The sequence below is a fragment of the Triticum urartu genome, chromosome 1A (assembly GCF_056163025.1).
Source record: "Triticum urartu cultivar PI428250 chromosome 1A, HENAU_Tu73, whole genome shotgun sequence".
Taxonomy (NCBI): domain Eukaryota; kingdom Viridiplantae; phylum Streptophyta; class Magnoliopsida; order Poales; family Poaceae; genus Triticum; species Triticum urartu.
Genome location: NC_141873.1, coordinates 555119917 through 555192005, shown reverse-complemented (window position 1 = coordinate 555192005; position 72089 = coordinate 555119917). Strand labels below are relative to the sequence as shown.

General features: G+C 43.2%; 6 protein-coding genes and 1 non-coding gene across 7 annotated transcripts in view; 3 read left to right on the top strand and 4 right to left on the bottom strand.

The window, feature by feature from the left end:
- Positions 1–917, bottom strand: part of LOC125538841 (beta-fructofuranosidase, insoluble isoenzyme 1-like) — a 3108-nt gene extending 2191 nt beyond the window's left edge. Inside the window, exons 1-3 of the mRNA XM_048702148.2 lie at positions 696–917; positions 270–278; positions 1–65 (exon numbers count right to left, since the gene is read on the bottom strand). The exon at positions 1–65 is cut by the window's left edge and continues 789 nt beyond it. Of these exons, the coding sequence (XP_048558105.2) occupies positions 1–65; positions 270–278; positions 696–864 (243 nt within the window). The 5' untranslated portion in view covers positions 865–917. The remainder of the gene's footprint in view (positions 66–269; positions 279–695) is intronic.
- Positions 918–50462: 49545 nt separating this feature from the next.
- LOC147992627 (uncharacterized) lies at positions 50463–53369 on the bottom strand. The gene is made up of 4 exons (XM_087539089.1): positions 53357–53369; positions 51664–52916; positions 51447–51479; positions 50463–51254 (listed from the first exon to the last, which is right to left on the bottom strand). Exons 1-4 carry the CDS (start codon positions 53367–53369, stop codon positions 50463–50465), a joined length of 2091 nt encoding a protein of 696 aa, XP_087395215.1.
- Positions 53370–57413: 4044 nt separating this feature from the next.
- LOC147992626 (putative calcium-binding protein CML46) lies at positions 57414–58095 on the bottom strand. Its single transcript, XM_087540966.1, has one exon. The coding sequence runs from the start codon at positions 58087–58089 to the stop codon at positions 57481–57483; it is 609 nt and encodes a 202-aa protein (XP_087397092.1). The 5' UTR covers positions 58090–58095; the 3' UTR covers positions 57414–57480.
- A 3335-nt stretch (positions 58096–61430) lies between these two features.
- Positions 61431–62332, top strand: LOC147992625 (uncharacterized). Its single transcript, XM_087540961.1, has 3 exons — positions 61431–61740; positions 61836–61900; positions 61994–62332. Exons 1-3 carry the CDS (start codon positions 61626–61628, stop codon positions 62129–62131), a joined length of 318 nt encoding a protein of 105 aa, XP_087397087.1. The 5' UTR covers positions 61431–61625; the 3' UTR covers positions 62132–62332.
- Positions 62333–62482: 150 nt separating this feature from the next.
- Positions 62483–62555, bottom strand: TRNAR-ACG (transfer RNA arginine (anticodon ACG)). Its single transcript has one exon. It is a non-coding gene; the product is annotated as a tRNA-Arg (tRNA).
- Positions 62556–63954: 1399 nt separating this feature from the next.
- On the top strand, positions 63955–67327 carry LOC147992623 (uncharacterized). The gene is made up of 6 exons (XM_087540954.1): positions 63955–64011; positions 64104–64166; positions 64247–64339; positions 64423–64458; positions 67025–67190; positions 67281–67327. The coding sequence occupies exons 1-6, from the start codon at positions 63955–63957 to the stop codon at positions 67325–67327; spliced, it is 462 nt and encodes a 153-aa protein (XP_087397080.1).
- LOC147992624 (protein FAR1-RELATED SEQUENCE 5-like) lies at positions 64717–66333 on the top strand. The gene has a single exon (XM_087543092.1). It carries the CDS (start codon positions 64717–64719, stop codon positions 66331–66333), a length of 1617 nt encoding a protein of 538 aa, XP_087399218.1.
- Positions 67328–72089: the final 4762 nt, after the last annotated feature.

Sequence of the window (72089 nt, the reverse complement as noted above, 5' to 3'; positions counted from 1 at the left end):
CCAATCGGCACCTTTGGGGTTGTACTGGTAAAACAAGTGGTACCATCCCTTGTAGTATAGTGGCCCTGTTCCAAAATTATCAACATGTACGGATTAAAAAAAGTCTCAGCATGATGTTTCATGAGCATAGATCACTTGAATGTTAGCCCAACATCTTTCATTGCTATTTCTAAGAAAATCTTTAAAATCTACATATATTATATTTTCAGCATCATGGATCTAGGAATACAAGACATCTATACAATTAGAGTGAGTTCGAGAAGTCATACCATTCGGATCTCCATCGATGAGTTTCCCCGGGACAGCAATCATAACCACCCAAAATAATGAGATAATGAAATTGTTAGAACAGAGCATCATGGAAGAATAAAACAAGCAAGAACAATTACTTAGTATATCAAGTACCAAAATAGAGACGGGCTATATGATTATCACGAGTCATGACCAGCACATCAGCATCTAGATACATCCGAATCTAGACAAATCTAGGACAGGCTTGTTGGGCGGAGGTAATGTTTAGTTACAATGTATACCCATTTCTGTAGATATACCTGTAGGATGCACCTACGATATACTACATGTACTATAGCCATTCTCCAAAAAAAAAACCGTACATAACTATAGCTAGCTTGGAGACAGAGCCAAACTTAAACATGCCAGAGAGCAATCAGATAAGTTCCGCGGCAGGAGATTACCGTTAATCCAGTTTTTGGGCGGCTGGAAGTGATACCCTGTCCTGAGCAAGGGGTTGGTCACGAAGCTAGGCACTGACGGCGAGGGCACCACGGCCTCCATGCTGCCGTCGGCGAGCTGCAGAAGGAGCAGTAGCAACCATGGCCCGAGGACCCATAGCGGATTCCGCATTGAGTGGCTGAAGCGAAATTTAACAATGCTTAGCTAGCTTCTAGTTCCCACCACCCAATGGCTCGTATGAACGTTGCTCCTACCAAGATGTCAATTTATAATGATCATGGCAAGGCTAGTAAGGACATCCTACCACACACAAATAAGGAAGGAAATTATGACATTATTAGAATACCATGTATAGCTAGTTATTCGTATATATGAAAGTAAGAGAAGATATCCATGCTAATCAATGTGAGATTTATCCTCCAAAATAGATTTATGCAAAATATCACAGTGGCCCCCACAAATGCGCTGCCTAGTTTATCTTTTTCACAACAAGCATTGTGGCCCTCGCAAATGCAAGTGTATCTGTACTTCTAATGAAGGAGTTGGTAGCCTGGTACATTGGTTTATTTTTATTCGGTTTTTTCCGTCTCACCTCCCACCATCCTCTTTTATTGGATTTTTCTCTCTCGCATTAAAAACCAGACACAATCCTCTCTTTCCTAAAATCAGATTAATCTTATTAAATTGATCCGATCTTTATGAGTCTCTCGAGCGAGGAATCCGGATGCAATCCCCTCTTTCAAAAAATCTCTACTGGGAGTTGGTAGCCTGGTACACTGGTTTAGTTTCGTGCGGTTTTTTCGTCTCACCTCCCACCACCCTCTTCTATTGGATTTTTCCCTCTCCATTAAAAAACCAGATGCAATCCTTTCTTTCCTAAAATCAGATGTAATCTTATGAAATTGGTTCGCTCTTTATGAGTCTCTCGAGGGAAGGAATCCGAACGCAATCCCCTCTTTCCAAAAATTGGGATGCAATCCGATTAGATTGATTGACTCTCCCTCAATAACATGCATGGATATATATATTCTGAGTAATAAGATCCTGGTCAACCAGCCGTGAAATAATATCCCGAAATCATCTCCCTGCAGTGCAAGGACTTACCATCTCCCTCACGTTCACATCCTAATGGAGGAGTTGGTAGCCTGGAACACTGGTTTATTTTTGTTTGGTTTTTTTCGTCTCACCTCCCACCACCCTCTTCTATTGGATTTTTCTCTCTCCCATTCAAAAACCGAACGCAATCCTCTCTTTTCTTAAATCAGATGTAATCTTATTAAATTGATTCGTGCTTTATGAGTCTCTCAAGGGAAGGAATCCAGACGCAATCCCCTCTTTCCAAAAATTGGGATGCAATCCGATTAGATTGATTGACTCTCCCTCCGTGACATGCATGGATATATATTCTGAGGGGGTGTTTGTTTCCAGGGACTTTTTTGTGTAGGGACTAGAAAAAGTCCCTCTTAAAGACTTTTTTACCAAACGGGAGGGACTTTTTAGGGACTAAACTAGGCATTTGGGACTAAATGAAGAAGACTCTCAAGGAGAGTCTTTTTGGGACTTTTTGGGACTTTTCCAACAATGCCCCTCCATGCACCCATTGGCCCGCCACCCCATGGTGCTGTTTGATTGTTATTTTTCTATATACTAGGGGCAATATGGTCATTTAATAACCTCTAGGAAGGGACTAGGGAATTTTTAGTCTCTGGAAACAAACAGAGAGGGACTTTTTAGGGACTAGGGACTTTTTAGTTGGGACTAGAAAAAGTCCTAGGACTAGAGAAACAAACACCACCTGAGTCATAAGATCCTGGTCAACCAGCCGTGAAATAATATCCCATAATCATCTCCTTGCGGTGCAAGGACTTACCATCTCCCTCACGTTCACATCCTAATGGGGAGTTAGTAGCCTGGTACATTGTTTTTTTTCTGTCTCACCTCCCACCACCCTCTTCTATTGGATTTTTCTCTCTCCCATTAAAAAACCAGACGCAATCCTCTCTTTTTTTAATCAGATGTAATCTTATTGAATTGATTCGCTCTTTATGATTCTCTCGAGGAAGGAATCCGGACGCAATCCCCTCTTTCCTAAAATTGGGATTCAATCTGATTGGATTGATTGACTCTCCTTCGGTGGCATGCATGGATATGTATTCTGACTCATAAGATCCTGATCAACCATCCGTGAAATAATATCCCGAAATCATCTCCCCGCAGTGCAACAACTTACCATCTCCCTCACATTCACATCCTCTCTTTCCAATCGTTGGGGATTGTACCGATTACACGCTATTTTCATTTCTGATCCCCATGAGGGCACGAGCCCTCGCCTACTCCCCGGCGTTGTGCCTCCCCGGCCTACCCCGCTCCTAGGCGCTACCGTGCTCTACTCAGGATTGCACTGCTGTAGACTCCCTTGAAAGTCACCATCGCCCTTTAATCCTCTCCTCCACCACTCCCTTGTTCATCACGAGAGCCGCCACCACCGATCTTCTTGTTGGGGAACGTAGTAATTTCAAAAAATTTCCTACGCACACGCAAGATCATGTGATGCATAGCAACGAGGGGAGAGTGTGATCTACGTACCTTGTAGATCGACAACGGAAGCGTTTGGTTGATGTAGTCGTACGTCTCCACGGCCCGACCGATCAAGCACCGAAACTAAGGCACCTCCGAGTTCTAGCACACGTTCAGCTCGATGACGATCCCCGGACTCCGATCCAGCAAAGTGTCGGGGAAGAGTTCCGTCAGCACGACGGCGTGGTGACGATCTTGATGTACTACTGCAGCAGGGCTTCGCCTAAACTCCGCTACAATATTATCGAGGACTATGGTGGCTGGGGGCGCCGCACACGGCTAAGAATATGATCACGTGGATCAACTTGTGTCTCTCTGGGGTGCCCCTGCCTCTGTATATAAAGGACCAAGAGGGGGAGGCCAGCCGGCCACATATGGCGCGCCAGGAGGAGTCCTACTCCCTCCGGGAGTAGGACTTCTCCCCCAATCCTAGTTGGAATAGGATTCATGAGGTGGAAAAGAGAGAGAGAGAGAGAAGGAGGAGGGCGCCGGCCCCCTCTCTCCTTGTCCTATTCGGACTAGGGGGGAGGGGCGCACGGCCCAAGCCCTGGCTGCCTCTCCTCTTCTTCCACTATGGCCCATTAAGGCCCATATAGCCCCCGGGGGGTTCCGTAACCTCCCGGTACTCCGGTAAAATCCCGATTTCACCCGGAACACTTCCGATATCCAAACATAGGCTTCCAATATATCAATCTTTATGTCTCGACCATTTCGAGACTCCTCGTCATGTCCGTGATCACATCCGGGACTCCGAACAACCTTCGATACATCAAAATGCATAAACTCATAATATAACTGTCATCGTAACCTTAAGCGTGCGGACCCTACGGGTTCGAGAACAATTTAGACATGACCGAGACACGTCTCTGGTCAATAACCAATAGCGGAACCTGGATGCTCATATTGGCTCCTACATATTCTACGAAGATCTTTTATCGGTCAGACCGCATAACAACATACGTTGTTCCCTTTGTCATCGGTATGTTACTTGCCCGAGATTCGATCGTCGGTATTCTAATACCTAGTTCAATCTCGTTACCGGCAAGTCTCTTTACTCGTTTTGTAATACATCATCCCGCAACTAACTCATTAGTTGCAATGCTTGCAAGGCTTAAGTGATGTGCATTACCGAGAGGGCCCAGAGATACCTCTCCGACAATCGGAGTGACAAATCCTAATCTCGAAATACGCCAACCCAACATGTACCTTCGGAGACACCTGTAGAGCTCCTTTATAATCACCCAGTTACGTTGTGACGTTTGGTAGCACACAAAGTGTTCCTCCGGCAAACGGGAGTTGCATAATCTCATAGTCATAGGAACATGTATAAGTCATGAAGAAAGCAATAGCAACATACTAAACGATCGGGTGCTAAGCTAATGGAATGGGTCATGTCAATCAGATCATTCACTTAATGATGTGATCCCGTTAATCAAATAACAACTCCTTGTTCATGGTTAGGAAACATAACCATCTTTGATTAACGAGCTAGTCAAGTAGAGGCATACTAGTGACACTTTGTTTGTCTATGTATTCACACATGTATTATGTTTCCGGTTAATACAATTCTAGCATGAATAATAAACATTTATCATGATATAAGGAAATAAATAATAACTTTATTATTGCCTCTAGGGCATATTTCCTTCACTTCTCTATGGCTTCGTCTCCCTTGCAGGCCGCTGCCACCATACAAGACCGTCGTCCACCATCGAAGGTCTCCATACACGGTCCCCGTTACCTCCAGTAGGACCGCCCCTCAACCAATCCACGAAGGACACCAGTACAGCAGAAAGCAGGGACAACGTCCACCAACTCAACATGCTTGAATTCCTCTCTGATCTATTAGTGTTGTTCCCAGCAGCCTATACCTCACCATGGTAATATCTGTTATTAATATTCTTTGTAAGACGTCCCGGCCAATTTATCCATCATACATGGATGATCTTCCAGATAATTAGATTTTATTATACACATATGGATGAACTGGTCTAACGAATACGAAAGTTGAGGCCCATCGATTTCATTATACACAAGAAAAGAATGACACAATTTTTTGGTTTTTGCATGTCTATGAATGTGATGAATGGCGTTCAAGGTTATGGCCACTATTGTTATCATTATTAATTTAGTTTTATATGAGGCATTGTTCCTGAAACATTGCTGAAGGTTAAGAAAATATAAGAGCAGGATATATAGTAATACATATTGACCATTGGTATTTATATTTCTTAGATCATTTTTAAGCCTCTTTTATATTTGCAGCTGATCGACTTATATTTCTTAGACCGCCGTTTATGTTTACAAAATTTTCTGTTCCTATCACTGGTCGCTGAAGTTGAAGGCATGTTATCTTACTCCTCCACTATTTAAATTGTTTTTCTTACTGAACGAACCATGTTTGGGCGTGTGTTCATGAAAGTTCTACAATTTACCAGTGCAATATGGAAATAACAAATATTTACTCTTGCTCATTATCACAATATGTATTCAGACATCCGTAGGTGACCTCTGTCTTGAGTTTGTGTCAATGCTTAAGTGGAAATCCGTATTTTACTGTTTGGGGCACTATATGCTCTTACACACAGAGATTCTACTTCTAGCTTATATGTTGGCAGAATCCCTCTCATTTTCTCACTCTGTTTATCTTCTTTAAATCTGTGTAAACTAGCTAGACATGGACAAAATTGCTCACGTGTATTACCAAATTCTAGCGGGTTGCAGGTAATGAATAGTTTAGTAGAAATATTCACTAAAGTGTTTACTTTACTTGCTCAATTTTTTCCTCAATGCCCAAAAGTAACCCCGGTTTCTTGGGCCAAAGCAGAACAAACTATACTGATTGTATTCACTTAGGTGTTTGCTTTCCTTGCTCAACTTTGTTTCTAATATACAAAAAAATACCCCCATTTCTCGGGTCAAAGCAAAACAGATTGTACTAATATGATTATAACTAGCAAAAAGGCCCATGCGTTGCAACGGGAGAAAAAAACCACACGCTCTTAATTTATAAAAATGATCTATAATCTGAGAATTTATAGTTATTTCTTAAATACATGAAGAGTTGTTAAAAAGATTGTTAAAAAGATACATGATTTTTTAATCATAAAAAGAGATTTTTTTGTTTGGAAAATAACATTTTTGTATGGTCTCCTATGGACGCAGGTACTCGCGCCCCTATTTCATCACTATTTATTACCATACATGTCATAGGTATTTGTCCCTGTTTCATCACTATTTATATCTTATCAAACTTGTCTTTTATTTTATTTTTTGTCATGCATGCCTCGTTTTTACTTTTCTTCATGCATGTCCTCTCTTTTTCCTTCTTATATATAGAAGAATAGCGCAACATCTCATCTTTATCGAATCTTCTCTGTATTTTCTCTTTTATTTATTTTATAGTGGACATCCCATCTTTATTGGGTCCTTCTTTTATTTCTTGTCATGCATGTCCTTATTTATTGGGTGTCTCTAGCAAATTTATCTTCAATTTCATGTCCAATTCTGATCTTGCTGAGGTGTTCATCCCCAATCTAAATCAGTACCGGTATGAAAAAAAAGGCGAATAATGCATTATTGATTGACATTGCAGCCTAGATAGTATTTTTTAGTTGTTAACAGGTAAAATAACATCATATTCAGGTTTTACATATTTTTCTAATCAAATTTCATATACAACATGTTTAATTTGGAGTTACAGTTTAGAAGATATGAGTATTTTAAAAAAACATTTGACATGTACAGCGGGTTTAATGTTAGAAACATTAGGGGTTTTCTATAAAATAGCAAAACAGACTAAGAATACCTATTTTTTTATTAGTAAAAAAAGGTATAGATGAGGGCGTCCTTTGCATTTTTATTACTAGCACAAATGCCCGTGCGTTGCAACGGGAGAGAATACTGGTGTGTACTCAAATTCAGAAAGAAAATTGTTCGTGCGTTGCAACGGGAATACATTGTTAATTTTTTGTCACGGCAGCGAAATGAGCAAGGAAGAAAACATGGAAGATTATGTTTGTTTTGATCTCGCCGTGTCCTGGTTGGCACTCTTCTTGCTCTATATGATGTACAAAAACCTGACAACACCTGAGATCCTGATAATTTCAAATATCGATAATGACTTTTCAACCTCGATGAACATGTATATACCTAAGTTTAGGTGCAACAAAAATGTACCAAATTGAACCATGCAAGTCATACGTCATATATAACAATAATCAATTTAAGTGCACCAATGCAAATTCCTTTATCAACCAGAGCAACCAGATAACAAAACATATAAAAATAGGAAGATGCACGTTATTATGTAATTCATTGAGAGGAATTGTACAGCATGGGACTACAGTATAGACACAAAATCAGAAAAAGTAATAGAATACATTAGTGAACTGGTGTTTTGTGGTAGCGTAACTTCGGATAGCGGATCTTTGAAGCTCGGCAAGGATCAACGGCAACGGCGGGGGATCGATCACTGGTGACTTAGAAATAGCCCCTAGACCTTAAAAAATCATTTTGAGACCCATGAGAGATACTCCTGAACAAAAAAAAACACTCATGAACAAAAATAAAATAAAATTTCGAGATAATAACAAAAAAAAATTGTGAAACTACCAGATGACATCTTACCACTAGTAGAAAAAGGGTCAAATGTGAAGCACATTAGTGCCGGTTTGAATTTGAGCCGGCACTAATGTGACCATTAGTGTCGGTTGCAACGGCTAGGCGGGCGGGCATCATTAGTACCGGTTCGTGGGCAACCTTTAGTACCGGTTCATGCCACGAACCGGTGCTAATGAGGCTGTGTTAGGCTATGGTCAGGCTGAGGCCCCCACGAAGACCTTTAGTACCGGTTCATGCCATGAACCGGTACTAGAGTTTCTTTGTAAGCTGATTTTTAGTCTCACCTCGCCAAGAGAGAGGCAGTATGAGCGGTTTATAAGCCGTGAGTGCACAGACAATGACGAAGAGTTGCAATGCTCACCTGCATGTTGATTAGCTTCAAGCCTTGCGGAATAGCATAGATTGCACTGAGCTATGTGCAGTGCAGTCTACACTATTCCGAATGGCTTGAAGCAAATTAACCAACATTGCACCTCTTTTTTATTTTTAATAACTTATTTGAACTCCGGACTTCTTTTGTGTTGAAACTTGGCATGGTATCATCATATCGCCTACATAGCATGCGCGAAAGAGTAGAGAGGGTCACGGCAAAAACTGGACGCACTTCGTGTACAAACTGGACAAACTCTTTCGGAGTATCAGGGTTTCGGACGAGAACTCATCTGTTACACGGCCACTTCAATGTTTTTAATAACTTATTTGAACTCCGGACTTCTTTTGTGTTCAGTATGCAGCATTCAAAGCGACGTCATCAATTTCCAACATGTTCTGACATCATTTGTTGTTTTTCGGTCATTTACACTAGTAGAAAAAAGGCCAAATGTGAAGCACATTAGTGCCGGTTTGAATTTGAGACGGCACTAAGTGACCATTAGTGCCGGTTCCAACGGCTAGGTGGGCGGACATCATTAGTACCGGTTCGTGGGTAACCTTTAGTACCGGTTCATGCCACGAACCGGTACTAATGAGGCTGTGTCAGGCTATGGTCAGTCTGGGGCCCCCACGAAGACCTTTAGTACCGGTTCATGCCATGAACCAGTACTAGAGTTTCTTTGTAAGCTGATTTTAGTCCCACCTCGCCAAGAGAGAGGCAGTATGAGCGGTTTATAAGCCGTGAGTGCACAGACAATGACGAAGAGTTGCAATGCTCATCGACATGTTGATTAGCTTCAAGCCTTGCGGAATAGCATAGATTGCACTGAGCTATGTGCAGTGCAGTCTACACTATTCCGAATGGCTTGAAGCAAATTAACCAGCATTGCACCTCTTTTTTATTTTTAATAACTTATTTGAACTCCGGACTTCTTTTGTGTTCAGTATGCAGCATTCAAAGCGACGTCATCAATTTCCAACATGTTCTGACATCCTTTGTTGTTTTTCGGTCATTTACCTAATTGTTTAAAGAGCTAAATGACCGTGAAATTGAAAATTGAAGGAAATATGCCCTAGAGGCAATAATAAAGTTATTATTTATTTCCTTATATCATGATAAATGTTTATTATTCATGCTAGAATTGTATTAACCGGAAACATAATACATGTGTGAATACATAGACATACAGAGTGTCACTAGTATGCCTCTACTTGACTAGCTCGTTAATCAAAGATGGTTATGTTTCCTAACCATGAACAATGAGTTGTTATTTGATTAACGGGATCACATCATTAAGTGAATGATCTGATTGACATGACCCATTCCATTAGCTTAGCACCCGATCGTTTAGTATGTTGCTATTGCTTTCTTCATGACTTATACATGTTCCTATGACTATGAGATTATGCAACTCCCGTTTGCCGGAGGAACACTTTGTGTGCTACCAAACGTCACAACGTAACTGGGTGATTATAAAGGAGCTCTACAGGTGTCTCCAAAGGTAAAATGTTGGGTTGGCGTATTTCGAGATTAGGATTTGTCACTCCGATTGTCGGAGAGGTATCTCTGGTCCCTCTCGGTAATGCACATCAAATAAGCCTTGCAAGCATTGCAACTAATGAGTTAGTTGTGAGATGATGTATTACGGAATGAGTAAAGAGACTTGCCGGTAACGAGATTGAACTAGGTATTAAGATACCGACGATCGAATCTCGGGCAAGTAACATACCGATGACAAAGGGAACAACGTATGTTGTTATGCGGTCTGACCGATAAAGATCTTCGTAGAATATGTAGGAGCCAATATGGGCATCCAGGTCCCGCTATTGGTTATTGACCGGAGACGTGTCTCGGTCATGTCTACATTGTTCTCGAACCCGTAGGGTCCGCACGCTTAAGGTTTCGATGACAGTTATATTATGAGTTTATGAGTTTTGATGTACCGAAGGAGTTCGGAGTCCCGGATGAGATCGGGGACATGACGAGGAGTCTCGAAATGGTCGAGACGTAAAGATTGATATATTGGACGACTATATTCGGACATCGGAAAGGTTCCGAGTGATTCGGGTATTTTTCGGAGTACCGGGTAGTTACGGGAGAAGCAATGGGCCTTGATGGGCTTTAGTGGGAAGAGGAGAAAGGGCAAAGGGGCTGCTGCGCCCCCCTCCCCTCTAGTCCGAATTGGACTAGGGAAAAGGGGGCCGGCCACCTCTCCTTCTCCTCCACTTCCTTCTCCCTTCCTCCCCTCTTGGTGGACTCCTACTAGGACTTGGAGTCCTAGTAGGACTCCACATCCTGGCCGCACCTAGCCTTGGCCGGCCTCCTCCTCCTCCTCCATCCTTTATATACTGAGGCAAGGGGCACCCCATGAACACAATTTGATCCACGTGATCTTATTCTTAGCCGTGTGCGGCGCCCCCAGCCACCATAGTCCTCGATAATATTGTAGCGGTGCTTAGGCGAAGCCCTGTGACAGTAGTACATCAAGATCGTCACCACGCCGTCGTGCTGACGGAACTCTTCCCCGACACTTTGCTGGATCGGAGTCCGGGGATCGTCAGCGAGCTGAACGTGTGCTAAAACTTGGAGGTTCCGTAGTTTCGGTGCTTGATCGGTCGGGCTGTGAAGACGTACGACTACATCAACCAAACACTTCCGTTGTCGATCTACTAGGTATGTAGATCATACTCCCCCTCTCGTTGCTATGCATCACCATGATCTTGCGTGTGCGTAGGAATTTTTTTGAAATTACTACGAAACCCAACAGTGGCATCCGAGCCTAGGTTTTTATGGTTTGATGTTATATGCACGAGTAGAACACAAGTGAGTTGTGGGCGATATAAGTCATACTGCTTACCAGCATGTCATACTTTGGTTCGGCGGTATTGTTGGATGAAGCGGCCCGGACCGACATTACGCGTACGCTTACGCGAGACCGGTTCTCCCGACGTGCTTTGCACAAAGGTGGCTAGCGAGTGACAGTTTCTCCAACTTTAGTTGAACCGAGTGTGGCTACGCCCGGTCCTTGCGAAGGTTAAAACAGCACCAACTTGACAAACTATCGTTGTGGTTTTGATGCGTAGGTAAGATTGGTTCTTGCTTAAGCCCGTAGCAGCCACGTAAAACTTGCAACAACAAAGTAGAGGACGTCTAACTTGTTTTTGCAGGGCATGTTGTGATGTGATATGGTCAAAACGTGATGAGATATAAGTTGTTGTATGAGATGATCATGTTTTGTTAAAGTTATCGGCAACTGGCAAAAGCCTTATGGTTGTCTCTTTATTGCATAAGATGCAAGCGCCAAATAATTGCTTTACTTTATCGCTATGCGATAGCAATAGTTGCAAGAGCAATAGTTGGTGAGACGACCTTGTGACGACACATTGATATAGATCAAGATGATGGAGATCATGGTGTCATGCCGGTGACGATAGAGATCATGGCAGTACTTTGGAGATGGAGATCAAAGGCGCAAGATGATGATGGCCATATCATGTCACATATTTTGATTGCATATGATGTTTATCTTTTATACATCTTATTTTTGCTTAGTTTGACGGTAGCATTTTAAGATGATCTCTTACTAATTATCAAGAAGTGTTCTCCCTGAGTATGCACTGTTGCGAAAGTTCTTCATGCTGAGACACCACGTGATGATCGGGTGTGATAGGCTCTATGTTCAAATACAACGGGTGCAAAACATTTGCACACGCGGAATACTCAGGTTATACTTGACGAGCCAAGCATATACAGATATGGCCTCGGAACACGGAGACCGAAAAGTCGAGCATGAATCATATAGTAGATATGATCAACATGGTGATGTTCACCAATGAAACTACTCCATCTCATGTGATGATCGGACATGGTTTAGTTGATTTGGATCACGTGATCACTTAGAGGATTAGAGGGATGTCTATCTAAGTGGGAGTTCTTAAGTAATATGATTAAATTGAACTTAAATTTATCATGAACTTAGTCCTGGTAGTATTTTGCAAATCATGTTGTAGATCAATAGCTCGCATTGTTGCTTCCCTGTGTTTATTTTGATATGTTCCTAGAGAAAATTGTGTTGAAAGATGTTAGTAGCAAAGATGCGGATTGGATCCGTGATCTAAGGTTTATCCTCATTGCTGCACAGAAGAATTATGTCCTTGATGCACCGCTAGGTGACAGACCTATTGCAGGAGCAGATGCAGACGTTATGAACGTTTGGCTAGCTCAAAATGACGACTACTTGATAGTTTAGTGCACCATGCTTAATGGCTTAGAATCGGGACTTCAAAGACGTTTTGAACGTCATGGAGCATATGAGATGCTCCAGGAGTTGAAGTTAATATTTCAAGCAAATACCCGAGTTGAGAGATATGAAGTCTCCAACAAGTTCTATAGCTAAAAGATGGAGGAGAATCGCTCAACTAGTGAGCATGTGCTCAAATTGTCTGGGTACTACAATCGCTTGAATCAAGTGGGAGTTAATCTTTCAGATAAGATAGTGATTGACAGAATTCTCTAGTCACCATCACCAAGTTAGTAGAACTTCGTGATGAACTATGATATGCAAGGGATAACGGAAACGATTCCCAAGCTCTTCGTAATGCGGAAATTGATGAAGGTAGAAATCAAGAAAAACATCAAGTGTTGATGGTAGACAAGACCACTAGTTTCAAGAAAGGGGCAAAGGGAAGAAGGGGAACTTCAAGAAGAACGGCAAGCAAGTTGCTGCTCAAGTGAAGAAGCCCAAGTCTGGTCCTAAGCCTGAGACTAAGTGCTTCTACTGCAAAGGGACTGGTCACTGGAAGCGGAACTGCCCCAAGTATTTGGCGGATAAGAAGGATGGCAAAGTGAACAAAAGTATATTTGATATACATGTTATTGATGTGTACTTTACTAGTGTTTATAGCAACCCCTCAGTATTTGATACTGGATCAGTTGCTAAGAGTAGTAACTCGAAACAGGAGTTGCAGAATAAACAGAGACTAGTTAAGGGTGAAGTGACGATGTGTGTTGGAAGTGCTTCCAAGATTGATATGATCATCATCGCACACTCCCTATACTTTCGGGATTAGTGTTGAACCTGAATAAGTGTTATTTGGTGTTTGCGTTAAGCATGAATATGATTTGATCATGTTTATTGTAATACGGTTATTCATTTAAGTAAGAGAATAAATTGTTGTTCTGTTTACATGAATAAAACCTTATATGGTTACACACCCAATGAAAATAGTTCGTTGGATCTCGATCGTAGTGATACACATAATCATAATATTGAAACCAAAAGATGCAAAGTTAATAATGATAGTGCAACTTATTTGTGGCACTACCATTTAGGTCATATTGGTGTAAAGCGCATGAAGAAACTCCATGCTGATGGGCTTTTGGAATCACTTGATTATGAATCACTTGATGCTTGCGAACCATGCCTCATGGGCAAGATGACTAAGACTCCGTTCTCCGGAGCGAGCAACTGACTTATTGGAAATAATACATATTGATGTATGCGGTCCGATGAGTGTTAAGGCTCACGGCAAGTATCATTATTTTCTGAACTTCACAGATGATTTGAGCAAATATGGGTATATCTACTTGATGAAACATAAGTCTGAAACATTTGAAAAGTTCAAAGAATTTCAGAGTGAAGTGGAAAATCATCATAACAAGAAAATAAAGTTTCTACGATCTGATCGCGGAGACAAATATTTGAGTTACGAGTTTGGTCTTCAATTAAAACAATGTGAAATAGTTTCACTACTCATGCCACCTGGAACACCATAGTGTAATGGTGTGTCTGAACGTCATAACCGTACTTTATTAGATATAGTGCGATCTATGATGTCTCTTACCGATCTACCACTATCGTTTTGGGGTTATGCATTAGAGACAGCTGCATTCACGTTAAATAGGGCACCATCTAAGTCCATTGAGACGACACAATCTGAACTGTGGTTTGGCAAGAAACCAAAGTTGTCGTTTCTTAAAGTTTGGGGTTATGATGCTTATATGAAAAAGTTTCATCCTAATAAGCTCAAACCCAAATCGGAGAAATATGTCTTCATAGGATACCCAAAGGAGACTGTTGGGTACACCTTCTATCACAAATCCGAAGGGAAGACTTTTGTTGCTAAATTCAGAGTTTTTCTAGAGAAGGAGTTTCTCTCGAAAGAAGTGAGTGGGAGGAAAGTAGAACTTGATGAGGTAATTGTACCTGCTCCCTTATTGGAAACTAGTTCATCACAGAAATCTGTTCCTGTGACTACTACACCAATTAGTGAGGAAGCTAATGATGATGATCATGTAACTTCAGATCAAGTTACTACCAAATCTTGTAGGTAAACCAGAGTGAGATCCGCACCAGAGTGGTACGGTAATCCTGTTCTGGAAGTCATGTTACTAGACCATGACGAACTTGCGAACTATGAAGAAGCGATGGTGAGCCCAGATTCCGCAAAATGGCTTGAGGCCATGAAATCTGAGATGGGATCCATGTATGAGAACAAAGTATGGACTTTGGTTGACTTGCCTGATGATCGGCAAGCAATTGAGAATAAATGGATCTTCAAGAGGAAGACGGACGCTGATAGTAGTGTTACTATCTACAAAGCTAGAATTGTCGCAAAAAGGTTTTCGACAAGTTCAAGCTGTTGACTAAGATGAGAGTTTCTCACTCGTATCTATGCTTAAGTCTGTCCGAATCATGTTAGCAATTGCCGCATTTTATGAAATCCGGCAAATGGATAAACAAAACTGCATTCCTTAATGGATTTATTGTATATGATACAACCAGAAGGTTTTGTCAATCTTAAAGGTGCTAACAAAATGTGCAAGCTCCAGCGATCCATCTATGGACTGGTGCAAACATCTTGGAGTTGGAATATACGCTTTGATAAGTTGATCAAAGCATATAGTTTTATACAGACTTGCGGTGAAGCCTGTATTTACAAGAAAGTGAGTGGGAGCACTACAACATTTCTGATAAAGTATATGTGAAAGACATATTGTTGATTGGAGATAATGTAGAATTATTCTGCAAAGCATAAAGGAATGTTTGAAAGGAGTTTTTTCAAAGAAAGACCTCGGTGAAGCTGCTTACATATTGAGCATCAAGATCTATAGAGATAGATCAAGACGCTTGATAAGTTTTTTTCAATGAGTACATACCTTGACAAGATTTTGAAGTAGTTCAAAATGAAACAGTCAAAGAAAGAGTTCTTGCCTGTGTTGCAAGGTGTGAAATTGAGTAAGACTCAAAGCCCGACCACGGCAGAAGATAGAAATGGAATAAAAGTCATTCCCTATGCCTCAGCCATAGGTTCTATAAAGTATGCCATGCTGTGTACCAGATCTATTGTATACCCTACACTGTGTTAAGCAAGGGAGTACAATAGTGATCTAAGAGTAGATCACTGGACAGCGGTCAAAATTATCCTTAGTGGAATAAGGAAATATTTCTCAATTATGGAGGTGACAAAAAGGTTCGTCGTAAAAAGTTACGTCGATGCAAGTTTTGACACAGATCTCGATGACTCTAAGTCTCGATCTAGATACATATTGAAAGTGGGAGCAATAAGCTAGAGTAGCTCCGTGCAGAGCATTGTTGACATAGAAATTCGCAAAATACTTACGAATCTGAATGTGACAGACCCGTTGACTAAAATTATCTCACAAGCAAAACATGATCACACCTTAGTACTCTTTGGGTGTTAATCACATAGCGATGTGAACTAGATTATTGACTCTAGTAAACCCTTTGGGTGTTTATCACATATCGATGTGAACTATGGGTGTTAATCACATGGTGATGTGAACTATTGCTGTTAAATCACATGGCGATGTGAACTAGATTATTGACTCTAGTGCAAGTGGGAGACTGAAGGAAATATGCCCTAGAGGCAATAATAAAGTTATTATTTATTTCCTTATATCATGATAAATGTTTATTATTCATGCTAGAATTGTATTAACCGGAAACATAATACATGTGTGAATACATAGACATACAGAGTGTCACTAGTATGCCTCTACTTGACTAGCTCATTAATCAAAGATGGTTATGTTTCCTAACCATGAACAATGAGTTGTTATTTGATTAACGGGATCACATCATTAAGTGAATGATCTGATTGACATGACCCATTCCATTAGCTTAGCACCCGATCGTTTAGTATGTTGCTATTGCTTTCTTCATGACTTATACATGTTCCTATGACTATGAGATTATGCAACTCCCGTTTGCCGGAGGAACACTTTGTGTGCTACCAAACGTCACAACGTAACTGGGTGATTATAAAGGAGCTCTACAGGTGTCTCCAAAGGTAAAATGTTGGGTTGGCGTATTTCGAGATTAGGATTTGTCACTCCGATTGTCGGAGAGGTATCTCTGGGCCCTCTCGGTAATGCACATCACATAAGCCTTGCAAGCATTGCAACTAATGAGTTAGTTGTGAGATGATGTATTACGGAACGAGTAAAGAGACTTGCCGGTAACGAGATTGAACTAGGTATTAAGATACCGACGATCGAATCTCGGGCAAGTAACATACCGATGACAAAGGGAACAACGTATGTTGTTATGCGGTCTGACCGATAAAGATCTTCGTAGAATATGTAGGAGCCAATATGGGCATCCAGGTCTCGCTATTGGTTATTGACCGGAGACGTGTCTCGGTCATGTCTACATTGTTCTCGAACCCGTAGGGTCCGCACGCTTAAGGTTTCGATGACAGTTATATTATGAGTTTATGAGTTTTGATGTACCGAAGGAGTTCGGAGTCCCGGATGAGATCGGGGACATGACGAGGAGTCTCGAAATGGTCGAGACGTAAAGATTGATATATTGGACGACTATATTCGGACATCGGAAAGGTTCCGAGTGATTCGGGTATTTTTCGGAGTACCGGGTAGTTACGGGAGAAGCAATGGGCCTTGATGGGCTTTAGTGGGAAGAGGAGAAAGGGCAAAGGGGCTGCTGCGCCCCCCTCCCCTCTAGTCCGAATTGGACTAGGGAAAAGGGGGCCGACCACCTCTCCTTCTCCTCCACTTCCTTCTCCCTTCCTCCCCTCTTGGTGGACTCCTACTAGGACTTGGAGTCCTAGTAGGACTCCACATCCTGGCCGCACCTAGCCTTGGCCGGCCTCCTCCTCCTCCATCCTTTATATACTAAGGCAAGGGGCACCCCATGAACACAAGTTGATCCACGTGATCTTATTCTTAGCCATGTGCGGCGCCCCCAGCCACCATAGTCCTCGATAATATTGTAGCGGTGCTTAGGCGAAGCCCTGTGACAGTAGTACATCAAGATCGTCACCACGCCGTCGTGCTGACGGAACTCTTCCCCGACACTTTGCTGGATCGGAGTCCGGGGATCGTCATCGAGCTGAACGTGTGCTAAAACTTGGAGGTGTCGTAGTTTCGGTGCTTGATCGGTCGGGCTGTGAAGACGTACGACTACATCAACCAAACACTTCCGTTGTCGATCTACTAGGTATGTAGATCATACTCCCCCTCTCATTGCTATGCATCACCATGATCTTGCGTGTGCGTAGGAAATTTTTTGAAATTACTACGAAACCCAACAATGGCATCCGAGCCTAGGTTTTTATGGTTTGATGTTATATGCACGAGTAGAACACAAGTGAGTTGTGGGCGATATAAGTCATACTGCTTACCAGCATGTCATACTTTGGTTCGGCGGTATTGTTGGATGAAGCGGCCCAGACCGACATTACGCGTACGCTTACGCGAGACCGATTCTCCCGACGTGCTTTGCACAAAGGTGGCTAGCGAGTGACAGTTTCTCCAACTTTAGTTGAACCGAGTGTGGCTATGCCCGGTCCTTGCGAAGGTTAAAACAGCACCAACTTGACAAACTATCGTTGTGGTTTTGATGCGTAGGTAAGATTGGTTCTTGCTTAAGCCCGTAGCAGCCACGTAAAACTTGCAACAACAAAGTAGAGGACGTCTAACTTGTTTTTGCAGGGCATGTTGTGATGTGATATGGTCAAAACGTGATGAGATATAAGTTGTTGTATGAGATGATCATGTTTTGTTAAAGTTATCGGCAACTGGCAAAAGCCTTATGGTTGTCTCTTTATTGCATAAGATGCAAGCGCCAAATAATTGCTTTACTTTATCGCTATGCGATAGCAATAGTTGCAAGAGCAATAGTTGGCGAGACGACCTTGTGACGACACATTGATATAGATCAAGATGATGGAGATCATGGTGTCATGCCGGTGACGATAGAGATCATGGCAGTACTTTGGAGATGGAGATCAAAGGCGCAAGATGATGATGGCCATATCATGTCACATATTTTGATTGCATATGATGTTTATCTTTTATACATCTTATTTTTGCTTAGTTTGACGGTAGCATTTTAAGATGATCTCTTACTAATTATCAAGAAGTGTTCTCCCTGAGTATGCATTGTTGCGAAAGTTCTTCATGCTGAGACACCACGTGATGATCGGGTGTGATAGGCTCTATGTTCAAATACAACGGGTGCAAAACAGTTGCACACGCGGAATACTCAGGTTATACTTGACGAGCCAAGCATATACAGATATGGCCTCGGAACACGGAGACCGAAAGGTCGAGCATGAATCATATAGTAGATATGATCAACATGGTGATGTTCACCAATGAAACTACTCCATCTCATGTGATGATCGGACATGGTTTAGTTGATTTGGATCACGTGATCACTTAGAGGATTAGAGGGATGTCTATCTAAGTGGGAGTTCTTAAGTAATATGATTAAATTGAACTTAAATTTATCATGAACTTAGTCCTGGTAGTATTTTTCAAATCATGTTGTAGATCAATAGCTCGCATTGTTGCTTCCCTGTGTTTATTTTGATATGTTCCTAGAGAAAATTGTGTTGAAAGATGTTAGTAGCAAAGATGCGGATTGGATCCGTGATCTAAGGTTTATCCTCATTGCTGCACAGAAGAATTATGTCCTTGATGCACCGCTAGGTGACAGACCTATTGCAGGAGCAGATGCAGACGTTATGAACGTTTGGCTAGCTCAAAATGACGACTACTTGATAGTTTAGTGCACCATGCTTAATGTCTTAGAATCGGGACTTCAAAGACGTTTTGAACGTCATGGAGCATATGAGATGCTCCAGGAGTTGAAGTTAATATTTCAAGCAAATACCCGAGTTGAGAGATATGAAGTCTCCAACAAGTTCTATAGCTAAAAGATGGAGGAGAATCGCTCAACTAGTGAGCATGTGCTCAAATTGTCTGGGTACTAAAATCGCTTGAATCAAGTGGGAGTTAATCTTCCAGATAAGATAGTGATTGACAGAATTCTCTAGTCACCATCACCAAGTTAGTAGAACTTTGTGATGAACTATGATATGCAAGGGATAACGGAAACGATTCCCAAGCTCTTCGTAATGCGGAAATTGATGAAGGTAGAAATCAAGAAAAACATCAAGTGTTGATGGTAGACAAGACCACTAGTTTCAAGAAAAGGGCAAAGGGAAGAAGGGGAACTTCAAGAAGAACGGCAAGCAAGTTGCTGCTCAAGTGAAGAAGCCCAAGTCTGGTCCTAAGCCTGAGACTAAGTGCTTCTACTGCAAAGGGACTGGTCACTAGAAGCGGAACTGCCCCAAGTATTTGGCGGATAAGAAGGATGGCAAAGTGAACAAAAGTATATTTGATATACATGTTATTGATGTGTACTTTACTAGTGTTTATAGCAACCCCTCAGTATTTGATACTAGATCAGTTGCTAAGAATAGTAACTCGAAACAGGAGTTGCAGAATAAACAGAGACTAGTTAAGGGTGAAGTGACGATGTGTGTTGGAAGTGCTTCCAAGATTGATATGATCATCATCGCACACTCCCTATACTTTCGGGAAGAAGGCAGGGGCAAGGGGCACCCCATGAACACAAGTTGATCCACGTGATCTTATTCTTAGCCGTGTGCGGCGCCCCCAGCCACCATAGTCCTCGATAATATTGTAGCGGTGCTTAGGCGAAGCCCTGCGATAGTAGTACATCAAGATCGTCACCACGCCGTCGTGCTGACGGAACTCTTCCCCGACACTTTTCTGGATCGGAGTCCGGGGATCGTCATCGAGCTGAACGTGTGCTAAAACTCGGAGGTGCCGTAGTTTTGGTGCTTGATCGGTCGGGCTGTGAAGACGTATGACTAAATCAACCAAACGCTTCCGTTGTCGATCTACTAGGTATGTAGATCATACTCCCCCTCTCGTTGCTATGCATCACCATGATCTTGCGTGTGCGTAGGAAATTTTTTGAAATTACTACGAAACCCAACAAAAATCACTACAAAATGAATCCTGAAAATGTTGAAACTTGACATGGTATCATCATATCACCCGCATAGCATGCGCGAAAGAGTAGAGAGGGTCACGGCAAAAACTGGACGCACTTCGTGTACAAACTGGACAAACTCTTTCAGAGTATCAGGGTTTCGGACGAGAACTCATCTGTTACATGGCCACTTCAATGTTTTTTGAACTTATTTGAACTCCGGACTTCTTTTGTGTTCAGTATGCAGCATTCAAAGCGACGTCATCAATTTCCAACATGTTCCGACATCATTTATTGTTTTTCGGTCATTTACCTAATTGTTTAAAGAGCTAAATGACCATGAAATTGAAAATCACTACAAAATGAATCCTGAAAATGTTGAAACTTGGCATGGTATCATCATATCACCCGCATAGCATGCGCGAAAGAGTAGAGAGGGTCACGGCAAAAACTGGACGCACTTCGTGTACAAACTGGACAAACTCTTTCGGAGTATCAGGGTTTCGGACGAGAACTCATCTGTTACACGGCCACTTCAATGTTTTTTAAACTTATTTGAACTCCGGACTTCTTTTGTGTTCAGTATGCAGCATTCAAAGCGACATCATCAATTTCCAACATGTTCTGACATCATTGGTTGTTTTTCGGTCATTTACCTAATTGTTTAGAGAGCTAAATGACCGTGAAATTGAAAATCACTACAAAATGAATCCTGAAAATGGTGAAACTTGGCATGGTATCATCATATCACCCGCATAGCATGCGCGAAAGAGTAGAGAGGGTCACGGCAAAAACTGGACGCACTTCATGTACAAACTGGACAAACTCTTTCGGAGTATCAGGGTTTCGGACGAGAACTCATCTGTTAAACGGCCACTTCAATGTTTTTTAAACTTCTTTGAACTCCGGACATCTTTTGTGTTCAGTATGCAGCATTCAAAGCGACATCATCAATTTCCAACATGTTCTGACATCATTTGTTGTTTTTCGGTCATTTACCTAATTGTTTAAAGAGCTAAATGACCGTGAAATTGAAAATCACTACAAAATGAATCCTGAAAATGTTGAAACTTGGCATGGTATCATCATATCACCCGCATAGCATGCGCGAAAGAGTAGAGAGGGTCTTGGAAAAAACTGGACGCACTTCGTGTACAAACTGGACAAACTCTTTCGGAGTATCAGGGTTTCGGACGAGAACTCATCTGTTACATGGCCACTTCAATGTTTTTTAAACTTATTTGAACTCCGGACTTCTTTTGTGTTCAGTATGCAGCATTCAAAGCGACGTCATCAATTTCCAACATGTTCTGACATCATTTGTTGTTTTTCGGTCATTTACTTAATTGTTTAGAGAGCTAAATGACCGTGAAATTGAAAATCACTACAAAATGAATCCTGAAAATGTTGAAACTTGGCATGGTATCATCATATCACCCGCATAGCATGCGCAAAAGAGTAGAGAGGGTCACGGCAAAAACTGGACGCACTTCGTGTACAAACTGGACAAACTCTTTCGGAGTATCAGGGTTTCGGACGAGAACTCATCTGTTATACGGCCACTTCAATGTTTTTTAAACTAATTTGAACTCCGGACTTCTTTTGTGTTCAGTATGCAGCATTCAAAGCGACGTCATCAATTTCCAACATGTTCTGACATCATTTGTTGTTTTTCGGTCATTTACCTAATTGTTTAGAGAGCTAAATGACCGTGAAATTGAAAATCACTACAAAATGAATCCTGAAAATGTTGAAACTTGGCATGGTATCATCATATCACCCGCATAGCATGCGCGAAAGAGTAGAGAGGGTCACGGCAAAAACTGGACGCACTTCGTGTACAAACTGGACAAACTCTTTCGGAGTATCAGGGTTTCGGACGAGAACTCATCTGTTACACGGCCACTTAAATGTTTTTTAAACTTATTTGAACTCCGGACTTCTTTTGTGTTCAGTATGCAGCATTCAAAGTGACGTCATCAATTTCCAACATGTTCTGACATCATTTGTTGTTTTTCGGTCATTTACCTAATTGTTTAGAGAGCTAAATGACCGTGAAATTGAAAATCACTACAAAATGAATCCTAAAAATGTTGAAACTTGGCATGGTATCATCATATCACCCGCATAGCATGCGCGAAAGAGTAGAGAGGGTCACGGCAAAAACTGGACGCACTTCCTGTACAAACTGGACAAACTCTTTCGAAGTATCAGGGTTTCCGACGAGAACTCATCTGTTACACGGCCACTTCAATGTTTTTCAAACTTATTTGAACTCCGGACTTCTTTTGTGTTCAGTATGCAGCATTCAAAGTGACGTCATCAATTTCCAACATGTTCTGACATCATTTGTTGTTTTTCGGTCATTTACCTAATTGTGTAGAGAGCTAAATGACCGTGAAATTGAAAATCACTACAAAATGAATCCTGAAAATGTTGAAACTTGGCATGGTATCATCATATCACCCGCATAGCATGCGCGAAAGAGTAGAGAGGGTCACGGCAAAAACTGGACGCACTTCGTATACAAACTGGACAAACTCTTTCGGAGTATCAGGGTTTCGGACAAGAACTCATCTGTTACACGGCCACTTCAATGTTTTTTAAACTTATTTGAACTCCGGACTTCTTTTGTGTTCAGTATGCAGCATTCAAAGCGACGTCATCAATTTCCAACATGTTCTGACATCATTTGTAGTTTTTCGGTCATTTACCTAATTGTTTAAAGAGCTAAATGACCGTGAAATTGAAAATCACTACAAAATGAATCCTGAAAATGTTGAAACTTGGCATGGTATCATCATATCACCCGCATAGCATGCGCGAAAGAGTAGAGAGGGTCACGGCAAAAACTGGACGCACTTCGTGTACAAACTGGACAAACTCTTTCGGAGTATCAGGGTTTCGGACGAGAACTCATCTGTTACACGGCCACTTCAATGTTTTTTAAATTTATTTGAACTCCGGACTTCTTTTGTGTTCAGTATGCAGCATTCAAAGCGACGTCATCAATTTCCAACATGCTCTGACATCATTTGTTGTTTTTCGGTCATTTACCTAATTGTTTAGAGAGCTAAATGACCGTGCAATTGAAAATCACTACAAAATGAATCCTGAAAATGTTGAAACTTGGCATGGTACCATCATATCACCCGCATAGCATGCGCGAAAGAGTAGAGAGGGTCACGGCAAAAACTGGACGCACTTCGTGTACAAACTGGACAAATTCTTTCAGAGTATCAGGGTTTCGGACGAGAACTCATCTGTTACATGGCCACTTCAATGTTTTTTAAACTTATTTGAACTCCGGACTTCTTTTGTGTTCAGTATGCAGCATTCAAAGCGACGTCATCAATTTCCAACATGTTCTGACATCATTTATTGTTTTTCGGTCATTTACCTAATTGTTTAAAGAGCTAAATGACCGTGAAATTGAAAATCACTACAAAATGAATCCTGAAAATGTTGAAACTTGGCATGGTATCATCATATCACCCGCATAGCATGCGCGAAAGAGTAGAGAGGGTCACGGCAAAAACTGGACGCACTTCGTGTACAAACTGGACAAACTCTTTCGGAGTATCAGGGTTTCGGACGAGAACTCATCTGTTACACGGCCACTTCAATGTTTTTTAAACTTATTTGAACTCCGGACTTCTTTTGTGTTCAGTATGCAGCATTCAAAGCGACATCATCAATTTCCAACATGTTCTGACATCATTGGTTGTTTTTCGGTCATTTACCTAATTGTTTAGAGAGCTAAATGACCGTGAAATTGAAAATCACTACAAAATGAATCCTGAAAATGGTGAAACTTGGCATGGTATCATCATATCACCCGCATAGCATGCGCGAAAGAGTAGAGAGGGTCACGGCAAAAACTGGACGCACTTCCTGTACAAACTGGACAAACTCTTTCGGAGTATCAGGGTTTCGGACGAGAACTCATCTGTTAAACGGCCACTTCAATGTTTTTTAAACTTATTTGAACTCCGGACTTCTTTTGTGTTCAGTATGCAGCATTCAAAGCGACGTCATCAATTTCCAACATGTTCTGACATCATTTGTTGTTTTTCGGTCATTTACCTAATTGTGTAGAGAGCTAAATGACCGTGAAATTGAAAATCACTACAAAATGAATCCTGAAAATGTTGAAACTTGGCATGGTATCATCATATCACCCGCATAGCATGCGCGAAAGAGTAGAGAGGGTCTTGGCAAAAACTGGACGCACTTCGTGTACAAACTGGACAAACTCTTTCGGAGTATCAGGGTTTCGGACAAGAACTCATCTGTTACACGGCCACTTCAATGTTTTTTAAACTTATTTGAACTCCGGACTTCTTTTGTGTTCAGTATGCAGCATTCAAAGCGACGTCATCAATTTCCAACATGTTCTGACATCATTTGTAGTTTTTCGGTCATTTACCTAATTGTTTAAAGAGCGAAATGACCGTGAAATTGAAAATCACTACAAAATGAATCCTGAAAATGTTGAAACTTGGCATGGTATCATCATATCACCCGCATAGCATGCGCAAAAGAGTAGAGAGGGTCACGGCAAAAACTGGACGCACTTCGTGTACAAACTGGACAAACTCTTTCGGAGTATCAGGGTTTTGGACGAGAACTCATCTGTTACACGGCCACTTCAATGTTTTTTAAACTAATTTGAACTCCGGACTTCTTTTGTGTTCAGTATGCAGCATTCAAAGCGACGTCATCAATTTCCAACATGTTCTGACATCATTTGTTGTTTTTCGGTCATTTACCTAATTGTTTAGAGAGCTAAATGACCGTGAAATTGAAAATCACTACAAAATGAATCCTGAAAATGTTGAAACTTGGCATGGTATCATCATATCACCCGCATAGCATGCCCGAAAGAGTAGAGAGGGTCACGGCAAAAACTGGACGCACTTCGTGTACAAACTGGACAAACTCTTTCGGAGTATCAGGGTTTCGGACGAGAACTCATCTGTTACACGGCCACTTAAATGTTTTTTAAACTTATTTGAACTCCGGACTTCTTTTGTGTTCAGTATGCAGCATTCAAAGTGACGTCATCAATTTCCAACATGTTCTGACATCATTTGTTGTTTTTCGGTCATTTACCTAATTGTTTAGAGAGCTAAATGACCGTGAAATTGAAAATCACTACAAAATGAATCCTAAAAATGTTGAAACTTGGCATGGTATCATCATATCACCCGCATAGCATGCGCGAAAGAGTAGAGAGGGTCACGGCAAAAACTGGACGCACTTCCTGTACAAACTGGACAAACTCTTTCGAAGTATCAGGGTTTCCGACGAGAACTCATCTGTTACACGGCCACTTCAATGTTTTTCAAACTTATTTGAACTCCGGACTTCTTTTGTGTTCAGTATGCAGCATTCAAAGTGACGTCATCAATTTCCAACATGTTCTGACATCATTTGTTGTTTTTCGGTCATTTACCTAATTGTGTAGAGAGCTAAATGACCGTGAAATTAAAAATCACTACAAAATGAATCCTGAAAATGTTGAAACTTGGCATGGTATCATCATATCACCCGCATAGCATGCGCGAAAGAGTAGAGAGGGTCACGGCAAAAACTGGACGCACTTCGTATACAAACTGGACAAACTCTTTCGGAGTATCAGGGTTTCGGACAAGAACTCATCTGTTACACGGCCACTTCAATGTTTTTGAAACTTATTTGAACTCCGGACTTCTTTTGTGTTCAGTATGCAGCATTCAAAGCGACGTCATCAATTTCCAACATGTTCTGACATCATTTGTAGTTTATCGGTCATTTACCTAATTGTTTAAAGAGCTAAATGACCGTGAAATTGAAAATCACTACAAAATGAATCCTGAAAATGTTGAAACTTGGCATGGTATCATCATATCACCCGCATAGCATGCGCGAAAGAGTAGAGAGGGTCACGGCAAAAACTGGACGCACTTCGTGTACAAACTGGACAAACTCTTTCGGAGTATCAGGGTTTCGGACGAGAACTCATCTGTTACACGGCCACTTCAATGTTTTTTAAATTTATTTGAACTCCGGACTTCTTTTGTGTTCAGTATGCAGCATTCAAAGCGACGTCATCAATTTCCAACATGTTCTGACATCATTTGCTGTCTTTCGGTCATTTACCTAATTGTTTAGAGAGCTAAATGACCGTGAAATTGAAAATCACTACAAAATGAATCCTGAAAATGTTGAAACTTGGCATGGTATCATCATATCACCCGCATAGCATGCGCGAAAGAGTAGAGAGGGTCACGGCAAAAACTGGACGCACTTCGTGTACAAACTGGACAAACTCTTTCAGAGTATCAGGGTTTCGGACGAGAACTCATCTGTTACACGGCCACTTCAATGTTTTTTAAACTTATTTGAACTCCGGACTTCTTTTGTGTTCAGTATGCAGCATTCAAAGCGACGTCATCAATTTCCAACATGTTCTGACATCATTTGTTGTTTTTCGGTCATTTACCTAATTGTTTAAAGAGCTAAATGACCGTGAAATTGAAAATCACTACAAAATGAATCCTAAAAATGTTGAAACTTGGCATGGTATCATCATATCACCCGCATAGCATGCGCGAAAGAGTAGAGAGGGTCACGGCAAAAACTGGACGCACTTCCTGTACAAACTGGACAAACTCTTTCGAAGTATCAGGGTTTCCGACGAGAACTCATCTGTTAAACGGCCACTTCAATGTTTTTTAAACTTATTTGAACTCCGGACTTCTTTTGTGTTCAGTATGCAGCATTCAAAGCGACGTCATCAATTTCCAACATGTTCTGACATCATTTATTGTTTTTCGGTCATTTACCTAATTGTTTAGAGAGCTAAATGACCGTGAAATTGAAAATCACTACAAAATGAATCCTGAAAATGTTGAAACTTGGGATGGTATCATCATATCACCCGCATAGCATGCGCGAAAGAGTAGAGAGGGTCACGGCAAAAACTGGACGCACTTCATGTACAAACTGGACAAACTCTTTCGAAGTATCAGGGTTTCGGACGAGAACTCATCTGTTACACGGCCACTTCAATGTTTTTTAAACTTATTTGAACTCCGGACTTCTTTTGTGTTCAGTATGCAACATTCAAAGCGACGTCATCAATTTCCAACATGTTCTGACATCATTTATTGTTTTTCGGTCATTTACCTAATTGTTTAGAGAGCTAAATGACCGTGAAATTGAAAATCACTACAAAATGAATCCTGAAAATGTTGAAACTTGACATGGTATCATCATATCACCCGCATAGCATGCGCGAAAGAGTAGAGAGGGTCACGGCAAAAACTGGACGCACTTCATGTAGAAACTGGACAAACTCTTTCGGAGTATCAGGGTTTCAGACGAGAACTCATCTTTTAAACGGCCACTTCAATGTTTTTTAAACTTATTTGAACTCTGGACTTCTTTTGTGTTCAGTATGCAGCATTCAAAGCGACGTCATCAATTTCCAACATGTTCTGACATCATTTGTTGTTTTTCGGTCATTTACCTAATTGTTTAAAGAGCTAAATGACCGTGAAATTGAAAATCACTACAAAATGAATCCTGAAAATGTAGAAACTTGGCATGGTATCATCATATCACCCGCATAGCATGCGCGAAAGAGTAGAGAGGGTCACGGCAAAAACTGGACGCACTTCATGTACAAACTGGACAAACTCTTTCGAAGTATCAGGGTTTCGGACGAGAACTCATCTGTTACACGGCCACTTCAATGTTTTTTAAACTTATTTGAACTCCGGACTTCTTTTGTGTTCAGTATGCAGCATTCAAAGCGACGTCATCAATTTCCAACATGTTCTGACATCATTTGTTGTTTTTCGGTCATTTACCTAATTGTTTAGAGAGCTAAATGACCGTGAAATTGAAAATCACTACAAAATGAATCCTAAAAATGTTGAAACTTGGCATGGTATCATCATATCACCCGCATAGCATGCGCGAAAGAGTAGAGAGGGTCACGGCAAAAACTGGACGCACTTCGTGTACAAACTAGACAAACTCTTTCGGAGTATCAGGATTTCGGAAGAGAACTCATCTGTTACACGGCCACTTCAATGTTTTTTAAACTTATTTGAACTCCGGACTTCTTTTGTGTTCAGTATGAAGCATTCAAAGCAATGTCCAATTTCCAACATGTTCTGACATCATTTGTTGTTTTTCGGTCATTTACCTAATTGTTTAAAGAGCTAAATGACCGTGAAATTGAAAATCACTACAAAATGAATCCTGAAAATGTTGAAACTTGGCATGGTATCATCATATCACCCGCATAGCATGCGCGAAAGAGTAGAGAGGGTCGCAGCAAAAACTGGACGCAGTTCGTGTACAAACTAGACAAACTCTTTCGGAGTATCAGGGTTTCGGACGAGAACTCATCTGTTACATGGCCACTTCAATGTTTTTTAAACTTATTTGAACTCCGGACTTCTTTTGTGTTCAGTATGCAGCATTCAAAGCGACGTCATCAATTTCCAACATCTTCTGACATCATTTGTTGTTTTTCGGTCATGTACCTAATTGTTTAGAGAGCTAAATGACCGTGAAATCTAAAATCACTACAAAATGAATCCTGAAAATGTTGAAACTTGGCATGGTATCATCATATCACCCGCATAGCATGCGCGAAAGAGTAGAGAGGGTCACGGCAAAAACTGGACGCACTTCGTGTACAAACTTGACATACTCTTTCGGAGTATCAGGGTTTCGGAGGAGAACTCATCTGTTACACGGCCACTTCAATGGTTTTTAAACTTATTTGAACTGCGGACTTCTTTTGTGTTCAGTATGCAGCATTCAAAGCGACGTCATCAATTTCCAACATGTTCTGACATCATTTTTTGTTTTTCGGTTATTTACCTAATTGTTCGGTATGCAGCATTCAATTTCCAGAAGAAAATAAATAGAAGAAAAGAAATAATGTAGAAAATAAAAAAAAACTATACAAAAAATTTACTCAAAAATAAATAGAAGAAAATAAATAATGCAGAAAGGAAAAAACTATACAAAAAATTACTCAAAAATGAATAGAAGAAAATAAATAATGTAAAAAAGAAAAAACTATTTAAAAACTACTCAAACATAAATAGAAGAAAATAAATAATGCAGAAAAGAAAAAACTATATAAAAAATTTGTTGGCGCGCTGCCCAGTGGGCCTGCCAGACCTAGGGTGTGCAAATGCAGGCCCAGAAGGGCCAGCAGGCTCACAGGGCAGCGCGCCCTAGTTAATTAGGCCCAAAAGCCTGCTATATAGAGAAGCTCGAAGGAGCAGCCGCGGCTGGGTTTATAAACCAGTGCGGCTGCCCTTCGCTCGGCGAGGTGGGACAAAACATTGTGCACCGCCGGTGGCAACGCACAACCTTTAGTACCGGTTGGTGGTTCCAACCGGTACTAAAGGGGGGGTCTTTAGAACCGTTGTTCGTGGCACGAACCGGTATTAAAGGGGCCATTTCCCGCCCCTTGGCCTGGCGAAAATTGGCCTTTAGTACCGGTTGGTGGCTCCAACCGGCACTAAAGACCCCTCCTATATATATGGAACCTACGAAAAAATCAGTTCATCGACCACCAGTAGTTCTTCTTGATCCAAACTTCTTCGCCGCGCGCCCGTCGCCCCATTGCGCGCCGCCCTCGCCGCCCGTCGCCGTCACCGCCCGACCCGTCGCCCCCGCCGCGCCCGTACATCGCCGCCGCCTCTCGCCCGCCGTGCCCGTCTCCCCGTCATCGCCCGCCGCCGCCCGTACGCCGCCGTCCCCCGGTCGTACGTACACACACACACACACATACACACACATTGTTAATTTTTACTTATTTTCTATTTTCTGTTGTTTAGATTAATGTTAGATAAATTACGTAGATAATAATGTTAGAATGTTAATGGTTAGATGAATTATATGGAAAAGATGTTAAATATTAATGTCAAATATATTTTACATGAATTAGAACAAGTTGAACTAGTTGAATTAGTATAGCTAGATATTAATTAGGTATATATATGAGATTATTTGAACTAGTTGAATTAATATAACTAGTTTATTTTTAGTATGAAAATTAATAGAACAAGTTTATTTTTAGTAAGAAAATTTAGGTATATGAGATTTGATGATCTAATCAAAATATTACTATATAGAACTACCTACTTTATTTTAGTAAGAAATTAATAGAACTAGTTTATTTTTAGTAAATGCTTAGTTGAATTAATAGAACTAGTTTATTTAGTTGAATTAATAGAACTAGTAAGTGTTTAATGTTTCACCTATATATGAACATATATGTTAGATATTAGATGAATTAGTTCAATTAATTAGTTGAACTAGTTAGTTGAATTAGTTTAATTAATTAGGTATATTCTTTGTAAGTACTTAGTTGAACTAGTTGAATTAACAGAATTAGTTGAATTAATAGAACTAATAAGTGTTTAATGTTTCACCTATGAACATAGGAATGTCGTCTGACGACGAACACGATTTCATTATGTGTGAATACTGCGAAGACCAGCGCGGCCTGTGCAGCCAAAATTTTCTAGTTGATGATAGACGCTTCAGCATCAAGCTGGATGAGAACTTCGAAGTGGATACAGTAAGTCACAACGACAAGTCTTTTTTCGTAATTAAGCATGACTTATGCTTCATTTTGCTTCACCTTTTAATTTTAATTTTTCACTATTCTACTAGCGTATCCCCTGCCATGCAAGAATTTTTGTCTTGGATAAGATAGGTTTCAGTCCTAACGAAACTATGGAGGTAAAAAGAGTTTACTTGAAGACCGAGCATGGTTATACCTTCAACGTCAAATTATACAATGCAGACACATACACCTATTTTGAATGCAAAACTTGGCAAGCACTATGCAAGGCTTATGCATTTGAGCCTGATATGGTTATCACCTTTGATATTCGTCCGGAAGATGATATTGAAGGTAATAGAGACATCTGGGTCGATGTGCAGACGCCTCCAGTTCTACCATTATGTAAGTTTCCCAACCATATTTATGTCTTCGATATGAGATTATTTGAACCAGTTGAATAATTAATAGATCTCAATTAATATTGACAGCTTACTTCCAGTCAAGCAAACATGTCCGGCGCTTGGTAGACAGGACCATCCACTGTCCCGGGGTTGAACTAAACTGCGAGGAGCCAAGTCATTATGTTTCATGCCTTGAGGATCTTGATGCTGTCAAGACAAATTTCTTTGCTGCACTTAGAAATGTTAGTACTCAAAACGTGCGACCAATAGTGTTCGTACTGAACTACGGTCACATATATTTAGGAAAGATGGTAAGATTTCTACTATTTATTCTCAGTGCATCGTTTGCATACATTATTTTTTAAGATAAACTTCATTGCTAAGTATGTTACTATATGATGTTCTTCAACAGGGACTCCTGATGAATGTTGTGCCTGATTGGATCGAGACTAAAGGTACCATGAATATTGTTAGCTTACGGCCAAGATATCCTACAATGCACTTTAGTGCATTCAGGATTTCTAATAGCGAGGAATGCTTAATAGTAAAAGACTGGAGCAAAATTGTGAACGATCACAGAGAAGTACTAGGGGGCAGCAATCAGAAGCGCAACCCACGATTAGGAGACAGGTTCATCTGCATGCTCCAATATGATGAATCAGCAAAGCTATACATGTTCTATGCTATTTTACCTGAGAGAGAGCAGCAGGAGTGATTAATTAGCTAGTTCATGCTCTTAGTACTTGTCCTCTCATGTCCGTGTTCTTCGTCCTGAACTTAATCTCAAATAGTGATTTGCTTTTGTGGTGTTATGAACGCTTATTATATCATTACCATGTTGAACTCGATGATATCTTTGCTATGAAAACCGTTGGTGATGATATATATGATGCAAGAGTTTTTATATTAATTAATATGATGATGATGATGAGTTATTATATTATTTATGAAAGAAATTGCATATTAGTTTCAACTAGATGGATTCTAGCTAAGTGATCAAGTATATGCCATATCCATATTACCTCGATCACTTAAGTAGGTGATCAAGTATATATAATATGGATATGACATATACTTGATGACTTAGCTAGGATCCACACGCATCTAGTCAAACTAATCACCTAATGATTTAACAACTCATTACAATGTAAAACAATCACTAAATTAAATTGAAAACACAAAATGAAAGTAAAAATAAAAAATAAAACCAAAACACACCAAAACATTTAGTACCGGTTGGTGTTACCAACCGGTACTAATGTCCTACGCACCCACGGAGCTGGCTCGTGCCACGTGTTTTCCCTTTAGCACCGGTTCATGTTGAACCGGTACTAAAGGGGGGGGGCCTTTAGTGCCTACAATTTAGTGCTGGTTACCGAACCGGCACTAAAGCCCCTTACGAACCGGTGCTATTGCCCGGTTTTGCACTAGTGTACTAAAGGCCATGACCACGCGAGAAGTTCAAGTTTTAGGAATTACCTGAACTCTGGTTTGAGGATGAGAAATAATGTGTTGTTTCGCATACTAAGTACAATAATTCTGTTGTGGTGAAATAATTCTCAAGTGAAAAAAGAACAATAATCCTGTTGTGGTGAAATTAATAATAAAGATATATTGTGCAATTGGGAGGAGATGACGAAGATAACAACACTTTGACAGTGTACATTTTACAGTTTGACTACGTAGGAAAATATCCCTTTGAGCTCTTTGAACTGCCTACAGAGAAAAATCAAGCTTAGTTGACGTGCTTAACTTTCAGGTTATGAGTGTGGTTATTACAAATAAGGCAACTATACTTAAGTAGGATACTCTTTGATTTTCCCACTATATATAGCCGAATTAATAATGGAAAAGGTTTATTTTCAGCCGGATGATTTCTTACTCCCTTAAACCGGCTCCTATGTGCGACACGTGTCCCATGAGAGGCCACCCACCGCTCCAAAAGCATTATCTCCTCGCGATCCCTCTTCTCCACTCGTTTCCTCTCTTTTTTCCCTTTCTTCCTTGTTCGTAACTGCCACAGGAGAGGTCGTCAATCCCATGGCAAGCACCACCAACCATCACAACTGGGAACTGAGAGGCACTGACACCGACGCCTCATGGATGCTACCCTGCCCCATCAGCCACCCTGCAGGTGCAAATCCCGCCATGGCTGTTGAAAGTGCGTTATATCGACTAGAGGGGGGTGAATAGGCGATTTTTATGTAAGTCTTCAAAACGTGGAAGTTTCGAAGACAAACGATAGAAATAGACCTATTACCATGCAGCGGAAGGTAGACTACACTGGGCAAACCATAGTCAAGTATTCAATGAAGTGAAAGCACAATGACTAATAGCAGCAATGTAGTAAGGATCAGGCTGGAAGATATTATGAAGCCAAACAGAACAAGCAGTCGCTCAGTGAAGACAGAAGATAATGCAATCATACAATGGCTTCACAAGGACCAACAGTAAGTAAATGGAAGGGAAGGATGAAACCAGTGACTCGTTGAAGACAATGATTTGTTGGACCAGTTCCAGTTGCTGTGACAACTGTACGTCTGGTTAGGGCAGCTAGGTATTTAAACCTGAGGACACACAGTCCTGGACACCCAGTCCTGAACACGCAGCTCGGGACACCCAGTCCTCACCGTATTCCCCTTGAGCTAAGGTCACACAGACCTCGCCCAATCACTCTGGTAAGTCTTCAAGGTAGACTCCCAAACCTTCACAGACTTCGTTCACCGGCGATCAACAATGTCTCTTGGATGCTCAGAACGCGACGCCTAACCGGCTGGAGGATTCACAGTCCTCAAGTGTAATAAGTCTTCAGATCACAGAGACAAGAAGACTTAAGTGATGCCTAACACTCTTTGGCTCTGGGTGGTTAGGGCTTTATCCTCGCAAGGAATTCTCTCTCAAAGGCTTCGAGGTGGGTTGCTCTCAAACAACAAAAGCCGTACTCTAACTCTGAGCAGCCAACCGTTTATGGTTGTAGGGGGTGGGCTATTTATAGCCACTAGGCAACCCGACCTGATTTGTCTGAAATGACGCTAGGTCACTAAGGAACTGACACGTGTTCCAACGGTTAGATTTCAAACACACACGGCAACTTTACTTGGGCTACAAGCAAAGCTGACTTGTCCGACTCTGGACAAGATTCGCTCTCATAGTCTTCACTCGAAGACATAGGTTTTGGTTAAGCATCACTTCAGTCATTCTGACTGGTTCTCTTGGACCCCACTTAACAGTATGGTGGTTCCTATGACTCAACAAAGAAGAAACAGAACTACAAAAGATCTAAGTCTTCGAGCTCCATAGGCTTCATGCGATGTCTTCTCTTGTCATAGTCTTCAATGAGAATATCTTCATATACCACCTTTGACATCAATGTCTTCATACATTTTTAGGGGTCATCTCTAGTAGGAAAACCGAATCAATGAGGGACTTCTACCTGTGTTATCCTGCAATTCTCACAAACACATTAGTCCCTCAACTAGGTTTGTCGTCAATACTCCAAAACCAACTAGGGGTGGCACTAGATGCACTTACAATCTCCCCCTTTTTGGTGATTGATGACAAACTAGTTGAAGTTTTCAACGGGGAATATAATGTGTGAAATTGTAAAGGATAAGGAATTGTCTTCATAAGTTGCAAGGGCTCCCCCTGAAGATGTGCATATAAGTAGTTTGCTTTTGGAATGCAAATGCACATGGCAGGTTGTGCTTGTGGAGATCCTCTTCAACTTATGATGACAATCCACTATGCATGTGAAGGTATGTGAAGATAATGACATGCATAATGGAAAATGGACGTCTGCAAAATGATCTAAGTGCGGAATTTATCGTCGCACATGCGGAATTTATCATCGCATCACAAAGTGGCAAATAAGTAGCAGACGACCATCGAGTTTAAGTGTTACAACTCAAAGAACCAAATGTATCAAAACGAGGGTTGTAAACACGAAGCAAAATATAAAGCACCCGCTCATATGGACCCGCTTGAAGACTATCAAACTCATATGCTTCTCCCCCTTTTGTCAGTAAGGACCAAAAAGGTTTGAAGACATAGAGCATCTACTCGTTCCCATGAAGAGTAGGTGAAGCAGCAGGCTCGTCGGTGGTGTTCGGCGGTGTAGAAGAACTTGGAGCAGTGTCGAAGCGTGCTGAAGGAGGTGGCGGTGAAGTAGCATCGTCTTCATCCTCGATCACTCTGGCATTCACAGTTGCAGCAGAGGAAGAGAACTCAGAGTCTTCAAGAGATGGAGTTCGTCGCAGCACTGCCCTTCGAGGAGGTGTGGAGTCAAACTTGAAGCGTTCAGAGAAGCCATCCTCTTGAAGATCATCTTCAGAGCACATCAGCGTCAGCCCTTTCCATGTGCATCGAGAGGTTTCATGCGCAACAAAGGCATTCTTGGTGGCAAGATTGCGAATGCGGTTGACATCCACCAAGAGGCTTTGCATTTGGCGCTTCAGCCAGTCATGATGCCTATCCTGTTTTTGATGAAGAGCCACCAGAAGCTCTCGGTCATTGAGAACACGAGTGCGCTTCTTGGGTCGTTGGGCAATTGTGCTATCGGTGGCTTCAGTAAGGGCATGATGTGGTGCACGTGTAGTTCCAGCCAAAGGATACACACGAGTGACTGCTTCAACTCCTTCAATGTTCTGAGAAAAACTTTGATGCTCTGCATTTCGAAGACTTAGAGGTTCCTTGGCAGGCTCAGGATAAATGGCTTCAACAGACATATCCACATCAGGCAGAAAGATCTGATGATTGCGAGCAGATGGCTGATATGAGATAGCGGAGTGGAGTTTAATCAGCCGCATTATCCATGGAGCGTAGAACTTCAAGCCAAAAAGATCAGAGCCTAATGCAGCAAGTTGGCGGATGAAGAAGTCATGTGCATTGAAGCATTTGCCATGAAGAATATAGAAGACCAAAGTCTTCATTGCACCTTCTAGCTTGGCATGTGGAGAATGTCCTTTGATGGGCCAGAGAGTTCGCCTTATGATGTGATAAATAGTCTGTGGCAGATACTCAATGTCTTCAACGAAGAACTCCTTGGGATATGCAGCATCTTGGGGCAATGGCTTCATCATACTGAGCATCTGACTCATGTTAGGTTTAGGTTTCTGAAAGATGCTCTCCACAGCTTCACTATGAAGCTGACAGCCATGTTCGTAGAGATCGCCAGGAGTGGGCAGACCAGTGAGCTCAATGATATAAAAGGCTTTGGCTTCGTGATGAACATTTCCTGTCATCCACTCCAGGACCCAAGTCTTCGGATCTCTGTTGTACCCACGGATGTGAAGTGTGGCATAGAATTGGAGCAGCAACTCTTCATTCCAGTACTCTTGACCGGTGACAAACGGCAGCAATCCAACCTCTTTGAAGCAATCCAGAGCTTCTTCCAGACAGGGCAGACCAGCTATTGCTTCAATATCAAGACGCTTATGTGGGAAGATGCGACCTTGATTGTATAGAATGCAGGAGTAATAGCTTCGCTGCGGATAGCTCCAGAACTGATTAGATGATATTCTTTCCCTTGAGTAGGGGTTCCTGGAGCTATTGAAGAAAGTGTTGTCTGCTTTGAAACCATTGATATTGAAGGATCCAGGTGCTGATGCAGGACCTGGAAACCTGGGCAATCTTGGGATTGGCTTCTGTACCTGAGGCCTGTGCTCAACATGATAGTCGAACTGAGGACTAGCAGTAGGCGCAGGAACAGAAGCAGTGGGATCAGTGGCTTCGCTGACTTCTGGTGCTTGGGTTGGTGAAGGCTCCATATTAGCTTCAGCCATGACAGCGTCAGTGGCTTCATTGGTGTTGGTGGTGGCAGCCTCAAGATTCTCAACCTCCACTTGACGAGTTGGAGGGTCGGGCACAGTCACGTTCTCCTCGAGAACAGCTTCTTGGTGGGACGGGGGAGTAGCAGCTTTTGGGGTTTATTCTTCATCGGCTGATGCAGCCGGAATGTCTTCAGCAGCTTTAGCTTCAGACTCAAAGACTAGAGGCCTTGGTCCTTTGCGAAGCCTGCGTAACGCTGGTGATGCCAGTGGAGTTGGAGTTGGCTGGGCCTCAAAGTCTTCTTCCTCTTGTGCTTGTGGGCGATCAGCCCCTGATGCATCCTGAGCAATTGGCGTCAGAGGACGACCAATGCTGATGAGCTCGCTATGCGTTAGCACAGGCAATGATACCTGTTGGTGCTCGAGCTGAGGAAGAACTGCATCATCTTCAACATGGTCATGGTGACCAATGTCTTCAGCAGCGATCGGATCAGCTGCTGGAAAGTCTTCAGCTTCATGAGCCTCTAGAAAGCAGGCTCATGGACAGTCAGTTGGCGCTCCTGAGGTTCAGCGTCAGGGCAAACCATGGAGATGGGTTCAGCAATCAAGGGCTCTATGGGAGCAGCCCATTCCTTCTTGGTCTTCCGCTTCTTCTTGGAGGGAGCAGTAGCAGAGGCTTCAGGATGTTTCCTCTTTCTGGCTTCAGCCTCAGCAGTCCTCGTCTTCTTCAATTCTGAAGCGGTTGACCTGGCCTTTGGCTTCGAGACAGTCAAGCTAGTTGGGAAGACAATGGGATCTGCTTCCTGCCTTGGTGCGTTGGGTTCGGCCACGGTGGGCTTCTTCTTCTGCTTAGCAGCCATCCTGGGATCAATGCCCGGACGCTCAAGGGCCTTGAGCTTCTCAGCCTCGTTGTAGCCTTGCACACACTTGTCAGCCAGGCTCTTCATGCGCTCACGAGAACCTTGAGCTTCTTCACGCTTTTTGAGAAAGGCTTCTTTAAGCTCGTGCAGCATGATCTTGAAGTTCTTGACCTCTTGCACACTGAGCTTGGCCATATGCTTCTTGAACTGAGCTTTTTCATAGTCAATCTTTTGTTTCAGTTCGACGATGCGCTGAGCTAGAGCTAGCTCTGAAGCAATGGCGCCATGGAAGGCGACACTGAGACCAATGGGAAGTTGCAGGTCTTCGAAGCTGAGGTTGGGCGTTTCAAACCACTCATCAATGAAATTGTGGATGATTGCCACGTCAAAGAGAGGCAGATCATTGAAGATTTCTGCTTCCTCTTTGCTCTTGATCAGTTGCTCAAGAGCGTCATCTGCAAGATCTTCATCACTGGACAGATCAATGGCATCGTTGCGCAGAATAGCAGCAGCTGTCAGTTCTTGGCCAGTGTGTGGCAGAGGCATCTTGACCTTCTGGAGCTTGGAGATGCGTGAAAAATCTTCAGACTGCACACTGCCTTCAGGAGGTGCAGTGGCCAGTGGCTTCGCCCGTGAGATTTTTGGTGCAGAGGCAGGCTTTGAAGCTTTTGGCTTCTTCAGTTTCTTTGGCTTCGGCACGGCAGGCGCTTCATCTGATTCAGCGTCATCTGCAAGCTCATTCACGGCTGTCCCTTGAACCAAGATATGGGTGATGAGACCTTCAAGGTTGTAGAAAGGACCGATGACATTGGGTTCCGCATCGCGTGTGCCGTCAGCCCGGGGAGCAGAAGGACCAGGGTTGAAGTCTAGTCCCAATGACTTCTTGTTCTCCTTGGCCGATGCCTTTGCGTGCTGGAAGTTGTGCTTGAAGAGATTATCGTCACGACACCATAGCAATGATGATGGGTCGGCATCTTCAGGCTGAGGTCCACGGACCATACATGGATAGAAACCCTGAGCAATAGCTTCAGCTTTGTTCTTGGGTGGAAGGCCTTGGAAGAGAATATCACCCCAAGGACTTTTGATAGCACTCTTCTCAGCATATTCCTTGGTCACGAATCTGTATTTGTACCATTGTTCTGCCCAATATCTTTGAATCCACTGGATTCGGGTCTTGCGCTGATTATAATCCTCTTCAGGATCTGTCTTGTAAAGCTCTAAGAGGTCATCAGGCAAATCTTTTGATGTTCCCCCACGACGTTGTCTGCCTCCCTTCCTGGCAGATTTCTCTGAAGCCATGAACTTTAAACTGAAAGGCTTCAATACGTTCAAAGGCTTTAAACGCTTTCGCTTACTGGACAAACAGGAACTGGCTTCGGGAGAATTTATATGATGTTGTAAGAATTCTGCAAATGAATGCAGACTATGAGAACCAAGGGATTCTCCCACGGACATGTATCTGTGACAGCATTAAGGTGCGAGGGAAGGGGAAGAGGTCATATGCATTCTCAGAAGATTTTGAAGATAAATCAGTTTAGAAGACATTGACCTCATCGTGCGAAGACATTCACTCATAGATAAGGAGTTGGTTCTAGATTTGTACGAATCCATGGATCAGTACAAGTGAGGAATCTAACTACTTTGTGAAGTACAAGTGAATATACTAGGCATATTATGAGATGCAGTATGTAAGAGATCCAACTTGTGTGAACAGAAACTGCTTGAGGTAGAAAGTGACGAAGCTATAGGATCAAAGGGGCTGTAAAAAGGAAGTTTTATTTACCACACGAAGAACTGCTAGACGGAGTGGAAGAGGAGGCTGAGCAGTTCGATCGTCCGTGCCCTAACTTGGCGACGGAGGACACCTATGGCGACGGCGGAGAAGATGATGTCCGCGGTCGGCGTGAAGACGGCGTCGGAGAGGTTGCGGCAGCGAAGCGCTTCGTCGCCGGCGTCGTCGAGGGCTAGCGGTGGCGCTAGGGTTCGTGCGAGAGTGGAAGAAGAGATAATGACTGCGGTGAGACGTATATTTATATGTACAGGGGCGGCTCAGTGTTATTACACAGGTGCCCCTGGCGATTCACATCTGAGGAACATGTGGCCATCATGCAGCATATCGGGGGTTGTTCCATGTCCCACGCACGCCTGGATTGTCGGGTGGTCGTTCCCACTTCTCCGGGTTTCAGGTGAAGGAATGAGCATTGAAAACGGACTTAATGTTTGTCTCTGTATCTTTTGCTGACAAGGACGCAGAGAAGACATTCGACAGTTTCAATAGAATGCATATGATTTGGAGAGATAGAGTTTGAGATAGAAAGCATAGAGAGGTTAGGGTCCGATCACATTCACTTAGTTCAAAAGATTCAACACGAAGACATAGCTATAAGTGAATGATGTAGAGGACAGAACACTAATATATATATATATATATATATAATCAACATAGTGAAGATAATCATGAAGACATGTTGAGATTGAAGTCAAACCAAATGTGAAGACATAGCAAATGTAACGCCATGAGTGAAACACTTCAAACAGAACCTTTGGTGGTGGCGTTACCCACCGTATAGGAAGTATTAGACCCAGACATGGCGCACAATTATCGTGGCGCTCTGAAGTCAAATTCCACATTAATGTATTCACATTTAGAATGTATGTCTTCATTGATTGAAGATATACTTTACTTCGTGTGTTGCACATCTAAGTCATCAATATGCATAAGTGTTAGGATGTGTGCCTGATCACATGACATTTGAGGATTCCAAGATATTTAGCTCACACCGTAACTTGCAAAATCTCTTCTCATCCAAGGGCTTGGTGAAAATATCTGCCAATTATTCTTCAGTGTTGACGTGTGTGATATCAATGTCTTCCTTCACAACATGATCTCTGAGAAAGTGATGACGAATTTCAATGTGCTTTGTCTTCGAGTGCTGAACTGGGTTGTTGGCAATCTTGATGGCGCTTTCGTTGTCGCAGTAGAGTGGCACTTGCTTCAGATGAATGCCATAGTCCTTGAGTGTTTGCTTCATCCACAGAAGCTGAGCGCAGCAAGATCCAGCAGCAATGTATTCAGATTCAGCAGTGGAGAGAGATACACAGTTCTGCTTCTTTGAAGACCAACATACAAGTGATCGTCCCAGAAAATGGCATGTGCCTGATGTAGACTTGCGATCCACCTTGTCACCAGCATTATCAGCATCCGAGAATCCAACCAGATCAAACTCTGAGCCCTTTGGATACCATAATCCTAGAGTTGGGGTGTGCGCCAAATATCGAAGAATTCGCTTCACAGCTAAGTGATGTGACTCCTTTGGTGCCGCTTGGAATCAAGTACACATGCAAACACTAAGCATAATATCTGGCCTAGATGCACATAGATAAAGCAAAGAACCAATCATGGAGCGGTATACCTTTTGATCGAACTCTTTACCATTGACGTCAGGACCCAGATGATGTTTGGCTGGCATTGGCGCCGTGAAGCCTTTGCAGTCTTGCATACCGAACTTCTTCAGGCAATCTTTGAGATACTTCTCTTGAGATATGAAGATGCTGTTGCGTTGCTGTCGTATTTGAAGACCGAGGAAGAACTTCAGCTCTCCCATCATGGACATCTGATATTGCTCTTGCATCATATATCCAAACTCTTCACTGTACTTCTGATTGGTGCAGCCGAAGATGATGTCATCCACATATATTTGGCACACAAACAGTTCACCATCATATGTCTTCGTGAAGAGAGTGGGGTCGAGGGAACCAGGTATGAAGCCTTTGCTCTTCAGGAAGTATTTGAGTGTGTCATACCAAGCCCGAGGGGCTTGTTTGAGGCCATACAGTGCCTTGTTGAGCTTGTATACCATGTCAGGATGTTTTGGATCTTCAAAGCCAGGCGGTTGTGCAACATACACTTCTTCTTCAATCTTGCCATTGAAAAAGGCGCTCTTCACATCCATTTGATATAGAAGTATGTTATGATGATTTGCATAGGCCAGCAGTATGCGTATGGCTTCAAGTCGAGCCACAGGAGCAAATGTTTCATCGAAGTCAATGCCTTCCACTTGAGTATATCCTTGAGTAACAAGACGAGCTTTGTTTCTGACAACTTGACCATGCTCATCTTGCTTGTTGCGGTATATCCATTTGGTGCCTATTATATTGTGCTTCCGAGGATCAGGACGCTTAACCAGTTCCCATACATTATTCAGCTCGAACTGTTGAAGCTCTTCTTGCATAGCTTGAATCCATTCAGGTTCCATGAAGGCTTCTTCAACTTTCTTGGGTTCTGTTATTGAGACGAATGCGAAGTGCCCACAGAAATTTGCTAGCTGAGTTGCCCTTGAACGAGTGAGCGGACCAGGTGCATTGATGCTATCAATTATTCTCTCAATCTGCACTTCATTGGCAACACGAGGATGTACAGGGCGAAGATTTTGCTCTTGCTGATCATTATCGTTGTTAGAGGGATTGTCTTCAGGCTGAGCATTGTCTTCAGGTTGATCAGGTGCGGAGATGATAAGTTCCTCTTCAGGTTGAGCTTCAAAGGGTATGATTTCTCCAGTTCCCATTAGTTTGATTGATTCACTGGATGGAACTTCATCTAGCATGTTTGGCAGGTGCTCTCTCTGTGAACCGTTAGTCTCATCGAACCACACATCCACTGTTTCAACCAATTTATAATGAAAGAGATTGAAGACTCTGTAGGAGTGCGAATCCTTTCCATATCCAAGCATAAAACCCTCATGTGCTTTTGGTGCAAATTTTGAAGTGTGATGTGGATCCTTGATCCAGCACCTGGCTCCAGATACTCTGAAATAACTGACATTTGGCTTCTTGCCAGTAAGGAGCTCATAAGATGTCTTGTTCAGAAGCTTGTGAAGATAAACACGATTGATTGTATGGCATGCAGTATCAATGGCTTCAGGCCATAATTTTCTTGGAGTCTTGTATTCATCAAGCATCATTCGGGTCATCTCAATGAGTGTTCTATTTTTGCGTTCGACGACGCCATTCTGCTGTGGCGTGTACGGGGCTGAGAATTCATGTGTGATGCCCAAAGTATCAAGATATGTATCAAGGCCAGTGTTCTTGAATTCAGTGCCATTGTCACTTCTGATGTGCTTTATCTTGGCGCCATAGTTGTTCATTGCTCGATTGGCGAAGCGTCTGAAGACATCCTGCACTTCAGTCTTGTAGAGGATTATGTGCACCCAAGTATATCTAGAATAATCATCAACAATGACAAAGCCATAGAGACAAGCAGTAGTAGTAAGAGTTGAGTAATGAGTAGGACCGAAAAGATCCATGTGGAGCAGTTCGAAGGGTCGAGTAGTTGTCATGATTGTCTTCGAGGAATGTTTGGCCCTCGTCATCTTTCCTGCTTCACAGGCACCGCATAAGTGATCTTTCTTGAACTTGACGTCCTCGATGCCTATAACATGTTTCTTCTTTGCAAGGGTGTGGAGGTTCCTCATGCCAGCATGCCCTAGCCTCCGATGCCAGAGCCAGCATTCAGAAGCTTTTGCTAGAAGACATACGGCAAGCTGTGGTCCTGCTGAGAAATCTACCACGTACAAATCATCTTTCCGATACCCTTCAAACACTAGAGACTTGTCAGATTCCATTAGAACAAGGCAGCGATATTTTCCAAACATTACGATCATGTTCAAATCGCAAAGCATTGAGACAGACATTAAGTTGAAGCCAAGGGATTCAACAAGCATGACTTTATCCATGTGTTGATCCTTTGAGATTGCAACTCTACCTAGACCCAATACCTTACTTTTACCAGTGTCAGCAAATGTGATGTGACTCTTGTCGGATGGACGTAAGGTTGAGTCCATAAGAAGGCTTCTTTTGCCAGTCATGTGATTGGTACACCCACTATCAATAATCCATTCTGAAGACGCTGGTGTCGTACCCTACAGTGCAGTTAGGGGGATAGGCTTCACGAAGAGAATTGTGAAGCAAAAACATTTGACAAACCAGTGGGTTATGAAAGCTTAGATCCAGATTAGGACTAATAGGGAGAGTCGCAAGCGATTCAGAAACGAAGTACATAGTAAGACCATTAGGGCATTTGATCTTGCGCCCTACAAGATGTTTAAGGTCCCCAGCAATAGCGTCAGAGGATTTTGGTTTTCTGCTGGAGACCTTTCCCTGCAAAAGAGAGTTAAGCTTTCTTAGCCACCCACATCTTCAAGGGTGGCTTAGAAGCAATAAGTCTAAGTGCAGCATCTGAGAACTTTGGCTTTGGAGCCCTAGCAAACAGTCTTGCAGGTGGACAATAGTACTCATAAGAATAAGCAGAATAGTTCTTGGTCTTATGAACATGGCGGTTTGATGAACCGCGCTCATATTCATAGGCCTGAGTATGGTTTCCCTGCAAAACATTTGCGTTAGTGCGACTCAGGTGAGTCCTCTGTCTGTATGAAGCCTTTGGACCGTATGAAGCCTGTGGTCTGGGGTTTGTCTTCTTCACCTGTGGTGTCATGATGACATTCACAGGAAGATTCTCCAGACATACCATAGGTCGACGTCAATGGCTTCAAGATGCATACGCATCTTATTCTTCCAGTAGGGATATTCAGTTCCATCGGAGACGGGGCACGCAGCGGAGACTTTAATTATCCCTGCAGTCGACATAGCTAAAACTCTAGGTGGTTAAACCGAATCACACAGAACAAGGAAGTACCTTGCTCTGATACCAATTGAAAGTGCGTTATATCGACTAGAGGGGGGTGAATAGGCGATTTTTATGAAAGTCTTCAAAACGTGGAAGTTTCGAAGACAAACGATAGAAATAGACCTATTACCATGCAGCGGAAGGTAGACTACACTGGGCAAACCATAGTCAAGTATTCAATGAAGTGAAAGCACAATGACTAATAGCAGCAATGTAGTAAGGATCAGGCTGGAAGATATTATGAAGCCAAACAGGACAAGCAGTCGCTCAGTGAAGACAGAAGATAATGCAATCATACAATGGCTTCACAAGGACCAACATTAAGTAAAGGGAAGGGAAGGATGAAACCAGTGACTCGTTGAAGACAATGATTTGTTGGACCAGTTCCAGTTGCTGTGACAACTGTACGTCTGGTTAGGGCGGCTAGGTATTTAAACTTGAGGACACACAGTCCCGGACACCCAGTCCTGAACACGCAGCTCAGGACACCCAGTCCTCACCGTATTCCCCTTGAGCTAAGGTCACACAGACCTCGCCCAATCACTCTGGTAAGTCTTCAAGGTAGATTCCCAAACCTTCACAGACTTCGTTCACCGGCGATCCACAATGTCTCTTGGATGCTCAGAACGCGACGCCTAACCGGCTGGAGGATTCACAGTCCTCAAGTGTAATAAGTCTTCAGATCACACAGACAAGAAGACTTAAGTGATGCCTAACACTCTTTGGCTCTGGGTGGTTAGGGCTTTATCCTCGCAAGGAATTCTCTCTCAAAGGCTTCGAGGTGGATTGCTCTCAAACGACAAAAGCCGTACTCTAACTCTGAGCAGCCAACCGTTTATGGTTGTAGGGGGTGGGCTATTTATAGCCACTAGGCAACCCGACCTGATTTGTCCGAAATGACCCTGGGTCACTAAGGAGCTGACACGTGTTCCAACGATCAGATTTCGAACACACACGGCAACTTTACTTGGGCTACAAGCAAAGCTGACTTGTCCGACTCTGGACAAGATTCGCTCTCATAGTCTTCACTCGAAGACATAGGTTTTGGTTAAGCATCACTTCAGCCATTCTGACTGGTTCTCTTGGACCCCACTTAACAGTACGGTGGTTCCTATGACTCAACAAAGAAGAAACAGAACTACAAAAGATCTAAGTTTTCGAGCTCCATAGGCTTCATGCGATGTCTTCTCTTGTCATAGTGTTCAATGAGAATATCTTCATATACCACATTTGACATCAATGTCTTCATACATTTTTAGGGGTCATCTCTGGTAGGAAAACCGAATCAATGAGGGACTTCTACCTGTGTTATCCTACAATTCTCACAAACACATTAGTCCCTCAACTAGGTTTGTCGTCAATACTCCAAAACCAACTAGAGGTGGCACTAGATGCACTTACAGCTATAGCTGCCATTGATTCAAGCTAGAGAGGATGACATCATCGAGAACCACAACAGGACCGCGTCGCGGCATCCACCGGGGCCGCCGCGTGCTGTCGATAGTGGGATCTGCATCAAAGCATCCATCAGCGCCACTGTGTGTTGTCGTTGTTGCATCAGTGCATCCGTCATTGACGTCGCACGCGGCGTCGCATCATCCATCGGAGCCGCCGCGTGCTATTGATAGCGGACGCTGCATCGAAGCATCTATTGGCGCCGCCATGTGTTGTCGTTCTTAACCCGGTGCATCCGCCATTGCCGTCGCACGCAGCGTCGCAGCATCCGCCAGCACGGGTGCTGCCATGGAGCTCGCCATGCACGTTGCTGCAGTGGAGCATCGATGGTGCCGCCGGAGCTACAATGAAGCGTCGCGACGTCGTTGAACGCTCCGCTGGTTTGCAATGAAGCACAGCCAGAGTTGCATTGAATCGTCGCCAGAGCTGCATTCAAGCACCGCGGGTGCATTGAAGCCTCGCCGGGGTTGCACTGAAGCGCCGCCGGCGTCGTCGGTGCTGCACGATGCTGCCATGGGAGCTGGTGCGTGCTGCGAAGCATCCACGGAAGGGGTGGGGGTGGCGCAGCTGCAAAGTCACATACATGGAGGCACCAACGGCAAGGACATGACCGGCGTTGCTCAGACTTTTCGTAGCATGAGTCCTGCTGTGTGGCGAGAGATGGAACAGATAGTGTTCAGGGTCATGTCTCGATGGATCTGTGCTCATCGGGATTGCAACATCCACTGTTGTGCGGTCGCCGGCGACGGTGCCGCGGCTGAGGCGTTGGTGCTGCAACCTCATTTTGTGCAGAAGGTCACGTGGTGTCATCACAGGGCACGTTATGTGTAGACGCATGGAAAGGGAACGAAGACTAGCAGCATCGCATGAATTGGACGGCCACACGCGCTTGAATCGTACGGCTGGCTAGATTATCCGGCTGAAGAAGATTGCGTGCTATTGGAGGCACCTAACATGGATTGCGTATCCTAATATTTTGAACAAAGATGAGATAGCTTAGTTGGTAGGAGTAGCTCCTTTGTGGGTGGGACATGAGGTCGTGAGTTCAATTCCCCCATTAAGCAGTTAATTTTTCTTGCCAGCCCATGAGTAATCATGTGGTCCAAATGATGTACGTAACGGATACAGGTGGGGTGCAATGTTTTTAAGTAGGGGGCGGGGGTTAGTACCACCTTACGTATATGTTTTAAATTCAAACCAAAAGCGTAATTTTACGGGGAAAAATGTATTGTCACGGTGAACCCACGGAGTCAATCCGTACTTTATTATTAGGTAAAGATTAGCTTCTGCATATAAGCATAGAGTTAGTAAATTTGGAGGCTTGGCGATGCCGACAGCGTTTTGACGACCCGTGCCATGCTACCTTTATCTCTGTCAAATGAGCACTACTATGCACGGACGATTTCTGCACGACATTTGTATATAAATTCTTCCATGCGTATGGCTGGATTGCCATATCGTACAGCTGTCATACATGCTATGCATCGTCCGCATAGCAGTTTTTCTGTCAAATCCCCTTCCGTTGTCTTGAAGACCCTTCTCTCCCTTCACATCAATGATCGTTGGTTTGTCAATGATGTTGCTTTAATCGTAGAATTGGCTACTCCCCATCTTCGCCTCATATAATGCCACCTCATGTGCATTTGCAGCTGATCGCACTCATATTTGTGTTAACCCAGTGTTTTGTGTTAACCCACTGAATAATGTATGCCCCTAGCAACATTCTGAGTTTCTTGATACACAATTTATTTGAACATCTTGATTAGATACTCTGGTATTATCCCCCTTGATGTTTATGTGAACTTAACAATGGATGTATTGAGTACTTTTGTCCAGATCTGGATGGCACACATGATACAAATAATTGCCATATGTGTTATTGACAATTAATCATCTTTCCCTTTTGTTGATAAACTATAAACTCACATTTTTACTTGATTGCTTTCTATTGAGAAGCTAAATAATGTATGGGCATGCATAAATACTCCAACTGACCGTAGTAATTCTTTCTTTTGAAACATGCCACTATTGGTTTTGCCCACATAAAAATGATTTTATGATATATTTGGTTCTTAATAGATAAAATGTGTCGTAACTATGAGACCCATTTAGAGGATGTTAGGTTGATGAGAGTAATTTCATGTGTCCCTTTCTTTTTTAATACTGTAGGTAGGCGAAAAGTGCCAGCTCAACGCAAAAAGTCACTTTGGAACCCGGGTGCATTGGAGCCCTATTTTTTGAACTGTGCCAAAGTGCTATTTTGAAGTTTTAAAAAATTCTGAAAACAAATCAACATGTTTATATGAATGTATATTACACATGTGTAAATTTTGATGCTGAAATAAATAGTTGAAGATCTACCATCAAAGTGAAATTAACAAAAAAGCCTGTCGATGGTCTATTTTGTGCGGATACTCAAGATTTTGTTTTTTTCTTCACAAGATTATTTGCACCGGTCCTGCGCAAGTGGAAGCTAAGTGCACCGGGCTGCCCTTCACAAGATTATGTGCATTGGCTCAAAAAAGGCTCGGATGCAACAAGTGCCTCGTAGGTGTGAGGCTAAGAAAAGGCTCATACACAAAGACTTGCTAGAGAAAAATAACGGTAATGGATCTAGGGAAACTGGGAGAGAAAGACAGAGAGAGAGAAGAAGAAAAATTAGCCGAAACCGTAGAATAATTGTTCTACGGTATTTTCATGTATAAAGCAGAGAGAGAAGAAAATGAGTGATTAATGTGGACCAACAAGGAAGTGAGCCTTTTCTTAGCTTCCAACACTGGTGGGTCGGACTTGTTCTTGGGGATGGCAATGTTCTGCACCTGGTAGGGAATATCCGGCCTGTTGATCCCCGTATACACCAACACTGGTGTGCCATCAAGGAGGATTGTTGCGGAGCCAGACCAAACGCCATACTGGTCAGATCGGATGGTTGGCTCGAGGGCTAAACCAAGTGAGGTCCCTTTTTTTTTGCGGGTAGAAATTTGTATTACTGGTCCATCAAAATCCTTACAATCAATCGCAGCTAGTTCCAAAGCCTCAGGAAGACCAGAACCTAACAAAGTCATGGTTCTACCCTCACTACGAGCAAATTTAGCTAAGCTTCACTAACTTTATTTTGGCTACGACTTACATGAGTAATACAATTTTCACGTAGAGACATAAGATATCTAATCTCCTTGATGATGGAAGAATATACCGATCTGTCAACCTCTGAAGCCTGGATCAATTTCACTGCAATTATAGAATCCATGTCGATCTGCACTGGTAGCTCACTTCTATGGATGGAGAAAGATAAACCTTCCATGCATGCACATAATTCAGCTTCAAGTGCATCCCGGCAAGAAAATAACTGTCTACAGGAAGAGAAGATGATGGCTCCCTTGTCGTCTCTTAACACCATTCCGGCACCGGCCGATCCATCAACAGCAAATGAACCATCATGATCAGTACACAACTTAAGCTAGCTGAGCTTAGGAGCAGTCCACTTGGGGTCTGCTACGACCATTACCGCATGTGGCCGAACTGGAGTATATGTTATGATTGACTTCCCTTTGCTAGGATCAGCAATTAGATCAGTTTTAATGCCAATTAGAGAATCCAAGTAGCTCATCAAGAACCTTCGAGAAGCCTCCATGGGTGGCAGGGATTTATTATGGACAATCTCATTGCGTATGTGCCACGCCCTCCACAATGTCATGAGAAGCATCAAACGCTCAATATCTGGCAGAGGAGCAAGAGGGTGCAGCAGCCACTCGACACCTGCATTCTGCACGGTAGTAATATTTGGAAGAGTCCATACTTCTGCCATAGCATCCCAGAGAACTCTCGAAAGGGTGCAGCGACATAGTGCATGGAAGCAGTCCTCAGACTCTATCGAACACACAGAGCACAAATCACTAGTTTCCAACCCTCTTGTATGCTTGTTACTCCATGTAGGCAGAGAGTTTGTAGCGACCCGCCATGCGAAATTGCAAACTGAGGGAGGAACATCAGTCGACCATATAAATTTCCAGCAGTCCCGACACCCATCTGGACGTCAGATGGGGCCCGTCGAAGTGCTTCTGTGAGCTTCCTCAAAGCCGACCTGGTACGCACTCCTCACTGAAAAGGCGCCAAACTTGCCAGGGCCCCACGCGAACGTATCATCCTCCTATCTTGGCGACGCCCTGATTTTCAAAATCTCCACAACATCCACTGGCATAAAGAATTTCTGTAACAAGCCAACCTTCCATGAGTCGTTCTCATTCAGCAAATCTGAGACGAAGCGAATTCTGCACCTCCCTTGTACAGTGAAAGGTTTATAAGAGAAGGGTCTGGGTATCCAATTGTCACGCCAAACACGTATATTTCTTCCGTTCCCAACTCTCCAAATCAGACCCTTCTTCAAGAGTTCAAGACCGTAGCTAATAGCTTGCCAAGAAGAAGAAGCATTTCCGGCAAAAACAGTATACTCAAGTTTACCATCTGGATAGTATCTTGCTTTTAACACTAGTGTGCACAGACTGTCAGGCTTTGTAATTAATCTCCATGCTTGCCTAGCTAATAGTGCTTGGTTAAAAATTCTGAAATCTCTAAAACCAACACCTCCTTTACTCTTTGGTTGCATCAGATTATCCCATGCCCGCCAGTGCACTTTTCTCTTTCCCTTCTCAGATCCCCAATAAAAGGCTCTTACCATTCTAGTAAGTTCATCGCACACTGAAAAGGGTAATTTAAAGACCCCCATCATATAAGTGGGAAGGGCCTGATCAACAGACTTAATGAGTGTCTCCCTCCCTGGTTGAGCAAGGTGACCATCTCCCCACTGGAGCAATCTTTTAGTTAAGCTCATCTGAAGATTCTGAAATCTTCCCTTAGACATGCGACCATCAGGCGTGGGGAGTCCAAGGTACTTCTCCTCAAAAACCAAACTAGTGACATTGAGAAGTCCTCTGATTTCCTCCTGTTTGACATAAGGGCAAGCCTCACCAAAAAGAATAGAGCACTTGTCAAAATTCAAACTTTGACCCGTTGCCTTTCCATATTGATCCAATGCTAGCTTTATTGTTTCGGCCTGAGCACGGTTTGCTTCGAAAAATAACATAGTATCATCAGCAAACAATAGGTGTGAGATCCCTGGAGCTCTTCTACATACCTTGACAGGGGTAATATCACCACTAGGCACATACTGCTTCAGAATTGCAGAAAGTCCATCAGCCACAAAAAGAAACAAGAAGGGGATAGCGGATCGCCCTGCCGAAGCCCACGCGACGGTGCAAATGAATCCAAGAGGGTCCCATTAAGTTTGACAGAGTGACACAAGACATTATCCAGTCCACCCATCGTTGAGAGAAACCCAACTTTTCCATCACCTGCTTCAAGAACTTCCAATCCACCCTATCATATGCCTTTGAGAGATCGAGTTTGTAAGCACAAAAGCTTTTTGTAGGATCCTTTTCTTGCTTAATGTGGTGGATACATTCAAAAGCCACAAGAGCATTATCAGTAATCAAACGCCCTGGGATAAAGGCACTTTGCTCTGGAGAAACAATACCATCCAATAATGTCCTTAAACGATTCACCATGCACTTTGAGATGACCTTGTATATGACATTACAGAGACTAATCGGCCTGTAGTGAGACAAGCTGGAGGGGTTAGCAATTTTAGGAATAAGAACTATGGAGGTAGAATTTACCCCTTCCGGCATAATCCCAGAAGCAAAAAATCCCCTGACCGCTGCAATCACACTATTTTGTAGCACGTCCCAATTCCGCTGAAAGAACCTCACGGGTAGACCATCTGGACCTGGGGCCTTCAATGGTCCAATCCAAAACAGGGCATCAGAAATCTCCTTATCACTAAAAGGAGCACACAAGCGCACATTGTCCTGCTCAGTGACTTTTGCTCCAAGCAAATCAAGAATCCATGTTGCATCCAACGCCTGGATTGCAGCAAAAATCCCTTGAAAATACTCATTTGCCAGACTGGCCATTTCCTCAAAGTTTGAATGAACCACAACAATACTGTCAGTTAGCTCGCGTATTTTATTTTTGTGAGCGCGCCAGACAGCCTTACTCTGAAAATATTTAGTGTTGCGGTCGCCTTCCTTCAACCACGTAATTCTTGAGCGTTGTAGCCACATCATTTCCTCCTGGTACAAAAGCTCGTTCATCTTATGAGTGATGTTTCTAATTTCTTGTCTATCTGCATTCATGGTCATAAGTTCCTCCAGTTGTGTTCTTGACTTGGCTAGTTCCCTTGTTATATTGCCGAATTTCTTGCTGCCCCAAGTACTGAGCGTAGCCAAGGTCTTCCTTAGCGCTGTTTGGAGCTTCTCCAAATTGTCCACATTGCCAACAGATTCCCATGCCTCCTTAACAACAGCCGGTAGAGATGAGTCTCTTTCCCAAAAAACTTCATAGCGTCTAGGTTTGGGGACTTGCTGGCCCGTGTCCGGAGCGCCCTTCAAAACCAGCGCCACATGATCCGAGCATGGTGACACCACATGTTGTACTGTATAAAACGGAAAAAGATTGCGCCATTCATTTGTTGCAGTAGCTCTATCAAGACGAACCTTCACATTACTCGCCCCGACACGCAGGTTATCATAAGTAAACGGAATCCCTGAGAACCCAAGATCAATCAAACCGCAAACTTCTAGAGTATCTCGGAAAGCTATCATTTGTTGTTCCGGTCTAGGGGTAGCCGACCAAGGATTTGGATCCCAAGTGCACATTTTTTTTCTCTTTGGCCACCGAAATTCTCGGTTACCGCGGTAACCGCGAAATCCCGGAAAAAATTCGGACGAAATTTGAATTTGAATTCAATTTTGTTAATATACTATAGATTATCTCTGGACTGAATATCATTAACAGGAGTTGTCTGGCGCAGTGGTTAGGTCGTATATGTATTACAATTGCTTCGAGGTTGCAAGATCGAATCGCCACGGCAACATTTTTTTTCACAGCATCTCTCTTTTTATCGTAAAAATTGTGGGAAAAAATAACAGCAGCAATGGGACTCGAACCCGAGACCCTCAGGAAAGACTAGAACGCCACGCTTACCAGCACGCCGCATGTCGCAGCATGTTCTATGGGAGTTCCTAACGTATGTAACCTAACTACCAGAGTTTAAATTCAAAAAATTCGAAAAATTTCAAAAGAATTCGCTCGGTACGTAGGTTTCTCGTGGGGTGGCCAGAAACGCGGTAACCGGGCGGTATCCGAATATTCCGCCCGGTACCCAAAACAGGTGTTCAAAATCCCAAAGAGCTTCATTAAAATCACCAATAACAAGCCAAGGCCTATCACACACACTCGTTAGACCCTGTAATTTCGCCCACATGAGGTGACGATTCTCGACTCGTGGTTCACCATAAACAAAGGTGACTCTTCACTGTTCTGCATCCGCATGTACCTTCACCAGAGCATCGATATACCGTTCCTCCTTGTCCAGGATTTCAACCACAAAAGACTCATGCCAGAAAAGAGCTAGGCCACCACTCAAACCATTGCTGTCCACCCCGTCAAAACCTTTCAATCCGAGGCGTCCACAAATTCTTCTCATTTTTGTTGCTTTCTGTCTGGTCTCGCAAAGGAAAACCAACATGGGGGAGTGCGACTGGGAGAGCGTCGCAATTTCTCGAACAGTCCGAGAGTTCCCCCTGCCCCGGCAGTTTCAACTGATGAGATTCATTGCTCCCGGCGGACGCGAGGTCGCCGATGGATCAGTCGCTTCGTCACTTAAATGCCTCAGGACCTTCAGAAGCGCCCGTACTGCTGCTGCCTGCTTCAAAACCTGCTTCAACAGCCAAGGACCGAAGGAGCATACAAACACATCTACTAGAACCCAACATTCATTGAGATCCGTAGTAGATATTGGAGAGACCAGCCACGCCGACCTAGAGTCGCCGTCCTGGGACAAAACTCGCCGGTACCTGTGCCATCGCCTGGCCGGACCCTGTACCGCCGTCGCCTGCTTCAAAATATGCTTCTACAACCAAAGACCGAAGGAGCAGACAAACACATCTACTACTAGACCCCAATGTTCATGGAGAACTGTAGTAGAGATTGGAGAGACCAGCCACGCCGACGTTGAGTCGCCGTCCTGGGACAAAGCTCGCCGGCACCCGCGCCGCCGCCAAGGGCGGCCGGCGATGGGCCAGCAAAAACCCTAGTCGCCCTTGCGATCGCCTCTTACGGAAAGAACTGTTGCATGATTACCTAGTCCCTAACCTGTCCCTTGTAGTATAGTGGCCCTGTTCCAAAATTATCAACATGTAAGTTCAAGATGCTTCTTATGCTCATTGTGTTTGTATCTTCTTGATGCTTCATCTTGAGTCAATAAAATCCACCCTTTATCGAAAAAGTTCAAGATGCTTCCCCCGCCCCTTACTCACTTAACATAAAATTTTCATGGTTTCCATGTACATATGTACTGGTTAGCTTAGTCTACTGGTCGCATTTGCAATTGTTTGTTTATTCAAATGTTGTCCTCAAGGTCCGATGATTAATATATTTTATTTAATTAATTCAATAAACTAACCTTCCAAGTTGAAGCTGGTACCTATAGGATAAAGCAATCCTAATGTCATATACGTTGAAGCATATGTCTGGGTACTAGTGGGTTCCATAACACCCATCCCACTTTCTTTAGTGGATGCCCATGGCGTACTGATGTGTCATAGCATAGACCACTTTAATGATAGCCCAGCATCTTTCATTACTATTGCTAAGAAAATCTTTAAAATCATACACACATTATATTTTCAGCGCCATGGATCTAGGAATACAAGAAAACTGTACAATTACAGTGAGTTGGAGAAGTCATACCATTCGGATCTTCCATCGTTGAGTTTCGCCGTGACAGCAATCATAACCAGCCAAAATAATGAGAAAACGAAATTGTTAGAACAAAGCATCATGGAAGAATAAAACAAGCAAGAACAATTACTTAGCTAGCAGCTATATGTTATTCTCCCTCCGTCCCATAATATAAGAGCGTTTTTTACACTATTGTAGTGTAAAAAATGCTATTATATTATGAGATGGAGAGAGTACATGACTATAGCCATTCTCGAAAAAATGCATGACTATATCTAGCTTGGAGACAGAGCAAAACTTAAACAGACCGTAGAGCATTCAGCTAAGTTCAGAGGCAGGAGATTACCGTGAATCCAGTTTTTTGGGGGCTGGAAGTGGTACCCTGTCCTGAGCAAGGGGTTGGTCACTGACGGCGAGGGTGCCACGGCCTCCATGCTCCCGTGGATGGAGGCGAGCTGCAGAAGGAGCACTGGCGACCATGGCCCGAGGGCCCATAGCGGATTCCACATTGAGTGGCTGAAGCGAAATTTAACAATGCTTAGCTAGCCGCCAGTTCACACCGTCCAATGGCTCGTATGACCATTGCTCCTAACCAAGGTGAGTTGTCAATTTATAACGATCATGGCAAGGCTAGTAAGGACATCCTACCACATACCAATAAGGAAGGAAATTATGGCATTATTAGACTACCATGTATAGCTAGTTATCCATATACTATATGAAAGGAAGCAGATATCAATGCCAATCAATGTGAGCTTTATCCTCCAAATAGATTTACTCCATTCGTTTAAATATAAACACTTTTAGAGATTCAATACGGACTAACATATGAATGTATATAGACATACTTTAGAGCGTTGATTCACTCATTTTGCTTCGTACGTAATCCATATTGAAATCTTTAAAAGGTCTTATATTTAGGAACGGAGGGAGTACAAATATCACAGTGGCCCGCAGAGCTCTACCTGGTTTTATCTTTTTCACAACTAACACGGTGGCCCTCACAAATGCAAGGGTATCATCTTTGTGTTAAAAGTAAACAAGAAATGGATTTATATATTCATGGATATTCACATTATGGTGTAGTAAATAATACCCTTAGACAAAGACTCGGATAAAAGTCTATTTGATCACATCACCTTTAAACCATACGAACTCATCCGCATTCCAAAAGGTTATATCCAAAGAAATGCAAACAAAAATTGAATTTGTAAACTTTTTTTAATGCAAACAATTTTTGAAAACATTTTTGGAGAAAGAAGAACATATTTTGAAAATTCCAAAAAATATTTGAAAATCCATTTTTACTTACATTTTAAAAAAATAAACAAAAAGAAGAAATATAGAAAAGAATAACGAAAAATAGAAAAAGAAACAGAGAGAAAAGTGAACGGAAAAACAAAAGTAAAAAAAGAAACAGAAAAACAGGAAAAACGGTTTAGAGGACTTTCTAGAAGGTTACCAAAACCGGACAGGAACCTGCTAGAAGGTTCCCAGAACCGAACGAACGAGATCATGTAACTGGGCCGGCTCAGTGCACTTGATCCTTATGCGTTTGGTTGACATTATGACGCAACGAGCATTAAATAGGGATTCCCGATACTATGGACTGGTTGAAGTTCCTAACTGAATACACACCAAATACAACAGATACGAGACAGTGTTGCGGTCGTGAGAAGTAAAGTCGGCCAGGGATACCTCATACCTGAGATCAAGCTAGAACCGAATTTTCGAATGAGTGAACCGACGAACCATATGAATTTTCTTAGAACTAAGAAGTTGGTGTTAATATAATCCTCTATAGAATGATCATGTTAGGACAATGTAATCTGCTACTTACTTTCTATGCGTTTCAGCACGTTCAAACACTGTACAAGTGTACAAATGGGTAGATTTTGATTTGGCCACTCGGTGTCGTTTTAATTGTTTTGGTTAGATCCTTGACTTAATGTCTTAATCCACGAAGTCATTTATTGGATCCATACATGATCGTTGCTTCGCTTGGAGGAGGACCAGGGGAGATGATCGCTCAAGGTTTATTCAACTGATTTGGATGGCCGCTTAATAATAGGAAATGTGATGTATGCCACTTCATATTTCTTTCTAGCTCTAGGTTGTACGTAATTTCTTCCTTCATTCCCCCTTGCGCACTAAAGACTTTCCAGCTACTTGTAAAGTTGGCAATAAGTAATGGAGGACTGTATGCATCGGTCGATGCAAAGGCCGGCAGTGTCTACCCTCTTTTCAAAAAAAAAAAACCAACACATCTGTTATTTAATTCTGGAGTCAAGTGGCACAATTCAGTCAATCACAATATGTAAATGCATCTCGCAGATATAGGAAAACAAATACAGAAATAAGTATGTCTAGCAAAAGCTATCCTCCAAAACCTTAGTGAACTCCATCAGATCTATCCTCCTGTCATTGTTCGTGTCATATCTAGCAATCATCTGCTCAGCCTCATTGACCCCTACCCGATCACCTAATCCCAAGTTCTGGAGGATTCTTCTCAAATCCAATGCATCGATGTACCCATCATTGTTCTCATCGAAAACCAAGAATGCCATTTTCACTTCCTGGAAGCTTGGTTCGTCGTCGTCGAAAAGCGTAGAACTATACTCACAGCTCTTCTCTTGATCAAAATCGAGTCCCATCTTTCTCATGGCTACCTCGGCATCTGACTGCGTCGCATTCATCTCATCATATTCACTCTTATTTGGTGCCTTCGATGTCTTCGTCTCGGCGAGGACCGGCGTCGAGGTTGTCGTGGAGACAGTACAATTGCAGGATTGGCAACAAGAAGTGGGAAGCAGACTTTGAAGCTTTGAGATGCACCAGGTGAGGATGAAAAGGATGAGAATACCAACTGGCTCTTGGAAAAGTGGTGCATGATGGCATCCTGCTGTGGCTGGGGACTTCTCCATTGTCTGAGCTATGAGCCTGAGATCTGGTTGTTTTGGTGTGGGAAAGATCATGTATCAGTGAAGGTTTATATAGGAAGGGAAGTTGCTGTTTCTTGTTTGTTTTTTCTAGGCTTGTAGCTTCATCCTTCAACAGAATCAATATGAAAGATCTAGGCAGATGAGAGGATGTTTCCAGTTTGAAAAAACTTATGGAAAAATAGTAGACAAGACAGCAAGATGATGACTTGTTGTCTAAGATTCAAAGAGTGTGTGCATGGTCGTGGTTTTTGTTGCTTCTTTCAATCTTCTTTTACTCCACTGGATGTTTCCTGGAAAAGTCCGATGCATGTTCAGTGCCGCCATGATGTGGTACTACTTAGTTGAGTTCACACAGTATGGTTGGCAACTTCGTTGTGTCTATGTTGGGAGACATACAGGACATGATGTGTAAATAAATGTTCATACTTGGTTAGTCCGAATGTGCAGTTTTTGACTCCTTTTCCCCAAGTTGAATATGCTATATGCATGGTGCTTACACAGAAATTTCAGGGAAAGCAAGAAGCCGGTATTTCCTTGGAAAAAGAACAAGACTTGATCGAGACCTGAGGGACATCTTCTGAAGAAGACTCAGACCCGAGTAAAAGTATTCTTATGTAACTTTTTATATCAGAGTCAATTTGCTGCCTTGTGCAAATCTTGCTTGTCAAGATGATTCCGATTTCTTGTCCACGGCGAAGGTCTAGATTTGTTCATCGCTGAGCTATTAATTGTCCAAGAAATTAATCGTCCAAGAAATTAATTGTTACTTGAACAACCTGTCTTTTGGGAGGTTATTAGGTTACCATGCGAGTCCTTGATATGACTGAAGAAGCAAAGTATTTTCAGAGCCTTACGGTCACTTTCCTTCATATCTTTTCAATATCGGCGGTGCATATCACTTTCACAAGCCACAGCGTGTTCATATGTCTCTATCTGTCAGATAAGCGCGTACGTCTTGTCTTTCTCTACCAGCTTATCGCTTTCAGACAGGTTCATTGCGTGGAAACTGCCCGAACTCTTAACAAAGGTGAAAAGAGCTCATTGGTGCTTTTGAACGCCACACCAACAATAAGATACTACTCCCTTCGTACCTAAATATAAGTCTTTTAAACATTTTAAATAAACTATGACATACGAATGTATGTAAAGTTATAAAATATTTTAGAGTGTAGATTCATTTATTTTGTTTTATATGTAGTCACATGTTGAATCTCTAAAAAAGACTTTTATTAAGGAACGGAAGGAGTACTAGTATATGCTAGTGCCTGTGACTCATGAACGCTGTGGAATTCAGTGATAACCTGTATCACAAATAAATAGTTTTTTTAGGAATGGAGGATGTATCTCCGGTCTCTGCATTTGAACGATGCATGCAGTCATATTATTAATTATTCATAAAGACCATACAAGGTGATACATCAATAAGCATGAAGCCATCAACTTGGCAACGCTGTTGCTACTCCTATCCCGTTGATGAAGGTGTGCCGAATGTCCAGGCCTAATACCAAACAGACATCGCACCAAAACCTAACATCTAAAGCCGGGTGTCCCATCCAAGCCACTACCTGGATTGGGGCACACACCGGTCCGGCACACTCCCAGTGAGCACCGCACGCTGCATGGGCCATCACCTCCATCTTCCATCTGTCCATTCTCAGAGCAGAACTGACGCACCGACCATGCCAGGCCCCTCTACCATCAGCGCCACCATGACACCAGACAGCTTCCTCCTCCTGCGCCAGTCCATCTCTGCGCATCTGGCGTCGAGTCTCCACTGCGCCATGCCGTCGAGACCAATCGTCGATGATACTGTTGATGCCACACCGCTCCACCTACATGCCATCTCGCGTCGACTCTGAACTACCAGCAACTCCACCACTCTGAGCAGTCCTCGGCCGACGCCTTCAAGAAGGAACACGACACCAAAGTGCCATCGTCGCCCAAACAGAGGAATAGAGGCTTTCGCATGCGCTCATGACAGAGGTGGGGGCGTAGGATCCACACCGAAGCCTTCAGGAAGGGAATCGGTGCCGAGAGCGTCGACTTTGGTGCGGCCGCCAAGCTGGCCTGGAGTTTCCCCCGGATCAATGCCCACCCGCCAGATCCGTCTAGCCAACACCGGGTAGGTATTAGAACTAGCACGAACCGGAGCAAATCGAGTCGGAGATGATGCTACCGGGATTCACAGCCGGCCGCCGCCTGCCAGATTCCCACCGCCGCGCACGTCAGAGCTGACTCCGAACGATGCCGGCCTCACACACACACACCTCTGGCCACCCCCAACCACGCCAGTGAGTGGGGGCAACCTCGGCGCGCGCCCACCGGCGCTCAGGGCCGCCAGGCCGGCGCCCGAGCCCACACCATCTGGAGGGGAACCGATCTAGGGTGGGCGCCCCAGATCCGCCGCCGCCAGCCGGCCCCACGCTGCCCCCGCAGCCGTGAAGGCACAACCGCCACCAGAATCCGATCGGACCGCCGCTCCATCGCGCACACTCCGCCTCCACGCCGAACGACCAGGTTCGCCATCACGTTTCGGCCAGAGGATCTTCTCGCGAGGAGAGGAGGAAGGTCCGCCGTCCGCCGTCCGTCGGGCGAGCTTCGCTCGCCGGCCTCCTCTGGCGGCGGTGGGGAAGCAGGGGGGAGGGAGGGCCTAGAGGTGACGGCGGCTAGGGCGCCCGAGCCGCCTCCCTGGAGGCGACGCGAGCGCGGCTGATCTAGGGTATCACGCCAAGCGTCCTCCGCGGCGAGAGCTACTCATGGGCGTGTATAAATATAGGTCTTGCCTGCATGCTAATGTTCGCTGTAAATTTCACTAGAGACAAACTTTGACGTTAGGATATGCTCTGCTAGGCGTCAAGATTCAACTTGGTAAAACCAACTTGGTGAGCCTTTTAGTGTAGTTTTACCCCATCAGATAAGTTAATTTTCAGCTTAGTGGGGGCTCACAAGCTATCTACCCAAGTGCTGAACCCACTATGGGCTCAAAATAAAGGGACCAACTTTAGTTTAACTGAAGTCTGCAGCCCACGCACTAGCTGCATGCCTGCATCGACCAGGAAAAGAAAATCTTGTACCGGATTGGGAAGAAAATCCGGAGAATTAATCATCTGCACCATGTCACCATCCTATATCTATATGCAAGAAATTGCATGGTACACTTTTGATCCCCAACTTCCTGCTTTTTACTTATACCCCTTGCAACCTATTCCTGACCATAATCATTCCTTTGATGCCTCCTTTTCTGCTCGGCCCTTTTCGCGTGCGTGCCTAGCAATTCGCCGAATTTTCAAGCACGCGTGCCAACGAAATGCTAGCCACTTTTTGAGTCATAATAAAAAAGCTCATCATGTGCGCTAATGAAGCACTTAGAAAAGATGCTTAACTACTTACATAACAACTAACTAAGGCTGTGGAGGATGCTTCAGAAGCCTCAATCTGCAGCACCTTGCTCCATGACACAGCTGTGAGCCGTGCTATAAAATAGCTTGCAATTCAGGACAGGTCCTCTGCATCTACATGAGTGAGCCCTCGATCGTGGGTGCAGAAGAAGAGTAGGGACACTTGGAGAAATGCTTCAGACGAGACAGATGGAGAGATTGCCTCCACTGCACCTGGCAGTGGTGTCTCTGCTGGGCTTCTTCTGCCTCATCCATGCTTCAAGGGCTGCGATCTCATTCCCACCTGGTAATCGTCTCATGCTATCTATCTAGAGATTTAGTTATACTGTTCTGAGTTTTTTCTGACTGAGAGGACAATTTATTCCCATATGTATGCATCAGCGGCCCCGAGGGTGCAGCTGCAGAAGATCGACGCAATCCCATCTTCCGGTGGAGCAGATGGCCAGGTGATAATAGTACTTGAGCGTTCATGCAAGTAGCAAGTAGCTATGTCAGGTGGAAACTCTAATTGGCCTGATTTTTTGGCATGATCACCCCAGGCCGCCGTCATAGTGGGAGAGCCCGACCACGGCGGTGTCAGCGGGAGGATGGAGATGGAGATGGAGCTGGAGGACTACCCGGGCTCCGGAGCCAACGACCACCACTCGCCGTGGTGGCGGCAGGAGAGGAGGAACTGAGAACATGGAGCAAAGCTGCATGTGTGTTCCTAGTGCTGCACGGTTCTACATGTTTCTCAAACTGTAATATCTCTACTTTTTTGGTGTAACATACCAGAACGAAGCTTGTTACTTGCAAGGGCATTAAAATCATGTATATAAGCTTTGGCTTTGATTGCTTGTTTGTGGCACGTAATTAAGCTAGAACTTTTTCTGCACCAAGATGATTTACAGCTTTAATATAGCAGAAGCTGTGTTGATTATTATGGCATTTTAGTTGAATAAGAGAAAAAGATATCGTCATATATCTAAAACTCATGAACAGAGGAACCACAGGGTAGGAGCAAAAACGAAGGAAGAAAGGAAAAGTTGCGACTCCGCTGGGGATCGAACCCAGAATCTCTGGTTTCGTAGACCAGCGCCTTATCCATTGGGCCACGGAGTCTTGTGTGCTGATTTAAATCTATTATATTTACCGAACAAGAATAAGACAAGAGTGCACAACATTACATTTCTAAGTGTGAAACGTGTTGAAGGTTTTGCTTGGTTTCATTTACGGCGACTTGATGCCCAAGATGGAGATGGGAGGAGAAGCTGGAGCTCGGGTTACATGGCTGCCACGCTTGCTTACCGCGGCCGACAGGTATGACCGATGTAGTAGAAACTCGGTGGGTTATATTTGTAAAAGCCAAGTACCATATGACCTTGTTTGTAGCGAGTTCTCATGCTTCATTCATTTCAAGGGGGCAAAGATGCTGCTGATGCTTTCCACATCTACACCAGGTTACCACCTATGACCCGTCTAATTTCCCGCAAAAAAATAATTTCCCCAAAGGATGATGATGCTATTCTCAACTATTTCAACGAAGCTGGGCGGTTAGTTGAACCCATTTGGTAATATTACCTCTCCTCGCACATTATTTCATCCTGCATGACTACAAATGGGTTGGTTTTTGCGTGCCTAAAATATGTCACATTTTCTTCATGGTTTTGGTGAATGGGAGTGGAGGCATTAGCGCTCGATGGATCAGCTCAGCTATGTCCCAAGCTGTAATCCGAGAGATATTATCGCTAATATGAAAGGGGAGTGCTTCGGTACAATCCCCCCTAAAACGTATAGTGGGTAGTATGGTAATTTCACATTAGGTATAGGAATACCCACCCGACGCCGTACGTCGCGCGCGACGTCGTACGCCCGCCCGCGTATGCCGCACCCGTCGCTGTACGCCCGCCCGCCCGCGTACCCGCACCCGTCGCCGTACGCCCTCACGTCTCGACGTTGGCGTGGACAGTTGTTGGAGGAAAAAAAAGACACGGTAGCCGCCGACGCCCGCCGTTGAAACCCTGAACCCTAACGCATCCACGCCGTCTCCACGTTGGCCCCCGTCTACACGAAGTCGCCGTCGCCCGAGTCGCGGCCCAAACAGGCCGCCGCGCGTGCCCCGGCGCCTTTACCGCTGCCGGCGCTCGTGCCCGCCGCCGCATTCCATTCCCGTCGCCCAGATGGCCGCCCACCCGCGATCTACGTCGCCGCCTCCCTCCGCACACTACGCCTACTACGACCAGCCATCGTCCTCACGCCGTCGACACCTGCCTCCGCCGGCCAGCAACGTCACGCCGTCATCACGTTCTTCATCGGAGGAAATGGATCCGGCTGAAATCCTCGCCGCCGTGCAAGAGGTTGGTTTGAGACATTGTTGTGCTTGATAAGATAGTTGTTTTAGGGATGATGTTACATGGCGTTTGATTCATCGTACAATTTTTTTAACTATATATAGTTAGAGGAGGAGGGAGATTATGATGGCGATGATTACGGCGAGGACAACGAAACCTCGTCACGGAATATGGATGAACCTCGTGAGGAGAACTACATGAGTTTGGATGAACCTTATAGTGGCAATGTAAGTGTGATCAATGTTGATAAAACAATAAATATGAGGGGGTAAATATGATAGACCACACGGAAAATTTAATATTTTTTTGCATGATGCAGCGACATGGCGATGATGATGATGATATGGATATAGATGATTCATTTGCTGAAAGTGCACTCCGGGTATGTTATTAATAAAATCAGAGAAGAAATGACATAATAACCATATGAGCGCTTACATGTTTTTTTTGCAACGCGCGCAGATGGACGAGGACGGGGACTTTGTGAGGAATATTGTGGACGATGAAAGTGACAAATCGCACGTTGATGCATCTCATGATGACAGCTCCAGCAAAGTAAGTTTTGAAACTTACATCACTAAGGTACACTTTAAAATTATAACTGATTGACATAAATGGTTTAATGCATTAATTTACAGGGAGATGTAGATGGTACAAGCGGGAATGATGAGCATGTTGGTGATGATCTGTTTAATTTTGACATCGGATTTGATGAATATCAGCAAGAATCATTGGACATGCATTGGAAGGTCATGAGGAAGACGTTCAAGTCACTAGGAGATGCTTACAATTTCTATAATCAGTATGCGTACGAGCGTGGTTTCAGCGTAAGAAAGGACTCACTGAAATATTCGAAAGGTCCTGAGGCAACTAAGCGCTTGAGAAAGTATGTGTGTGCGAGAGCTGGGAAACGACAGGCAAAACGTTGTACAATGGAAGGCAGGACCCGCAGGCTGAGAGGGGAGACTCGTTGCTTCTGCGATGCGCATATAACTTTGAAACTTGATAAAGAGCGTGACGTTTGGTATGTCAGCAGTTTCAATGATGATCACAGTCACGTTCTAGCTAGACCGGATGAAGTCACGTTTCTTCGGTCTCACAATCAGATAAAAGAATATCAGAAGGCTGAGATCTTAACCATGGCAGGTGCTGGAATCAGGAAACATATGATTTATGATCAACTCGTTGCGCGCTCCGGGTCATATGCAAAGGCTGGTTTTGGGAGGAAGAAGCTTTATAACATGTGTTATAGAGAAAAAATGAAGTTGCTTGCACAAGGTGATGCAGACACTGCCATTGGGATCATGATGACCAGAAAAGAGAGAGATCCAGATTTCTTCTTTGAGCACACCGTCGATGATGAAGGAAGGCTGAAAAACATATTCTGGTGTGATTCTCAATCACGTCGAGACTATGTTGACTACGGTGATGTGACAGTCTTCGACAGCACATACAGGATGAATAGGTATGGCATGCCATTTATACCTTTTGTCGGTCTGAACAACCACCGTTGCACCACGGTATTCGGTTGTGCTCTTGTGTCTGACGAGACGGAAGATACTTATGTCTGGCTGCTTCAGACGTTTTTAAGGGCTCACTGTCAGAAGAGGCCCAGGTCAGTAATTACTGATGGAGATGCAGCTATGATTAAGGCCATAAGAAAGGTACTTTCGGAGGTTTGGCATCGTCTTTGCTCGTGGCATATTGAGAAGAACATGCAGAAACACCTTCATCATAAGTCTCTAAAGGAGTTCAGGTCTCTACTTTATTATGCCACTTCAAAAAAGGTATTTGATGAGAGATGGGCAGCGTTTACCGCCAAATGGCAGTCGGAGAAAACAAAGACATGGTTACGTAGGATGTACAAGAAGAAAAGGCTTTGGGCTGCATCATATCTGTCAGGTGGGTTTTTCTTAGGTATGCGAAGTAACCAGCGAAGTGAGAGTCTGAATTCATGCCTTCACTTGCATCTAGACTCCGGTATGACTATTGTTGATATGATTGTGCACTATGAGAACTGCATAGTTCGTCTCCGTGAGAATGAGGCACATGACGATTGCACAAACTCACAGACAGTTCCAGTACCAGTATTGGATGAGTGTAAAGATATTGAGAAATCAGCTGCCCGTGAGTTCACTGCGGCAAACTTTTATATCTTGCAGGAAGATATGAAGAAGGCACGGGAGCTAGAGGTCCTTGAGAGACTGAGAGGAGCAGACACTCACAGATTCATACTGACATGGAAGGAAAATAGAGATATCGTATTCACTGTGGACTACACCTCAGGTAACTTAGAAGAAACTGTGAAGTGCAGTTGCAGAAGAATGTATCGCAAAGGACTTCCTTGCAAACATATTCTTCACGTTCTGATTCAGCTATGCTTACGTGAGATACCTAAGTGTTTAGTACTGCGGAGGTTGAGCCAAGTTGCAAGGGGTGGACTTCCCGTGAAGCGCACTAGCGATCTGTTTGCATGGGGATGGGCAGGTGCAGGGGACAGAGCTAGGTACAGCGAGTTGACTATCTTATCTGCTGAAGCAACTCATTAGGGCTGGACCAAAAGCTCGTAACTCGCGAGCTTAATGAGCGCTCGATAGTTCGGCTCGTTAAGCTCGTAGCTCGCTTCTTAATGAACAAAACCAATCATTGATTTTAGCTCGTTAAGCTTAACGAGCTTAACGAGCGAGCTAACGAGTTTCACGAGTAGCTCGTTAAGCTCGTTAGTAACAACACAACACATATTTTCATTTTATGTGACAAACTTTTATAGCACCTCAGCCCATCTATTCAATCTAATCGACCTATGAGACAACAAACTACTGCATTTCTTTTTATAGTCATCATATTTCGTCTTGAAAACCACACCTACACATTCATCTTGTATATCATAAAACATTATAATCTGTTAACGAGCGCTCACGAGCTTAACGAGCTTCAAACGAGCCGAGCCGAGCAGGGTTTTCTGCTCGTTAATCTTAACGAGCTTAACAAGCCGAGCCTTAACGAGTATGAGCTTAACGAGTACGAGCTTAACGAGCCGAGCTGCTCGTTAGTCCACCCCTACAACTCATAAAGCATGCCATAAACCATTTTTATTCGACAAGTTGAAGGCGACTCTGAAGGACATAATAGATAATGATTACACTGAGGAGGATGAGCCTGGTGCGGAGGTACAGTTTGTGAACGACGATGTATTCGAGCCTAATCAAGATCATGGTCTTGTTCGTGATCCCGCAAAAGTTAACACCAAAGGCGTACCAAAACAGAATGTTAAAGGCCGCGGTAAGGATGATCCTGATGTCACTAAAAATGGGCGACCAAAAGCTTTTGATGAGAAAAGCAAACGTCAATGTGGACTGTGCGGTGTTACGGGTCATTATAAGTCCACGTGCCCTCAAAATTTTAAGTATGATTTTCTTATGTTATTGGATATGTTATTGTTCAAACCGAATTTATTTGTTCATTGTGAATTAACACATATCTTATTGTTATGTAGGAACTTTGCTTAACTTGTGGAGTATGGAAGATTGGTTCACCCTTTGATTGAAGACAGTTTTATTATGGATGGCTATGGAAGATCGTTCCACCCTTTCATTGAAGACAGTTTTTTTAATGTTCTATACATTTGATCTTTAATAATTGTTATAATATGTTATATGAACTTATTTTACTTCGTTGATGTCAGACTATTTTGTTTTGATGACAGACTATGTAATGCAAGAAGGAGTTTTACTTTGTTTATTTTGATGTGTTAATTTTTACTGTTAATTTTGTGCAAGTCGCTGTTGTTTATTTTGACGTGCTCATTTTTGCATAGTACTACCGTCACTGTTTACTGTATATTTTCTGCATTGCACGGTCGCCGTCGCTTAGAACGCCGTCATTTTTTAAAAAAACACCCGACAAGTGCGCCGGCGGCATTGTCCCACAGTGGCAGCGTCGGCCGGCGGCACTGTCCCATAGGGAAGAGTCGGACGGCGGCAGCAGTACAAGGCAACGAAAGGAGTTCGATAGCCTATGTGCCGCCGGGTATATAAGCCGATCGTCGCGCGCTCCGTCGGCCGAGGTGGGACTAAACATCCCAAGTCGCCCCGCGTGGAACTTGGGCCGTCGTCGCGCCGCGTGCTACTTGGTCTGTCGTCACGCCGTGGGCGGAAACAATGATATTGGGCCGGCCCACGCGGTCACGCGCGTCGCTGCAGGCACGGCGGCTGCGATAGCTAAGTTTTAGTCCCACCTCGCCCGACGGAGCGCGCGACGACCAGCTTATATACCTGGCGGCGCACTTGCAGTCGAGCGTCTTTGATTAGTTATGCTACCCGTCGTTCGACGCTGCCTTGTTGGACAGTGCCGTCAGTCCTGTCTGACGTCAGACTGGCCGGCGCACTTGTCGGCAATTTTTTTTGTAGAAAAGGAAATTAAGAACGTTGGTGTTATAATAAGCGACGGCGACAGTGCTTTAAAGTGCATAATAAATATATGTACATTTTTTTTAACATTCAGCAGTACAGGAAAACAACTTGACAACTGCACAACTATAAATATGAAGATTTCAAATGTAAAGACAACAGCATGAAGACAACATAATAATCCAAATGTCATTCTCGACTTAAATATTCAAAATAGTAGTGTCTTCTTCATCACAAGACATGTTAGTCGAAATAAATGTAAACATTATTTGAGCCTACAAAATTTTCTTTTACAAAATTTTTGGCACATTTATTTCTTCTTTGCAAGCCGGGTAACTTTGTCCTTCACATCGTTGAGCGTATTTCTCTCCGAAAAAATAAGCTGCGCAATCATTAAGTCCCTCGATTTATCAATTGACCCCTGTTAGAACTTCATATTAGTACAATTCAAATAGTATTACATAATGAATTTAATTGAATATAAGCATTTGAAAAAAAACCAGACCTGAGAAAAATGGCTTGTCCATTTTTCACCGTTCCAATATTGAAAGCATCGAAGAACAAATATTCCACATGAATTGCTGGTCCGTACAAACAACAGTTCATAAGTTCGCATTTGAGGTAAGATATTAAAACAATATGAAAGTATTTACTCACCCGTCTTCTTGTTGTGGGATGTTATACGTTTTGATAGGCCAGGTAGACACATCCGGAAAATTCACAGCACCGCTCGCATTCGCATCACGTATGTCATATCCAAGTTGATTTTTCTGTTCATATACATAATAGCACGAAAAGAATTTAACATAGTTCAGTTACTAAATGATAATTTCAATATGCTCATGTAAATTTATGCCGTACCAGCTCCTCAACTTTTTTTGTAATTTCACTGTCAAGTTCGGGTTCCATCAAAGAATCAAGAACCTGGAACTCTTCCTTCGGGCGATGCATGACAACCGAAACCCAGTGGGTATTTCCAACGAAAATATGATGCAATCAACATATACTATCTTATTATTTATATCCCATATATGCATACTTTAAGGCAGTTGAACTTACCTTATCTTTTTTAAAATACTCATCGGTGCATCTATTCAAGGGTCCATTCTTCTTCGCCACAACTTCGTTGTCATTTTTTCCTCCCTGGGTGTCCGGTCTAAATTCAAGTAACCAATTGACCAGCCAGGTCGGCATTATATGACGATCTTCACCAACAACTCCTAACAGATACGACGAATAAGCATTGATAACCTGAAAATAATTTAAATGATGTATAACAATTCCAATTTGCATTGAATGCTAATAGAAAACAGAACAATAACTTACATCACCGGTTAGCCATTCATGGTCAAGAATCTTACAAGCCCTCTCTGCACTCAGACCTTCGCGCATGCCATCATTGAATATTTCCTTCTTTCTATGTTTTGCCGACCGCTGATAAGCACGAACAAACTTAGCACTAGCTTTAATCACATCGTATTCTTCTTCAAAGACTTCTTTCTCGAATAGTTCTGCAATACATGACGGTAATATGTTAATAATTCAATGATAAGTAGTAATTTCAGCTCGAAAATAATATGATAAAACTCACTTGCTTTTGCTGAACGCTTTGCACGCTTTGTAGGTATAACGGGAATATAAGGAGACTTTATAAGGTTTGATCGTCTCCGCTTCCGTTTCCCTACACCCTTCTCCTCTACCTCATCTTCTCCAATACAATCTACCGATCCACGTGATGCGATTTCATCTGTTCCTAAAGATGTAACGGATTTCTCATCAGATACCTCAGGAACTTCGATAGGATCTTCTTCATCACCCTTGAAACTATCGAAATATTCAGGTGTGCAATAATAAGGTGTCTTCTCTTCAGAATCATTAATATCATCTTCATCATCCTCTTGCACATTCTTTTTTCCCGGTGTTTTGAAATTGTCCACGTCAGGATTATATACAAATTCCTTACGAGGTTTTCCACCATAGTTTCTACTTTCACTATTTTCACCATACTCATTCTCTTCTTCTATTTCACTATCACCGGCTTTGTAAAATACAACGCTTTTGTTCAATTTCTCTATGACCCTTTGTGATTAAAAATTAGTTGTAATTAGTTATGTGACACATCGAAAACCATTGTGAACGGCAAAATCAGAAAACTTGTACCTGTGTGCATAGCTCCGGCATACGAAGCATATCCTTACGAATGTGCTTCAGCTCAGTCAAAATCCGATCCATAATAGGGTTCTGGGTAGCTGAAGCCTCAGATGTATTCACGCCTGTTCTCCTTCCAGTAATGTTAGACTTTCTCGCACTGGATTTCTTGTTCTTTTCAGCCCGTTCCATTCTTATTTTGTTTAAGCGGTACTCTTCAGTAATGGTGTCATCGATCTACAACATAAAGAATCATACAATCATATTTAATTAATAATTAATTGCAGACTTTAAATGGAAAAATAAATATTTAACATATTACCATTCCAACACCACGACCATTTTAAAAGTCGTACTTGTCTCTTTTCTCCGCTGCCGCTTCTGTCCAATTCCTCATCAAGGGGCTCAACAACGCTAAAGGATCATACTTTGGACCGGTGCTTGGCTGCACCTTCTCCCAATATAGATACTGCAAAACAAACACACAACCATTTAGCATGTGTTACACTATTATTACATAATACAACTATTCAATTTTAAAAATAAATCATACCTGCAGAAGTGCTAGGTTGCCACGTGGCCATTCCCTAACACGACCGGGCTGCAAGACCGTACCAATCTCTGACAAACAAAACCGCAAAGTGAATGCGTTCCAGTTGAACTTTTTTATCTGCCTGACATCTTGCACTAGTGCATAATAATTCTTCGGAATGTACTCATCAGACACTGGTGCAATTATAGTCCCTAACAGGACGAGAAACGCCATCCGAACAAATTCATCGTTCGCGTTTTTATTTCTCACAATCTTCTCAATAAGATCATCAATCAATATTTTGCCATTCTTCTTGTTCACAAAACTAGCTGGAATTTTTTTTATTGCTTTGCCTTGGTCCATACTCAAAAAACTAGAAACATCAACTCCTTCATTCTTCAAACCAAATATAGCATACACATCATCAGGCCTCAATGAAATCAACCCTTTTTTTCCGGCTGCCTCTTGCACCATGAATTTTTTACTACTAGGATTGTAACCTTGAATCATAAGCGCAAGCAAATTATCACACATCTTGACCGAAGGTATTCGTAACATGCCCTCCATCTCCATTTCGTAAAACGTAAATCGCTGACTTGATGTTAATTTATTAACAAGAGTAACCCATTTTTCTACAGAACATGCAATCACACCATCGATGTCCATACTGCATATAAAAATATATATGTGACGTTGCAGGCAGCTAATGTGTTATATAATGTTGAAAATTTTAAAATATATACCTGCCCGACGGCGACTACAGCGGGCGATGGCGATCACAGCGGCTGACGGCGGCGTCTGACGGCGTGTTCACAACCGGCGCTGACGGCGAGTGGTGACGTCGGCCGCTGAAGACCGGCGCTGACGGAGGGTGCTGACGTCGACTATTGCTGGGTGACGACGGGCGTTGACGACCGGCACTGACGGCGGGTGGTGACGTCGACTAGTGCGGGCTGACGGCGGCGCGACGCTGTCGGGCGGGGAACGACAGTGTGGGCGGCGGGCGACGGGGATCAGATCGGGCGCGTCGTCGGCACGTACGACGCAAAAAGGGCATGCACGACGTGATTGGGCGACGTGATTGGGTGATGTGCGCGTTTGTCGGGAATATTCCCTCAGATAGCGACGGCTCGTGCAGATATTGGGTAGATATTTTGCTGCGTCGGGCCTGCGGCGATTATTAAGTGGGCGACGGCCAGTCTACAATATTGAATAT

Bases quoted from the DNA above. Each gene is read 5' to 3' on its own strand.
- LOC147992627 (XM_087539089.1), bottom strand. The intron at 51,480-51,663 runs GTGATGGAAAAG...ATTCTGAAGCAG, and splicing joins ATTGGAAGTTCTTGAAGCAG to TATGTGCCTAGTGGTGATAT. The intron at 51,255-51,446 runs GTATGTAGAAGA...TATGTCAAACAG, and splicing joins GTGATATTACCCCTGTCAAG to GAGGAAATCAGAGGACTTCT.
- LOC147992626 (XM_087540966.1), bottom strand. From the start codon at position 58,089: ATGATCTTTCCCACACCAAAACAACCAGATCTCAGGCTCATAGCTCAG.
- LOC147992625 (XM_087540961.1), top strand. From the start codon at position 61,626: ATGCTTCAGACGAGACAGATGGAGAGATTGCCTCCACTGCACCTGGCA. The intron at 61,741-61,835 runs GTAATCGTCTCA...TGTATGCATCAG, and splicing joins TGCGATCTCATTCCCACCTG to CGGCCCCGAGGGTGCAGCTG. The intron at 61,901-61,993 runs GTGATAATAGTA...TGATCACCCCAG, and splicing joins CCGGTGGAGCAGATGGCCAG to GCCGCCGTCATAGTGGGAGA.
- LOC147992623 (XM_087540954.1), top strand. From the start codon at position 63,955: ATGGATGAACCTCGTGAGGAGAACTACATGAGTTTGGATGAACCTTAT. The intron at 64,012-64,103 runs GTAAGTGTGATC...TGCATGATGCAG, and splicing joins ATGAACCTTATAGTGGCAAT to CGACATGGCGATGATGATGA. The intron at 64,167-64,246 runs GTATGTTATTAA...CAACGCGCGCAG, and splicing joins TTGCTGAAAGTGCACTCCGG to ATGGACGAGGACGGGGACTT.
- LOC147992624 (XM_087543092.1), top strand. From the start codon at position 64,717: ATGGAAGGCAGGACCCGCAGGCTGAGAGGGGAGACTCGTTGCTTCTGC.